This window comes from Mizuhopecten yessoensis, unplaced genomic scaffold (genome assembly GCF_002113885.1).
Source record: "Mizuhopecten yessoensis strain PY_sf001 unplaced genomic scaffold, ASM211388v2 scaffold4839, whole genome shotgun sequence".
Lineage (NCBI taxonomy): Eukaryota > Metazoa > Mollusca > Bivalvia > Pectinida > Pectinidae > Mizuhopecten > Mizuhopecten yessoensis.
The window spans coordinates 559,763-622,671 of record NW_018405747.1 but is presented as its reverse complement, the minus strand read 5'-3'; the positions used below and the strand labels follow the sequence as shown (position 1 = coordinate 622,671).

The following is a 62,909-nucleotide window of genomic DNA, read 5'->3' as shown; positions in this document are numbered from 1 at the left end:
ACTTGGTTTCATAGTGCGGTAAGAAGTTGCAGTTGCCTGACGGCCCCTCTCTGGGGGCCCCTTTGGAAACCGTTTCATCTTGCTCGCACCACTTGTGTTTACTGCCTAGTCAGGTGACGTTATCGGCGCTATTTTTAGCAGGGCTTTCCCGAACAATTCAAGTGGTCAAACTGGACATTTGGAACGGACTATGAATATGGGGATAGCGAGGTAACATAAGTGGAAGTGCATACAATACATACATTCATTAAAAAAAAAACGCCTTTTCACGCGATGTCCCTTTAAAACCATAAAAAATCAGGGGATTTGTATGAAGTTGGCCTCAAAGTAAATATTGTATGTAAATGTGCTATTAAAGTGACCGCTATCATTGTAGGCTGTTGGCAATACACACAATCTGCTGACCAGTGTATACTATAAGATTCTGACCACAACACACAATCCTTTACAGCACTAGGTTCTAGTTAGTGTACCTTTCACAAAAAGTACCGATGAGTCAATGTTTATCAGAGCAGCTTAACTTCTTTATACAGCGATATATTTTTACTGTACATTAACTTATCTTTACATATTTACCTTTATACAGCGATATATTTTTACTGTACATTAACTTGTCTGTACATATCTACCTTTATACAGTGATATATTTTTACTGTACATTAACTTGTCTGTACATATTTACCTTTATACAGGGATATAGTTTTATTGTACATTAACTTGTCTGTACATATTTACCTTTATACAGCGATATATTTTTACTGTACATTAACTTGTCTGTACATATATATATTTACCTTTATACAGTGATATATTTTTACTGTACATCAACTTGTCTGTACATTTTACCTTTATACAGCGATATATTTTTACTGTACATTAACTTATCTGTACATATTAACCTTTATACAGCGATATATTTTTACTGTACATTAACTTGTCTGTACATATCTACCTTTATACAGTGATATATTTTTACTGTACATTAACTTGTCTGTACATATTTACCTTTATACAGGGATATAGTTTTATTGTACATTAACTTGTCTGTACATATTTACCTTTATACAGCGATATATTTTTACTGTACATTAACTTGTCTACATATTTACCTTTATGCAGAATGAAACTCACTCTTTTGGTCTGGTCAGTTCAGATATGAGTTATATGGTCAGTTTAGATATGAGTTATATGGTCAGTTGTACATGGGTCTATGACCACATAAATTTGGACATGCATCTGCCTTTTGTCTCAGGAATTTTTTATTTGGAGTGTAACTGTGATCACTTTTTTCAGGTGTCCTTAACTTGGAGTCGAACTCAAGACTACAATTTTTCAAGTCAAGCACTAGACTAGTTTCTCTAGCCTAGTCAGAAGAACTGGGAGATATGGTTAAAATGTAGAGTGTAAATCAAGAGTGTGTAATAAATATGAGACCAGGCAAATATTTGTATGTATAGCTCTTCAACTTGTGTCATGTATACAATACAACCCTTCCCCCCTCAGCAGCCCTTACTAATTGCCTGCCATCTTGGAACCCTCATCATCAATACAACGTTGAGAACCCTTGATCCAAGGATGTTCCAGTCCAGTTTAGGTTAAAAAACGTTTTTTTATTTTATTTCCACTATTGGGTCCTACTCTTTTGCCCATAAAGAGGTCATACCATCAAATTATTCAACAGTTATTAGCCCAATAATAATTTCTGTAAAATCCTTCTCTGCACTCAATGAGTAGAAATGTATAGATTTATTTATATTTCCTCCATCGGGCCCTGCCATTCTGTCCCCAGAGGGGCCACACCCTTTATTTATAAATTTGAATTGAAGCATTCAGCCAAAAAATGGCCAAGATAAAATTTAGTCAAAAGCTCTTCAGCCATTCTGGACTATTAGTGTTTTAAAAGAAAATTTAATGCAAGATCCACTGCATAAGCTCACTTGGCCAGGCCAGCTAAGCCAGCTCTGAATTTAGATACCAGAAGTTACCAGCCAGACATGAGTATAAACCAGACTAATATACAATTGTAACAGACTTCAATGTTTACCTAAAGAAAAACTTTGTGTTTTTCTGGCATCAAATCTTTGAAATGTTTTATTCAAATTAAGATGATTAGAGGGACTTCCAAAATATAGAACAACAAGAAAACACCAATGGCGATGTGGCTGGATTGCTAAAGTACATTTTCATGTAAAGCATCACATGTGATAAGCACCCTTTAAGATACAAAAGCCATGCAAGTTTAGTTGATGTAGGACAAGTAGTTACTTAGTAATTGACCTAAATCAATCTTCTTAACCTGGTCACTGAAGCGGAAAATGTAGGTCAGAACCAGCGTCCAAAGCATTGCATGTGATTAGCATCCTTAGATACATAATATAAGCCATGCAAGTTTAGTTGATGTAGGACAAGTAGTTACTTAGTAACTGACCTAAATCAATCTTCTTAACCTGGTCACTGAAGCGGAAAATGTAGGTCAGAACCAGCATCCCGGGCATTGCATGTGATAAGCATTCTTAGAAACATAGGCCATGCAAGTTTAGTTGATGTGGGATAATTAATAACTTGGAAACTGAGCTTCTTAACCTTAGTGCAGACAGACGGATGGACAGTCAGACAGACGGATGGACAGATGGACGGGAATTGCCAATCTATAAGCCCTGATTGCGTTGCAATCCGACCAAAAACCAAAACACAATAGAGTAGGTTAGGGTCACAGGACAGCCTGGATGTGGTAGACACGCCCTCCTCCTACTTCTGTGGCGTACCAGACATCTTGATGCAATACAGCTGGCGATAAATCAAAACACATTCGGACCAAGGAGTCATCTCCCAAAATTTAATTAAAATTATAAGGATAGGATGTAGTATAGGCGACTCCCATCCTCCCCAAAATAATAATTGTTACAAGAACCTGAATTCCTTCAATATAAAATTTATTATATTTTAAGCAATTCAAAAACTCCAATGTGAGATATGTTTGTTACAGAAGAGCTGTATAATTCAATGTTTAATTCAAGATTGTATAATACCAATTGCAAATATTCTGAACTTAACAACAATATATTACATTTAACTGTCCCCTCTAAAACGTGGGCAGGCAACTTGTGCAAAAGTTGCAAAGGTTTCAAATTACACAAACTTACATGAGTGTTTAAATTTGCACATAACCGGTTTTGTAAAGATTTCAATTCTAAGGGAATTTCATTTCAATTTCTTCATTATCTAATCAGGTCTTCAAACTTTTTATTGAAACCTTACCACATCTGTTTGCAAATCAGGTATATGCACTGGATAAATACGAACCCACCAGACTAGTTGACGGGGCTTGAGACCAGACAAAGAGCTATGAACCAAGAATTATTTTGTGCCATTATTGCACTTGACATATAGGATCTTACATGAGCTTCCATTTCATATAAGATTTATAAAACGAGTCTTAAGAATTTTTCAGTTTAGCGAGCCTCTGGAGAGCTAAAATGAAAAAATTTTGATGAGTTTCAAAAATTTCATATGGAATGATAACGAGTGTAAGATCCTTTTTATCACATAATCAAGATTTGTGGCATTTATTCGTGTAAAACAACAATTTTCATGCAACCTTGAAATGTAAAAAGCCACCATTTTGACTCCAGTGCGTAAGTCTGTGACGTCATGTACTTATCCTAGGCGTGACATCACAATTGAAACAATTGAAACTTACAACCAATCACAGGGCTGATAGGTCATATTTCATGGGTTAATATGCCAAAAAATTATGACATGGATATATTCACTGGATAACACAGTACATTATATGATAAAAGTATATAATGGCCTATTGGTGTTAAAAAGTGTATATAATGCACACAATTGCAACACATGGAATTCTTTATTTCTCCTTTTTTGTTTTGTTCATTTCTGAAACTCTACTTCTTTATGTTGCAGAATGTTTGCCTATGTTACATAGGGGATTGGTTCTGTCCCTAGACCTGGAAATTCCTAAGTTTTTAAAATTGGTATTTATTTCCTGCTTAACGTTTAGCATTTCGGGTAAACACAATGGCTTGTCTACCGGTTGTCAGTATAATGTGACTGGTGGGATACTATCAGGGTGGCTTCAGTATAGTATTTCAGTGAGGTCAAAGCAGTCTAAATGTCAGAATCTGTGCTAGGGGGCAAATACACCAAGGTGCTGTCTACAGCAAAATATACAAACAGTACAAATATGGAGTGAATTGGCTGAGGATGCTAAATCAAACAAGGCATCATACATGTTGAGGAATGAAATTGATAGAGCAATGACTAGGTTCTTCTAAAACAAGAGGCCTATGGGCCTTAACGGTCACCTAAATCCTACAGTATTTATTTTTGTTGTTGAAATATGTACCAATTTGAGTAAAAAATAGTTAAGTATAATGTTAACTTAACTTTGTCAGGACCATGAGCTGATCATTCCTAGGCCGATTTTCAGTGAAATCGGCCTATAAGAACTTGTTTTAAAGTTTGAAATAGCTAGGTATTTACAAAATAGCGGCCATGGCAGCCAAATTGTATTTCTGATTGACCCGAAAAATAACAACACCTTGTCAGGACCATGAGTCGATCATTCCTACCAACTTTCAGTTCAATCTGCCCAGCAGAACTTGACTTTAAGTTTGAAATAGTTTTTCAAAATGGCGGCCGTGGTGGCTATATTGGATTTCTGAACGACCCGAAAAATAACAACACTTTGTCAGAACCATGAGTCGATCATTCCTACAACTTTCAGTTCAATCGGCCCAGCAGAACTTGACTTTAAGTTTGAAATAGTTTCTCAAAATAGTGGCTGTGGCGGCCATATCTGATTTCTGATTGACCTGAAAAATAACAACACTTTGTCAGGACCATGAGTCGATCATTCCTACAAACTTTCAGTTCAATCGGCCCAGCAAAACTTGACTTTAAGTTTGAAATAGTTTTTCAAAATGGCGGCCGTGGTGGCCATATTGGATTTCTGATTGACCCGAAAAATAACAACACTTTGTCAGGACCATGAGGCGATCATTCCTACCAACTTTCAGATCATCGGCCCAGCAGAACTTGACTTTAAGTTTGAAATGTAAAATGTTAACGGACGACGGACGACGACGAACGAAAACGGATAGCAATAGGTCACTTGAGCTAAAGCTCAGGCGACCTAAAAATAGTAAAAGTGATCTTGAACTTCAACGCAGTAACCTGAAACGTAAACTTGTTCAAGATATTGCCATACCAAACACTTGTATCAAGTTTCATGAAATTCTGTTGAGGAATGAAGTTGGTAGAGCGATGACAAAGTTTTTCTAAAAATAGTAACAGTGACCTTGACCTTCAACGTAGAAACCCAAAACGTAATGTTGTTCAAGGTATTGTCATACTACACACTTGTATAAAGTTTCATGAAATTCCCCAGAGGAATGAAGTCACTAGAGCGATGACAACTACAGCTGTTGCCAGGTTGGCTGACTAATACCCCAGCCTCTGCCAAGTTATGTATATTTGAGAGTTATACTTCAACGTATTTAGCAGGATAAATAATATTTTTGTTATTAAGGGTCAAAATTTCCACAAAAATAACTGAATGCAAATATTCTTAGCATATGTAAAACCAATTCGTTATCTCGTTGATATGTAGACCTGTTACTATATCGATCTCGTGGTATGGAAGATTATAAAATGGACGCAAATAAAACTGATACGAAAGTCAATTCAGACAATAAAACGGCAATAAATATCAATATCTTGTGTGTAGCTGAAGTGACAGGTCTCACTATCTAAAATAACTCCACCAAAAACGGTTGAAATCCAAAATTAAAATGCTGGTGCACAACTACATAAGATACCAATCATTCATGCAAAGTTTCAATGAAATCCACCTGTTAGTTAAGGAGGAGTTTTCCAGACAAGTTACTGCGGACGACAGACAGACAGACAGACAGGGGGATTCCAGTATACCCCCCCCCCCCTAACTTCGTTGCAGGGGTATAAAGAGTGTAACATACGTACATACGGGCGGAATCCTATATCCCCTCAAACTTTCGTTGCGAGGGGATAACTAAACTAAATCAGCACCAACAGCACAATGTCATCTAAATGTTAGCTTCTTATGGTCGTCTCCTATTATGCAAGGAGAAAAGGGAAGTGTCAATATGACCCTGACCCAATTTGGTTCATGGCTCTAGCTTATGAATGTAATTTCTTCTGGTAGTTTATATTCAGGCACTTGCGGTGGAAATGTAAATAATTTATGTAATACACTAATCATCTACTACCATAAAATCTATATCTATATGTTGTCTGGGTCCCAGAATGTGTGAAATGAGAAGAAACTGACAAAAAAAAGTTGAGACAATTTTTTTTATTTCAAAAAATCACAAGCTTGCGTGTTCTATGATGTACATGTAATCTTTTGTTGAAGATCAACGATGTTTAAAGCACGGATATAATTCTATTATCCGTCTCATATCCACAACTGTCAACATCACATTGTAGAATGAATATTCTACGAGTAAAGAAATTTAGTGTAGCTACTCCTTCAGAAGTAAAAAAAGGCACACAAACGAAAATGTTACAATTTGTAAACGACAGGAAAGAATAAATTAAGAGTCCATATGTTTGTATAATAGCACTGCTTGTCTTATGACAGTTCTGATACATGTTTATTGTCGAACAGCTAGTCATCATGATGAATTACCATTGCATTTACATCCAGCTCATTTACTAAACATGATTATTGGGCTGATGACAAACGTGAAAAAGTGGCCTAGAATAATGGTGTAATGGGACAGAGGTAGAGATAGCAGATTAGACATTTCAGTGGTTTGTTTATTGATGTTTTATGTATTTGAATTTTTCATGGCATCTACAAGTGCCATGAAATCGTTTCTGATGTTTATTTTTCGACATTTGTTCCCGTTATGTTCCTTTAGACAAATATAATAATAACAAAGGGTGCTGAGCTTGTTACATGCGCTAGCTCTGTACATACAGGCAGTATTAATATTGTACCAGGTCTGAAAGGTTTCTACAGTAAACAGTCTGTAGTAATATCAAAGGGTGCAGAGCTTTTTACATGTGCTAGCTCTGTACATACAGGCACTATTGTACCAGGTCTGAAAGGTTTCTATAGTTAACAGTCTGTAGTAATATCAAAGGGTGCAGAGCTTTTTACATGTGCTAGCTCTGTACATACAGGCACTATTGTACCAGGTCTGACAGGTTTATCTACAATAAATAGCCTGTACCACAACCCTCTCCTACACATCCTCCACAGTACAGACACCTTCCACTGATTTCTTAATGTTATGAAATATTTAAAACTTCAAGTAACAACAGTAACAGACACACTTTGTTGTGATTTCCATGGAAACAGTTCAAGTTCTTTTGACAATATCCATGGTAACAGACACAATCAGTAAAACATTCCCTGGTACTTTTAAATGTTGAACAATCTCCGTGGTAAATGATGCACTGTGGGATATCATTAAGGTTTATCATTGAGCGGTCACCATGGTAACAATCTGCAGTGTGACACTTCCACGGTAGTTGTTGGGATAATCTCCCTATAGTAACACAACAATCTGTGTGACACTTCCTTGGTCAGTGATCATGTGTTTGTACAGCTAATGACACTGTCAATCATAACTGTACCGTGATCGACGTCTGCTTCATTGCATTGTAAATGTAAGTATTGTTAATAGGAACAAACTGACCGGTGATGATCTTGATGACTTCCTGTGATGCAGCGCCCCCTAGGAATGAAGCGACTGTGTGCAGCTCAGCGGAACCATAGCGACATCTGGGGAGAAAATCAAACACTATGTTAACACCTATTCCGTCTTTGCGTATTGCAGAGTTATCTTCTCTTGTGAGCAGGTATTGATTGTTAAGTCATTTGTTTGTGAGAGTAATGTCATCAATTTTTGAGAAAACGACGTAATTTACTCACACAAACCAATGACGTAACAATCAATACCTGCTCATATGAGAAGATAACTCTGAAATACGCAAAGACGTAATACTTCATAATGACAAATTATTAACCACATTGAAAATTTATTCAAATATGACAGTTAATCCTTTCACCACTGTAGACCATAATGGACTCATCTAGATCAATGCATGGTATAGTCCACTAAAGTTGCATAGGGGTGAAAGGGTTAACCAACAATAACAAACAAACAAAATAGTAAGGCAGGAAAATGTACCTAGAATAAATTGTAAATACTTACATTTCATGGATATAATCATCCTTGATGGTAGGAGATAAGCCCCATTCTTGTAGAACCTTTGTCAGCGAGACCTTAAACAGAGTATACAGTTATACCACGACTCAAACATTAATTAGTACATACATGAATACTCGGTATAAATATATGTATCACAACTTTTGCTTGATGTTGAATTGTGCTCTTTTGATCAAGGGCAAAAATAAATACATTTCCAAAAGAAAGTTCCTTTTATACAGATTTTTTCAAAAAAATTGACAAACATCTAATATTTTATAATAATAGTAAGTTAATTTCTGAAAGAGAATGCTGTCAGAAAACACCAATTGTTATATACCATAGGACTTTGTTTACTCATCCAAAAATACAGAATTTAACCATTATCATACAGAAAGTAACAAATGTAAGTTAAACAGCTTTGCTAATCACCTTGAGTCTGGGTATGTCAGGCTCCACCTGGTCATTGTACCAGCCAGGGAAGCGATTAAACTCCTCGTAAAACTTATCTACTGCCCGCAGCAAGACATAAAACACCACTTCGTCATCACTATCCTCGTCAGCAATGTGCGACTCTGTAACACATGAAATAATTATGGTAGTAATCTTCCGGCTTAAAGCTAGGTCACTTTTTGGGTGGAGATGTGGAGGAATCATACATCCCCCTTTATCACAAGATATTGCAATACATGGCAGTGTTGTATACATGGGTTTAACATTCCATGAGAAGTACTTTTATAGATGTGCAGGGTTTGTTGGAGGCGTTCACCTATCTATTAACTCCAAATAATGCCCCACATAGTTAGGAAGTTACCTAACTATTTCCTGACTACAATGAGGTATTGTTGGAGTCTTCCATTTATAAATATTCAATTCCCTGCGCCTAAATATTCTCTAGAACAAGTTTGGTTAAAATCCCTTCAACGGTACAGAAGGTGAAGGATCTTTAATGTTTTCCTCTATTTCCCCTAATGGGCCCCACTCATCTGCCCCAAAGAAGGAGGTCCACACACCTTAGTTTATACAAAATTGATTCTTTTGTCCCTATAATCATGCTTCAGGCTGCATTTGGTGAAAATCCCTTCACTTGTGTAGGAGAATTATTTTTTTCTATTTCCTCTATTTGGCTCCGCCTCTATGCTCCCAGATGGGCCACACCCTCCGTTTATACAAACTTGAGGCTCCGTTGTCCAAAGATGCTCTAGAACAAATTTGGTCAAAATCCTTCTATTGGTTGAGAAGAAGAAGATTTTTAAAGATTTACCTATTTCCCCCCTATTTGGCCCCACCCCTCTGCCCCCAGGGGGACCATACCCTCCGTTTATACAAACTGAGAACCCTTTGGCCAATGATGCTCCAGACCAAGTTTGGTCAAAATCCTCTGAGCCGTTCAGGATTATAGTAGCATTTAAAGGAAAAAGCTGCCGGACGCCGGACGCACGCCGGATGCTGGGTCACATGGAATAAGCTCACTTGGCCCTCAAATGGATACCTTTTTATGTGGCATAACACTCAATATTGATATACATGGTAACTTGTTCTTCGTGTAGAATTTGCTTGTAGTCAATGCAATATGACATTCAACAGAGTGTAGAAAAACACGTTTATCTTTAAGATATATATATTTTTGATAGTGTTCAGTGATGAGATGTTAGTACTTTAATGAGACTGAATGAGGTGAGCATACTTGTAATAACATATATCTGTGTCTTACAGTTTTTATATGATGGCAAGAAGAATTAGACAATTAGGGAGAAATACATATAATTATGTAGGTAGGTAGCTAGGAGAAACACATTCAGGAAGTCTCCTATACTTTCTGAAAAATCCTTGAATTTGTTTAAAGTACATGCCCTAGCTAGGTGTGTATGTATTTGAATTAAAAATTTAAGCTATTTTTATTCTGGTGGTGGCAATCATGAAGTGTCAGCATTTTTTTTAACAATAATTTTACACACCAAGGAAAAGTTTGATGTTATCTCAAACTCTCACTTTCAAAGAATGTAATTTATACAGTCCATAGAAAGGTTTAAAGATTCCAGTTACCCAATCAAATGGTTTTCAGGTTTCGTACAAGGAAGCAATGTGTTTGTATAGTGTTCTATTTCAGCCTTCATGATACCTAGCCCAGACTAGTCATATTTAGACAAACGTGACCAATTTTATAATGTCCTAACTAAGAAAAATTTGTTTGATACAATTTTTACGCCATTATTATATTATAATTCATATTCAATTTTTCCTGTGACAAGGGGGCTTGGCCACATAGGGAAAATATGGGCAAATCTTCATTCCTTATTTAACATTTCTATATGAGCTTGAATGAAAGGAGTTTAATCTGATTTTGTCTAAGGGCAAAGGGGACAAAATGATGTAAACAATTTTTAGGATATTTCTGTCTGTTCTTAACTATAATACTAATTTTTCTCTTTTGATTCTGCATAAACCGACCCCTTAGTTAGGATCCCTGTCCCACTGGTGAACCGACCCATTAAGGTGGCTACACACATTGTCATCGGCGTCCATTTTCGTAACATACTTCCGGAAAAAGTACAGCTCGGACTCAATTATCTTGATCGAAATGTCCATGTACACCGTGTCGTCATTTCCGTATTGCGTATCGGGCATTCAATATCGTAGTGCAAATTATAGTAACACCTGGGCCGTTTTCGTTTAAACGGTCAAACCGATCGGACCACTGTTGTTCGTTTATTAAATAAGGTCGGACCTAGTAATCTGATGCTGCTTTCAGGCGAGCCTTGAGAAAGCCTTGCAAGGCCTGCATACACATTTGCAGGTCCGCCAGGATTTATACCCGAAATTGTTACATTTATAAACGGTCAAACTGGTTGCTCCGCATAAACGAACAGGCCCCTGGTAAACAATAGTACACGTGCGTGCCGATGATATGTCAACACCCGATATCGAGATTTTACCGGGAAATGTATAATCACACGTACTTCAGGAATAAAGCTTTCCAATTCATAGACATAAACAGACTCACGGGAAGACAGTGACATGAGACCAGACGACCTCAAGAAGGTCATATAGGAAACACATGGAATGCAGACGTACCAACCTCACATGTGCAACACGAGTTCATAAGCTCAAGGTCGTTACGATTTTCGCTGTTGAGGGAGTTTTGCTCTGTCGATTAAATCGTGTTTACAAATGTAGTCTACTTACTCTGTGATAATAATGTTTTGTAAAATATCAAGATACCTATGAAATGCATGTGTGAGTGCACGTGAGAACGTCATACCATGCAATAGCCTCTGGTCACATATTTACCTGACATGTAATTATAAATATACCGTGAGTTCGCGGACTGTGGAATGATGTCCAAAGTGTACATGACTGAGGGTAATTTGGTTCTATTAAAGAACAATAAATTGATAATTTTGATATCATATTTTAAGATTTATTTCCATCATTTTTGTTATATGTTAACAGAGACAACTGTCTTTGTGTAAATGTCATCCCTCTGCAAAAAGTTCCGATTTTTTTCAAGGAAGATAACTCTCACCCGGATCAAAGTGATTGAAAAATGTAAAATAAATTAATTATAAAACCATTGTGTATATTTTGTTCAATTTCCCAGTCTATATGTATAGATCTTTGTGTCCTGATTGCTTTTAGCTTGAAGATTATCACTTTTATCCGTACAACATGTGTTACATATTTTGCGATAAATATAATATTTGTAGGGTTAATTAGAAATGCTTCTTTTAATATTGTTATAGTTGTTATTGTTTCGAACAATGCCACACACACAAAAAAAGGAAAATATTAAAATTGACGAAATTCAATTTTTCGGTATCTTTTCCAAAAAGGTCCCCAAAACTATCGGAATGTTTAGATTTTCATAAAATCAACTCTACATAATTGCATAACCATTATATGAAAGTTTCAACGAATTTTGCTTGTTAATTGCGAAAGTGTGGAGCCTCCTTAAGGATCCCTGTCCCACTGGTGAAATGACCCCTTAAGGATCCCTGTCCCACTGTTGAACCGACCCCCTTAAGGATCCCTGTCCCACTGGTGAGCCAACGCCTTAAGGATCCCTGTCCCACTGGTGAGCCAACGCCTTAAGGATCCCTGTCCCACTGGTGAGCCAACGCCTTAAGGATCCCTGTCCCACTGGTGAGCCAACGCCTTAAGGATCCCTGTCCCACTGGTGAACTGACCCCTTAAGGATCCTTGTCCCACTGGTGAACTGACCCCTTAAGGATCCCTGTCCCACTGGTGAACCAACGCCTTAAGGATCCCTGTCCCACTGGTGAACTGACCCCTTCAGGATCCCTGTCCCACTGGTGAACCAACCCCTTAAGGATCCCTGTCCCATTGGTGAACCAATCCCTTTAGGATCCCTTTCCCACTGGTGAACCATCCCCTTAAGGATCCCTGTCCCACTGGTGAAATGACCCCTTAAGGATCCCTGTCCCACTGGTGAACTAACACCTTAAGGATCCCTGTCCCACTGGTGAACTAACACCTTAAGGATCCCTGTCCCACTGGTGAACCAACCCCTTCAGGATCCCTTTCCCACTGGTGAACCATCCCCTTAAGGATCCCTGTCCCACTGGTGAAATGACCCCTTAAGGATCCCTGTCCCACTGATGAACTGACCCCTTAAGGATCCTTGTCCCACTGGTGAACCAACGCCTTAAGGATCCCTGTCCCACTGGTGAACCAACGCCTTAAGGATCCCTGTCCCACTGGTGAACTAACCACTTAAGGATCCCTGTCCCACTGGTGAACTAACCCCTTAAGGATCGCTGTCCCACTGGTGAACCAACCCCTTAAGGATCCCTTTCCCACTGGTGAACCATCCCCTTAAGGATCCCTGTCCCACTGGTGAAATGACCCCTTAAGGATCCCTGTCCCACTGGTGAACCATCCCCTTAAGGATCCCTGTCCCACTGGTGAAATGACCCCTTAAGGATCCCTGTCCCACTGATGAACTGACCCCTTAAGGATCCTTGTCCCACTGGTGAACTGACCCCTTAAGGATCCTTGTCCTACTGGTGAACCAACGCCTTAAGGATCCCTGTCCCACTGGTGAACCAACCCCTTCAGGATCCCTTTCCCACTGGTGAACCATCCCCTTAAGGATCCCTGTCCCACTGGTGAAATGACCCCTTAAGGATCCCTGTCCCACTGGTGAACTAACCCCTTAAGGATCCCTGTCCCACTGGTAAACCAACCCCTTAAGGATCCCACTGGTGAACCAACCCCTTAAGGATCCCTGTCCCACTGTAGGCTGAGTAACACATACATGCCATATCTCACAGTGCGAGGCAAAATCTCACAGATTTTTACCTCCAATAAAGTCCCACGGCGTGGAACATGAATTTAGGGAAAGTCCTCAAACCCTCACGTTTTTTAATGATCGATCGGTGAACCATTTTCCTGTTGTTGTTTACTCAAAGTTTTACGAGATTACACTATGTCTTCAGCGATGAAAATAACAAGAGCACTCGAGTAGTGGTCATGTGATTGGTCATGTTTTCGAAGGGCTCTTCCGATAACTTCCGGAAAATTTAGCTGGTTGAAATTGTGAGTTTATTTTTGTGTCTTTTACAATAAGTAATCTATCTGAACATTTGAAATAAATTCATATTATGAATTTAGTTTGATCCTTTCTAAATGTTGCCATTAATCTCTGTGATACTACAGAATGCCTGACACTCTTGGTCTTGGCCACTGCGCGACAGTGTCGGCTTCAGCATCAAAATTTCCCGTGAAGTTAATACCTTACATTGTCAGTAGAATTAGCACAAAATATGTTTTCTGTCATGTTTGTAACGTTAGTTCATTGCTAGAAATTTTGATAAATATGATGTCTGGCTAGGTGTTACTTTACAAATATAAATTCACTACGAAAGTATAGAGAACAAGAGGTAAGGGGCATGTCAAAGAAGTAGAAAAAAGTCTTTATTCTGAATGCTGATATATGTAATTTAAAAGTTCAAATGCTGAACACAGTTTGCTTTTCTTTCACAGCTGATTATTTCTGTCCTCTTGTTAAATGCATGTTTCAAGCAGCTGTTACATTGGCAAGAAGTTCAAATGTAAATGAACATAGACAACAATTATCATTGTATCTTCATTAATATAGTTGAGCAAAATAGACTTTTTGCTTCGAAAAACCCTGCAAATATAACCTCCCTTACTTTAACCTCAATTTCCTCAAAATGACTGTAAAACTCACAAGATTGGTGTCCAAGAATTCTGGCATGTATGTATTATACAATAAAAGACTAAGAAAGTGCGAACGTCGTAGTTGACTCCGTTTCCGAGATATTATGATTTGTCTGAAAACCACACCTTTGGCTTAGCGGCGATCGCCTTGATATGGGTAGCCCACATCTGTGAAGTCACATGTTAAACGCTGTCAAAACAGCCCTAAAGGAATATAACGGGAAGCTTCGGTCGTGCGTTCGATATGTGAACATTTTAGCTACTTATATGATATATTCCGTCATCACTTACTTGTGTAGATTATATTTAAAGACTACATACATACAATTTTTCTTTTTTTTACAACTTAAATGATGAAATGAGTTCCTCCTGAGGAGGCAAACGGTGTGTTGGATGCTATCTAAATAAATATGTGTTTTTTTACATAAGTAGTTAATCTAGTGACTGTAAATAATTTACCTTTTTATTATTAAATTGATCTTTAGAACATTTTATGAACACTTATATACAACACAAAACAATTGATTAAAAATTGAGTCAAATTAACTTACGCGCACCCAGAGAATATAATATCACGGAATTGGTAACTTAAAGTCTGTATTAATATTTACGTCTCTGGCCAGACGCAACCCTTTCTTTACAATATGTAGATATATATGATTGGAACTGACAAAAAAATGCACCGGTACAATAATTAATACTCAAAATGAGCAGCAACACTTGTTTTTTCACTCAGAGTCATAACAAGACCTGTATCGCTCACCAGGTTTTATATATAAGTCATTACAACTGAATGCATTAGTACATCTTTATATGAAATTTCCTCAAAACCAGACAAGATCTATGTTCTAATTAACCCAACTGGGAACACAATATCTGACTTTCAACTAATCAGGGGCCTCCATTGAGTTGCCATGTTAACAGATTTTGAAATAAGTAATATGTCATATATTACAGGGTGGATACATAATTAGACAATACTTTAATTTTCATTCAACTATAAGCTTTTATAAACCTAAAAAAACACTTTTTAACAATTTATGAAAACTGCGACATAGAATATGATAATCTAGCTGTACCATTTCTTAGGACCGCAGGGGTCCAATCAACCTCATTCAATTAAGAAATATTTGTTCTTCCTCAATTATGTTTTTGACCAAATTTTGTACAATCCACTCAGGCAATTAGGGGGTATTATCGTCTTAAAGCAAAATATTAGATAATTTTCCTGTTTGGGGCCCGGTCTTCCTAGCCCCAGGTGTCGAACCAGTCTCATTTATTTAGGAAATGATTGCCCTCCCCCAATGAAGTTTCAGAGCAAATTTGGTTGAAATCTTCTCTGTCGTTTAGGAGGAGATGCATTTTAAAGCAAATTTAGCTAAGTTCCTCTTCAGGGCCCTGCCCCCCTGGCCTCAGGGGTTGAACCAACCTCATTTATTTAAGGAAATGATTGCCCTTCCATAGTGATGCTTCAGACTAAATTTGGTTAAAATCCTCTCTGGCGATTAGGAGGAGATAAGTTTTAAAGAAAAAGTTGACGACAGACGACGGATGCTGCGCCTTCGGAAAGGTAAGCTAAAAATTGAAACGTTTTTATTCTGTATGCAATCCAAGGAATTTAGCAAATAATAAATCTAAGGATAAACCTGTCCGTTCAAGTCTCACGAAGATTAGTAATTTATCAATGAACCACCTGATCAGATATATAGCATGGTCCGGCATTAATTGGCTCGTTTCTGACTTTCATCTGTCGAGTGATGCAGTTGTACTGATTGTGGTTTGCATATAATGTGACTCTGTGCACGTGACAGTACTTACGCATTTCATTAATTTATATTTTTCTTGAAATTGATCCTTATACCAGAGAGGTAATATATACATGTACGTCTCTGCTTATACATTTTCCCGTTATCTCACCTGAGGACATTGTTGTTAAATTGAATATTGGAAGACACATAATCAACACCAATCTACATACTAACTTCAGAACCCCCTTGCCCACGTACCTGCTGACATCCTTTTGATGACATAACTGTACACATATAAAGGTGTGTCTTGGGCCTCCTGCTGTGAGCACTTGACACAGGTGTTAAGTGTTATTTACATGTGCACAAATTTCATACCCAAGTATGCTAAGGGAGTGGATCGAGATGATTTTCATTATTTAACCAAGATGTTAAATTATGTAACTTGTATGTATAGGGAGAAACAAAAATGTTTGAATCTCATCATTCAATTATATTTTCAAGATAAATGTAATCACGGAATTAGATTATAAAAGTCTGCTATCTAATTTAGCATCGCTTACATATAGGTACTGTATTCTATACAATCAAATGTTTGAAATGTCGACCTAATATAAGGAAGACCCAGTGTCGTCGATTTGTCATTGAACAGTTAGTACCTTACAGTGATACTAAAAATATTGACATTTAAAAACAGCAGACACCAACGTTGAAGTTATTTTGTGAACATTTTCACTGATATATTTCCGTATTTTTGGACAGTAGAGGTACCACAGTATATAACTTTTTTCAATATAAATATTCCGGCACAGAAACTGATCACGACGTAGTGTTGTTCAATGAGACATGATTGTCACTGTAGAGCAGAAATAAACATATAAAGTATATACGTCTCTGTGTAGAGTGAAGAAAATGATTGCAAACTGACTTTCCAGCTAAATTAAGAAATATCTTTGATCAACAACATTGAGACCTCAAACTGGTTCATTCCAAAAAATTCTCATCAGTGCTCAGAATCAGGACATGCAATGCTACCAGTCGATGTTACCCTATTCAGAGTCGTCAGTTTGGTTTCAATTAAACTCACTGTCTGGAAATTCTGGCAAACTTTATATGGCTGGATACCATCTACATGTTAACTTCAGCATAATCTAATTCCTCAAAACTAAAAAAAATATTAATTCGCTATATGGCCATGGCTGTTCTTGATAATCGCCTATTCCTTCGATGGTGACCGCTACAGGCGTTGAACTTGATTTTTATGTGGTTTTCAACATTTTTGTGTTTGGATCATATAGAATAATAATATATTCATTTCTATTTTCTTTAAGGGTACACTTTAATTTCAAATATTGACCAATCTAATTACGAAGTTACCTAAAGCTATTTCCTGACTACACTGAGGTATTGTTGGAGGCGTTCACCTATCTATTAACTCCAAATATTGCCCCCTATAGTTAAGAAGTGAACTAACTATTTCCTGACTCAGTGCCGTGGTGCTATTGGAGTCAACCTATTTAAGTTTAGATCTTTGCATACCTCCCGTTCACTGATATGTTGCTTACGTGCGAAATGATCCGACAATCTAGTTTTGATTAGATTGGTGTTTGAGTAGGAAGATTTAACCCTTGATATTGCCCCATCTAGCTAGAAAGTTACCTACATATATAAATCCTGACCCTGTGCTGTTTGAGTAGCAGTTCACCTACATTATATTGCTGATACTGCCCCCACCTAGCTATAAAGTAATATACCTATTTCCTGACTCTGTGCTGTTTGAGTAGCAGTTCACCTACATTATGATGCTGATACTGCCCCCACCTATCGTTAAAGTTATTTACCTATTTCCTGACTCTGTGCTGTTTGAGTAGCAATTCACCTACATTATGATGCTAATACTGCCCCCACCTAGCGTTAAAGTTATTTACCTATTTCCTGACTCTGTGCTGTTTGAGTAGCAGTTCACCTACATTATATTGCTGATACTGCCCCCACCTAGCGTTAGAGTTATTTACCTATTTCCTGACTCTGTGCTGTTTGAGTAGCAGTTCACCTACATTATGATGCTGATACTGGCCCCACCTAGCGTTAGATTTATTTACCTATTTCCTGACTCTGTGCTGTGGCGCTGTTGTATTCCTCCTCTAGACTGCGACATCGCACCACACGCAGGAAGGCTGCATTCTTACCTTAGGGTGTCAACAAAATCTCATACAGAAAAAATCTTTTTTACTTTACCTGAGTAGTCACCGTAAAACAGTAACGGTTTTACCCCTGTATGTTTGTTGACTTAACCATCACAGTAATTAACAAATGCACGGTATATCCAAAAAGGCCTCACTTTAAAAAAAAATGAGACAATCACCTTTGCAGCGTCAGAAATTCATGTTGTCTACTACTGTTTTTTAAAATAATATTTAAATACAAAATTATTGATGTTGGTTAATCTTAGACTGAACCCAAAGTATTTGTCGTTTGTTTCCCCAAGACATTGTTTTCTTGTCCATACGTAAATGTAGAATAGAAATATTGAAATTATCACATGTAATACTCACAAAACAACTTGATATCTTGTTCTGAAATGCCTGGATCCTGCAATGAATGAAAGACGAGACTTTTGTAAAACACTTGTGAGATATACCCAGAAGGTTCCATACATTTGATCCAAGATGCGATTGTTTCTGATTTAGGATTTTTTCTTTTAACATGAACTGTTTGTTGAAATCATCACTTTATGGAGAATTTCTCAATTAACTAAACTTGTTCTTGGTACGTGTATACTCAATGGTATTATATCTGTTAAGATGCCAGTTATTTTTTACTAGCAGATGTTTCAAAAAACCTTTTTCTGAAACAAGACTTTGGAGTCTATGAACACTGCATAAATCATTTGTGACTTACAACTAGCATACAATATACAGCTCCGACCATTTGATTATTTGACTAAAATGGTTTAACCCTTTCACGCCTATGTAACTTTAGTAGACTCTACCATGCATTGATCTGGATGAGTCCATTATGGTCTACAGTGGTGAAAGAGTTAAATAAAAATATCCACCAGTACGTGTCTTTATATGGTATACTAGATCTCAATATCTTTTAATGTATTCTAGACAATATAAATTCCCATCATCATTTTCAAACGTTCACAATAAACAACAAATAATTCAACTTGATAAAAAAAAATAAAAAAATATCAAACTGGTTAGACATCAGATAATTAACTTCAGTCAATAAAAATTCTGTGAAGTTTTCAACAAATAAAACAGTACCATTTTGGCATAAGTTACTTTTACTGTTTTTTCCACTTATTTGATGGACCTGCTTTATGCTAATTACCTCATGAATATTCAACAGTACCCAAAGGCTGTGCTTTATTTTACGAAAGTCACTCCAGAAAATTCAAGTTACTCTAAATTAATTTGTCTTCTTTTCTTTTTAAAACCAACTAGAACACTGACAGGTCAGTAAGGGCCCCGTCTTGTGGCAATATATCCCCCATAATCATCAAGAATGACGCATTGTTTAATTCCCACAAACATTGCTTCAAAGTGTCATAATGAAATATTCACCAGCAAAAAAATACTTAATTTTACCTTGACCTTTGACTGAGTGACCTTGACCTTAAGTCAGTTGACTCTTTGTTAAATTCCGACCAACTTTGCTTCATCAAGTCATAACAAAATGGTCATCAGGGAAAAGATACAAAATTTGACCGTGACCTTGACCTTTGGTCAATTGACTCCTTGTTTAATTCTGACCAACATTGCTGCATAATGCCATAACAAAATGTTCATCAGGGAAAAGATACAAAATTTACCCTTGACCTTTGACCCAATGACCTTGACATTTGGTCAGGTTGACACCTTGTTTAATTCTGATCAACTTTGCTTCATCATGTCATAACAAAATGTTCACCAGTGAAAAGATACAAAATTGAAACATGACCTTTGAATCTAATGACCTTAACCTTTGACCTCAACTTTTTACCTCAGTGTGTCTCTTTGTTTAATTCTGATCAACTTTGCTTCATCATGTCATAACAAAATGTTCATCAGTGAAAAGATGCAAAATTTGACTTTGACATTTGAACCTTATGACCTTGACCTTTGATCTTGATTTTTTACCTGAATGTGTGTTTTTGTGAACTGAACATGTTGACCAAGTTTCATGTACATCGGTCAATAAATACCAAAGTTATCAGCCAGTAACAAAATTTGTGGACGGACAGACAGACAGACAGACACCAGACAGACAGACAGAGTGATTACTATAGGGCACCCGTATCTCTAATACGGGGCCCTAATAAAAACATTTTCCAATCATAATTTTCCCCATACATTCTTTTTGTTGAAATGTTATGCATATTTAAACTAGGAATATTACTAGACAGAGATTTTTTTCCAAATGCAAATTTTGTCAAATTTATTTATTTTTTCGTGACAACTAGATACAGATACACTGTTAAATATTCACTGAGTAAACACAAAAAACTTCAAACTCAACTAACCAGCCGGAATAGACACTTTCTACATATGATGTGACTGGCGTAGTCAAAATTAACACTGATTATTTAGGTAGCAGACTATAAAAGAACCTTGGTCGTGTATCATGCTGTGAAAGTCCAATTTATACACACAACCCCCAAAATACACAACATGTACCACCTTATAGTTACAATCACCAGGTATAGGAGAGCGTTCCAGTTACACGCAGGTACAGGGAATACATGCACACCTCTAAAGGCCAATACATGCAGAGAAATAACCACTGTGCACAACAATGCTCCATGCAGCATCTGACAACTACCAAATAAACACTGATCCTTACTGTGGGCCATATACTGAAACAACAATATCACGTAAAATACCTAACCCTAATTTAATGGAAGTTTCCCCGTGTATGACACACCCAATAGCACCCATGTTCACCATTCTACAATCCTTAACCCTTTCACCACTATGGAACATAATGGACTCATCCAGATCAATGCATGGTAGGGTTAACTATAGTTACATAGGGGTGAAAGGGTTAATACAAACACAGTACCCATGCAGTGTTTCTGTTACAAGCACAGAGACAGGGTATCTGTATAGTCTCAGAACAAAACTGTATGTCACATAATCGCCTTTTAATAATTTCGTACCAACGTCACTTTTTGTAGAATGGACCTGTTTCTGACAAAGCTGACCTGTCTGTTTTTTCTACTTTTAATCATAGTATCAACTATGACTGCACAGTCATCAATATCATGTGATCAAAATGTGATGATGTCCATATGTGACAGAAAATATGTATAGCTACGACACACGACAAGTTTTCTCCACAAATAAGGTAATTAATAAATAATAGTAAATTAATGAGTACCAATGGGGCAGAATAATAGGCATCTGTCACATGCAATGCAGAATCTATTTATTGACTGCAGTATTAAAATGTCCTCATTTCAGTACTAAGTATACTATACTTTAGTATTCTAAATAACCTCTTGGAGTTTTAAAAGTAAGTACATGTATTAGTTATAACACTAACAGTGAGTCATACATTTAGATTTACCAGTGACTTTTGCAATACAATATTTTGAAATATTGAATTGTAACGAGAAAATACACGTTTACAGTACTTTCCTGTAGTAAGTTAAATATTTCTAAACTATGCTGAAATCGAGAAACATATTTCATTTAATAAGCTGAATGTGTCATATAATTAATGAGTTCCAATATACATGTATTATACTAAGTATAGGGACTGTCTCCCATATCCAATATTCTCAAACATTATGAACCAAAACACGTGTTTCAAATATGAATGAAAGGCCATAACTCTGTATAACTATCAACAAAAGACTAATAAAATCTTTTACCTGTAACTGAGCGAGATCGGGCCTGGGTTGGGATGTTACAGAATCTTAGCCCGAGTCTGAGATAACCCGAGCTCGCTCAGTTACAGGTAAATGTTTTTTTTCTCTCGCACCTTTAAGTTTTAAAAGAGCTATTCAATTTTGCTAAAAACTACAAATATCCCACCTTGGGCCTCAAATGATAATGACCTATTCACTACTAAAGCTACATTTGAATGCTTCTGCGTAAAAATGTAGTCCGTCCTTGCATAGATTACAATGTATTTCACAGTGTAGATTATATTTTATCTACAACATTATATATCTAACAACATCAAAACTATATATATAACGACAAAACAGAACATTTATAATGCAAATTGTCAATTTAAAGCAGTTAACGCACGGATGAATACATCTTGGTGTAAAAGTTCCGTGAAATGTCACGTCAAGGTACCAGACAGATCAGACGAGATAGAAAATTCTAGCATGGGGTATGACGTGGAATAATTCTGTCGGAGATGCGAAAAATAATATACTTAGGCAACATTCTGTCTTCTTAAGTAACATAGGTATTTCAAGTTTGGTGAACGTAGGTGAAATTGCAAGGATGACACATACTACCGGCAAACTTTGGTATCAAAGAAAACAGGGCCATAACTTTGTATTCAGTGGGCAAATAACCTCAATTCATGATAGCACTAACATTACACCTTGCCAACCTCAATAAGTACAGAAAGTTCGGTGAATGTAGGTGACATAGCAAGGAAGTTATGCTAATCTGACAAACTTTCATATAAAAATGAACAAAGGGTCATAACTCCATTAAAACATTATATAATCTGAACTGCTAACCTGTTTCAGCAATACTTGCATGGAATGTTTGTATCAAGTTTCATCCAGATACATCTATTAACAAGAGGCCCAGATGGCATGTACCGCTCACTCGGATATTAAAGCAGTCATAGCAAAAATCATGTTGGGCCTAATATAACAAATTAAATTCAGATAAAGCTATAGGATAAAGTAGGTAAAGGTCATTTTCATTCAAACTTTATTGGGCTCAATCCCAAGAACCACCGCCAAATATGAAGATTATGTACCTTTCAGTTCTTCAGAAAAAGTATTTAACATATTTGACCCCTGTGACCTTGAAAGTAGGTCAAGGTCATTCTCAAACTTTGTCAGGCTCTATCCAAAAATGCTACCAGCCACATATTAAGATTCTATAACTTTCAGTTCTTCAGAAGAAGTAGTTTTAAGTATTTGACACTTTTGACCCCTGTAACCTTGAAAGAAGGCCAAGGTCATTTTTATTCTCAAACTTATTTGGGCTCTTACCAACAATGCTACCAGCCAAATATTAAGATTCTATACCTTTCAGTTCTTCAGAAGAAGTTGTTTTAAGTATTTGACACTTTTGGCCCCTGTGACCTTGATAGTAGGTCAAGGTCATTTTCGTTCTCAAACTTAGTTGGGCTCTTACCAAAGAAGCTACCAGCCAAATATTAAGATTCTATACCTTTCAGTTCTTCTTCAGAAGTTGTTTTAAGTATTTGACACTTTTGGCCCCTGTGTCCTTAAAAGAAGGTCAAGGTTATTTTCACATATTCAGATTCTATACCTTTCAGTTCTTTCAAACTTTGTTAGGCTCTTACCAACAAAGCTATCACCAAAATATCATGACTCTAGACCTTTCAATTCTAAAGAAGAAGTCGTTCAAAGGAAAGGTTGACGGTCGCCGACGGACGGACGGACGACAGATGCCGCGCCATGGCATAAGCTCACTAGCCTTTCCGGCAGGTGAGCTAATAAAAGCAAGAGAGTGATGACAAGAAAAGTGAACAGATAGACAGTCAGACACCTAGATGTGTAACCATAATATGACCCATCGTCAAGCATATATAAAAATGTATTTTCTTCAAAATAACATTCCAAAATTTTACTGTCTGAAACAAAATGATCTAACAAAAGTCTAATTCAAACTTAAACTCAATTTTAAGTGAAGTCTAGAATGGATGGACAGCAAGCATTATTATGCATATACATGTACATCAAGCTGACCAATGTCAACTCTACAGTACTGACAGACATGCCTGACCACAATCACAATTGTTCCTCAACGCAAGTTTTTCCATTGCACAAAAAAAGAAGATTCAAGAAAATTGTAAGTTCGGGAATTTTCATTAACTTTAGTATTGCTTTCCAATAGAAAATCTTACGTTAAGGAAATTCCTTAAGTTTAGAAGTGTTTGTAAAACTGGGGCCTGAGTGCGCTAAGGTTACAAGGAATATGTATGTACAGTGGATGAAGCCAGTAGGGAGTGGCTGGTTCTCAGGCTGTTTCACAGTAACACCCCAAGAATTCATGGGCAGGTGTACCAGCCTTTATTAGAAAACAAAAGTTGTTGTGTTTATATATGACCATCACATCAGGTGAACACATACTATGGCTTCTATTTGTAACTATTGAAAGCCAGATGTTTCCTGTTTAGCCTGATTTTGAGCAAACCTCTTGCTCCATCGTGGAAATCTAATGAAGGAGTTTGACCATGGAAACCCGATCATGGATATTTCACAATGAAACCAAATCAAGAAATTTTACCAGGTAAACACAGTCTAAGAATTTCACCATAGTAACCCAATCAAGGAGTTTCACCATAGAAACCAAACTGATGAGTTTCACCAAGGAAACACAACCAAGGAGTCTCAGCATAGAAACCCAGCCGAGGAATTTCACCATGGAAACACGATGAGTTTCACCGTTGAAACCAAATTGATGAGTTTCACCAAGGAAACACAAACAAGGAGAGTTTCACTATAGAAAACCAACAGAGGAGTTTCACCATGGAAACACAATCAATAAGTTTCGCAATAGAAACATAACCAAGACAAGAGGCCCAAGGGCCTTAGCGGTCACCTGAGTTATATCATAGGTACTGGTAGCTTTATTTTATTGTTTAGATGTGATGTGGAAATCAGCATGTTAACTAAGTGAAATACAATACTTGTCATGTCATCAATGGATAATAATTTGACAATATTGGTAAATGTTCCCTTTGGGGCCCCGCCCTAGCCCCTGGGGATGGGGCAGGAATCCCAATTTTACAAAGTAATACTCTCATTCACCCAAGATGATTCTGATTAAGTTTGAGTAATTTTCTGCTGAAAATGGATAAAATATATACCGAAAAGTGTTATTTCCCTATATAAACTATATTAAACTTTACCCCCTCCCTAAAGGAGAACGGTTAGCTCGGGGAGTCCTGAAATTTACAATTTAAATAAAGCCCCTGATGATTTTCTTTCCATGCAGAGAAAATGAATGTAGTACCTCGGAGTCTGTAGAAGAAGATTTTTGAAATATTGGTTAATTTTCCCTTTCAGGCCCAGCCCTGGCCCCAGGGGTCGGGGTAGGAATCTCAATTTTACAATTTGAAACCATCTACCTCCAAGGATAATTCTCACCAAGTAAAAATAATTTCCTACAGAAAGTTGTCAAAATATACCCAAAAGTGTTATTTCCCTATATAAACTATAGTAAACTTTACCCCCTCCCCAAGGGAGAACGGATAGCTCGGGGGTCCTGAAATTTACAATTTAAGTAAAGCCCCTGATGATCTTTCTTTCCACGTAGAGAAAATCACTGTAGTACCTCTGAGTCTGGAGAAGAAGATTTTTGAAATATTGATTAATTTTCCCTTTGGGGCCCCGCCCTGGCCCCAGGGGTCGGGGTAGGAATCTCAATTTTACAATTTGAAACCATCTACCTCCAAGGATAATTCTCACCAAGTAAAAATAATTTCCTACAGAAAGTTGTCAAAATATACCCAAAAGTGTTATTTCCCTATATAAACTATAGTAAACTTTACCCCCTCCCCAAGGGAGAACGGATAGCTCGGGGGTCCTGAAATTTACAATTTAAGTAAAGCCCCTGATGATCTTTCTTTCCACGTAGAGAAAATCACTGTAGTACCTCTGAGTCTGGAGAAGAAGATTTTTGAAATATTGATTAATTTTCCCTTTGGGGCCCCGCCCTGGCCCCAGGGGTCGGGGTAGGAATCTCAATTTTACAATTTGAAACCATCTACCTCCAAGGATAATTCTCACCAAGTAAAAATAATTTCCTACAGAAAGTTGTCAAAATATACCCAAAAGTGTTATTTCCCTATATAAACTATAGTAAACTTTATCCCCTCCCCAAGGGAGAACGGATAGCTCGGGGGTCCTGAATTTACAATTTAAGTAAAGCCCCAGATGATCTTTCTTTCCACGCAGAGAAAATGAGTGTAGTACCTCTGAGTCTGAAGAAGAAGATTTTTGAAATATTGGTTAATTTTTCCTTTGGGGCCCCGCCCTGGCCCCAGGGGTTGGGGTAGGAATCCCAATTTTACAATTTTGAAGCCTCATCTACCAAGGATGATTCTGACCAAGTTTAAAAAAAATCCATCCACTGGTTCTTGAGAAGAGGTTGAAAATGTAAAAGTTTACGCACGACGCACGACGGACGACGGACGAAAAGCAATTAGAATAGGTCACTTGAGCAAAGCTCAGATGACCTAAAAATCTACCAATGCATTGAAACCTTGACCAGTCTGACAACCAGCTGTACATGTGAAGTCCGAATTATTCTGACGTTTTATCGATTTTTTTTTTATATCGGTCTAGCGTCGATTAACGTCAGAACTTTGGCCCTCTACAATTTTAACATGCGGGAAATAAGCGATGTGTGTGAAAGTGACGATTTGTTTCTAAAATATCAGTTTGAAGAGCGACCCTGGCACGAGTTGCTTATTTCCCGCATGTTATAGAGGGCCGGATGACTGACGTTAATCGACGCCAGATAGATATAAAAAATGTCTATAAAACGTCAGAATTATTTGGACAACCAGCTGTGGTGTAAGATAAGAAGCAGTTATATACGACTAGCAGACATTAGCATTTATTGCAATAGGTAGCACATAGCGCAAACAATAGTGTGTTCACCATTACTATATAACACATCAGTTGTGATGATTTTTATCTTAATTGTAATACATCATTTTTTTATATTAGCATTCAGAACGGGTATGTGTATTGCTCAAGACAAGATGTGCTTAGCTATACAATTCAACTGTTAAAATACATTATAATGATATGCTTCAACTAGATATGCAACAGTGCAGATAAGCTGAAACCTTTCTAAACAGGTCTCAAGCAGACATACACTGGCAGTACACCACCATAACAAATGCTAATATTTGCTAACTGTTTTCACTATATATTCACAGCAAAAATAACAACTCTGTCAGACATATTGCTACGTTAACTCTAATGACTTTTAGTGGCAGTGACGTACATATCTGAAGGTATAAGATAAAATAAAACACTTTAAAATGCTTTAGGTGTGCTGTAATATTTTGCTTCAATTCTACAAGTCTACAATAACATCACAATGAGTTAATCTCTTAGAATCTGTAGATATATTAAATGTATAGTGCATTTCCTCAATATATATTCCTGTTTAGAAACTAAAACAACTATAACTGGTTAATAAACACATAAACAATGTTATAAAAAAGTACTGAAATATGGGAAGACAGAGGAGATATATATCTGAACAAAGCAAGAAAGCAAGAAGTGGGGTGAGAGGGTAATTTACTAGAACGTAATTAGCGTACAGTTGGTGACTCCGGTGGTGGAGCGATGTTGGTAGGCCCACCCTAGAAAGAACAAAACAGAAAACATCAGCACATCTATACCCACAGCGACCAGACACAGAGTAATTAACAATAGCAATTAGTGTCATAGCTAGGGAAATAGCTTATATATACATTACCGTACAATACTTTTCCCAACGAAACCCTACTCTAATCAAAAGTTTTCTATTTAGTAAACCACAAAACAAAATCTTGTATGTAGACTGGATACCTGTGTAGCTGAGAGTGCCCCACCCCCTTTCCCTGGCAGTAATGTTGGGTGTAGACCGCGTAGACTGGATACATGTGTACTAGAGAGTGCCCCCCCCCCTTTCCCTGGCAGTAATGTTGGGTGTAGACTGTATACATGTGTACTCGAGAGTGCCCCACCCCCTTTCCCTTGCCGTAATGTTGGGTGTAGACTGCGTAGACTGGATACCTGTGTACTAGAGAGTGCCCCACCCCCTTTCCCTGGCCGTAATGTTGGGTGTAGACTGCGTAGACTGGATACATGTGTACTAGAGAGTACCCCACCCCCCTTTTTCTGGCAGTAATATTGTATGTAGACTGCGTAGACTGGATACCTGGGTACTAGAGAGTGCCCCACCCTTTTTCCCTGGCAGTAATGTTGTATGTAGACTGGATACCTGTGTACTTGAGAGTGCCCCACCCCTTTCCCTGACAGTAATGTTGGGTGTAGACTGTGTAGACTGGATACATGTGTACTTGAGAGTGACCCACCCCCTTTCCCTGGAAGTAATGTTGGGTGTAGACTGGATACATGTGTACTCGACAGTGCCCCACCCCCTTTCCCTGGCAGTAATGTTGGGTGTAGACTGCGTAGACTGGATACATGTGTCCTAGAGAGTGCCCCACCCCCTTTCCCTGGCAGTAATGTTGGTTGTAGACTGTGTAGACTGGATACATGTGTACTTGAGAGTGCACAATCCCCTTTCCCTGGAAGTAATGTTGGGTGTAGACTGGATACATGTGTACTCGAGAGCGCCCCCCCCCCTTTCCCTGGCAGTAATGTTGGGTGTAGACTGGATCCATGTGTACTTGAGAGTGCCCCGCCACCTTTCCCTGGCAGTAATGTTGTATGTAGACTGGATACCTGTGTACTTGAGAGTGCCCCACCCCCTTTCCCTGGCAGTTATGTTGTTTGTAGACTGCGTAGACTGGATCCATGTGTACTTGAGAGTGCCCCGCCACCTTTCCCTGGCAGTAATGTTGTATGTAGACTGGATACCTGTGTACTTGAGAGTGCCCCACCCCTTTCCCTGACAGTAATGTTGGGTGTAGACTGGATACATGTGTACCTGAGAGTGCCCCTCCCCCTTTCCCTGGCAGTAATGTTGGGTGTAGACTGCGTAGACTGGATACATGTGTCCTAGAGAGTGCCCCACCCCCTTTCCCTGGCAGTAATGTTGGATGTAGACTGGATACATGTGTACTTGAGAGTGCCACACCCCCTTTCCCTGACAGTAATGTTGTCTGTAGACTGGATACCTGTGTACTTGAGAGTGCCCCACCCCTTTCCCTGACAGTAATGTTGGGTGTAGACTGTGTAGACTGGATACATGTGTACTTGAGAGTGCCCCGCCCCCTTTCCCTGGCAGTAATGTTGGGTGTAGACTGTATCCATGTGTACTTGAGAGTGCCCCACCCCCTTTCCCTGGCAGTAATATTGTATGTAGACTGCGTAGACTGGATACCTGTGTACTAGCGAGTGCCACACCCTTTTTCCCTGGCAGTAATGTTGTATGTAGACTGGATACATGTGTACTTGAGAGTGCCCAATCCCCTTACCCTGGCAGTAATGTTGGGTGTAGACTGGATACTTGTGTACTTGAGAGTGCCCCACCCCCTTTCCCTGACAGTAATGTTGTCTGTAGACTGGATACCTGTGTACTTGAGAGTGCCCCACCCCCTTGCCCTGGCAGTAATGTTGGGTGTAGACTGGATACATGTGTACTTGAGAGCGCTCCACCCCCTTTCCCTGGCAGTAATGTTGGGTGTAGACTGTGTAGACTGGATACATGTGTACTTGAGAGTGCCCCACCCCCTTTCCCTGGCAGTTATGTTGTTTGTAGACTGCGTAGACTGGATCCATGTGTACTTGAGAGTGCCCCACCACCTTTCCCTGGCAGTAATGTTGTATGTAGACTGGATACATGTGTACTTGAGAGTGCCCCACCCCCTTCCCTGGCAGTAATGCTGGGTGTAGACTGGATACATGTGTACTTGAGAGTGCCCCACCCCCCTTCCCTGGCAGTAATGTTGGGTGTAGACTGGATACAGGGGTACTTGAGAGTGCCCCACCCCCTTTCCCTGGCAGAAATGTTGGGTGTAGACTGGATACATGTGTACTTGAGAGGGCCCCACCCCCTTTCCCTGGCAGTAATGTTGGGTGCAGACTGGATACATGTGGACTTGAGAGTGCCCCACCCCCTTTCCATGGCAGTAATATTGTATGTAGACTGCGTAGACGGGATACATGTGTACTTGAGAGTGCCCCACCCCTTTCCCTGGCAGTAATGTTGTATGTAGACTGTATACATGTGTACTTGAGAGTGCCCCACCCCCTTTCCATGGCAGTAATATTGTATGTAGTCTGCGTAGACGGGATACATGTGTACTTGAGAGTGCCCCACCACCTTTCCCTGGCAGTAATGTTGGGTGCAGACTGGATACATGTGGACTTGAGAGTGCCCCACCCCCTTTCCATGGCAGTAATATTGTATGTAGACTGCGTAGACGGGATACATGTGTACTTGAGAGTGCCCCACCCCCTTTCCCTGGCAGTAATGTTGGGTGCAGACTGGATACATGTGTACTTGAGAGTGCCCCACCCCCTTTCCATGGCAGTAATATTGTATGTAGACTGCGTAGACGGGATACATGTGTACTTGAGAGTGCCCCACCCCTTTCCCTGGCAGTAATGTTGTATGTAGACTGGATACATGTGTACTTGAGAGTGCCCCACCCCCTTTCCCTGGCAGTTAACATATATATATATACCCTTTCATTAATTTAGACACATCTTGGTTTAAAGTTTTAAACAATAATTTATTTCATTCGTCATATATAACAAGTACACAGGTAAAAACAACTAGACCAGCATTCAATAGCCTAATTATTAATAGTTTATAGTTTAAAACTATGTCATCTATCGAAACACTATACAAATGTCCTTCTGCTGGGAGAACTATTAAGGTCTCGGGAGGAAAATTGCCCTCGCTGAACCACATCCCCCTACAACACTATGAGAATATCATGTTGTCTCAAAAGGAAAAAGAGTCCTACTATTCAATGAAGTGCACTAATGCTTAATGCTGGATTTGCCTTTGTCCAGTTGGCATTCATATCACCTGTAAATGCTAAGTGAAAGTAGTTCAATACTTACATTTATCATTTTTGGAATCTTTTTATCTCATAGAAAATTCAAGTACACTTGTTATTCAGCATTTAGTTCTAATAATGCATTAATCATTAGTAATGGGCTGATGATGAATTATATTCCAAAATTGTCAGCATATCTGTATGAGCGTATTCATACTTCCGCATGTAAATAGAATTACTGCTCAAACAATTAAGTTTACAGTACCCAGTACATTAGCTAAATATATTCGATGCATTTCCATAACCATTAGTCTATTTATTTAACGACCTGTGTCTGGCCACTGTGACCTAACAAAGCTGAAAACATTTAACCCTTTCACCCCTATGTAACTTCAATAGACTCTACCATGCATTGATATTGATAAGTCCATTATGGTCTACACTGGTGAAAGGGTTAAGTTGTGATTCTTATTTCAACTGACGCAGTATCCATGTTATAGACCTTTCAAAAATACTGGTAGAACATGATGTTCTTGTTTCTAACAGAAATATACCATATCAAAATAACTACTAAATATTACTACTTTACCCTAAACCAGCTCTATAGATAACAGCATTGTGTTGATGGGTCATTAAACAATCTAACTTCATCCAGCTATTCTAAGCAGTACAATTGTATATCTTAGTGAACATATCCCATACATGATGAAAATTAGCCAGACCTTTCTATGAACGTTGCACATAAAATTCTGCTATTGACTTAGTAAGCACTTCTTTTCTAATATCAAAGATTCTCTCTGATCAGAGTGTCCATTTCTAAACTTTTCATTCCATATTCTCACCACTTACAAATATTATTATTCATTTCATATTATGACAATAACTGAACAAGTAAGCTACATTTATCAAACCTCCTAACATAAATATCTAGTACAGCACACAGAGTTAACACTGGATGTTAATATAATTAAACAGTAATTGGATAGGTTCAATTTTATAGGACAAAGAGTGAACTTGCACAGCAAAGCCAGGAGTAAGGGAACATGATTTGAGCATGAAACCTATACTAACCCAATGATAAAAGTTGGACAGCAGAATGAAGTTTACGGAGCAGAAAGCAGATGGATCCGTCATCATCATCGTTACTATGTAAACTCGACCTGGATGTTATAAAAACCTGTCTATGCTGAATGATACAATGGTTGCCATGGTGGTTAGTTTAGACAGCTTTACATGATCAAGATGTTCAAACAAATGTATTCCCAATGAGAGGTTGGGAGATACAACTAGCGCACAGCTTTTGTATTTTGACCCAATAAGGGTGCAGGTATTCGAAAAGGGCTGCCCTTACTAAGTAACAGTAAATGAAAATAGAAATGATGAGCAACAACACCACTGAATCCGGTTCAAAATGTAATGTTTGATTTTCATCCTACCTGCTGACATGTTTCGGCCAAAGGGAGGCCGTCTTCAGAGCACAGTTACATGATGTTTGCAACTATGGTACAATGACAATGGAACAGTAAGTGATTACAAGTCGGTTTTCCCACTCAGTGGAAACTGTCAAAGACGTAAAGATGGTAGGACTATGTCAGATTGCAATCATATTCAGACAAAATACAACCCCATTTCCTCTCTCCCCGAGACGTTGACCATCTGGGAGCAGCTCATGGAATTAGTACCAGACGAGTACAGGAAACCAAAGTACGTAATATCTCTACAGTTACACAGTATGTTCTGCTTCTTTTACAGTTACTGTATATCTCATTTTTTTTGCTAAGTTAAAAATTAGCCCTTCACCAGTAAATTCTATTTCTGCCAAGCAAAGCAAAGTGATATATAGGTATCACACTGTCGATGTTCTCTGCACAAATTGTTTCCACATACTTAAAGGAAAACTTAGATTTTGTATCTATGCTGGGGCAACATGTGTTGCCATGTTGCCAAATCTGAACTTTTCACCTGAAATATTCAATTCATTTTTTGTTTACAAATCGGACAGCAATATCTGACAAGTGCATGTGTATGAGGACAGTCGTTTACAATCAACCTAACAGGACTGCCAACGGCCCAATTAGGGCTGTATGTACTGAACTTGAAGAAGTCCCTAAATCTTTTTTTATAAACCAATAAGTTACATTATTGTCTGTTCAATCCAGAATTAGGTGGCTCAGCGAGTTCCAGTCAGTGAATAGTTTCACACGACCTCAACAGCTCAACACCTTGCAGTTAACCTACAAAAAGACGGTGACTATTCCCTGTTGCCACAACACATTCAAACAGCCAATATTGAATATTTCAGGACAAGGTTTACACAGGAAAGCCAAGTATATTCCATCTATGAAAACTCAAGTTACGCTGATTTTTTTCAATACAAATTTTCTAAATAAATCATTGTGTTTACCAATTCATGATGACTGTTTTGCTCACATGGCTGAAATAACCTAAATCATCTGGGTTTTTTTTTTTGCATTTATCGCGTATTATGACCAACTTATTTGTTTCTGTAACATAGATGCTGTAACACAGGAGGCACGGTCGTCTAGTGGTAGGACGCCAGGCTCGTGACCGAAGGGTTGCGGGTTCGATTCACGCCACAGCACTGTGTTGTATCTTTGATCAAGATACTTTACTTCACTTGTTCCAGTCTACTCAGCTTTAAATGAGTACATGGTTGGGCAGTGCTAGTATTGTTGAATGCTAGCTGTGAGCGCCGAAATGGCAGCACTGGCTGTATGCTCCCCAGTGAGTTGAGAAAGATATTGGCTGGTTACAAAGGCCCTATAACCATGGATAATAATTTGTAAACCGCTTTGAGACGACCTATGAACTAGGTTGTGATAAAGCGGTATATAAGAACCTCAAATTATCATTATAATCATAGATAATGCATTTAGGTCAAATACAGGTATTTGATATTGCTAGTGCCATACCATATACAATAATCTTACAATCATTTAGATTACACCTACCATATATTCGTATCTAAAATAGCCTTTGCATATTTGACACTTTTAAGCTGCTGTGATCGGTCACAAATGGCTGCGATTGGTCACATTGACATCATGTGATATGTGGCAGTCATACATCTCCTTGGCAACTTGTCAGTGGTGAGTGAATTATCAATGAGCAATATTGCCGTGTCCACCCAAAGAATTCCAGCATCTATCTCAAACAATTCAGCATCCACCTCATAACAAATACTCAGTGCAGTCAGCATGAGAAATGATTTGAACTCAGCATGAGAAATGATTTGAACTAAGAACAAAATAGTCTATTATGAAGCTTGCTATCAGTGGAAACATAGGTTACAGTATTCAATAGAATATCAACTGAATTATAAGTACTGGTAGTGTTAATGGATAGAAGACAATTTCTGTCTCTGGGTATCCACAGGAGAGTGAGTGTTAGTGTGTAGTCTAATGTAACCAGGGTTGTACATGTGCGTACATACCTGGGGAGCTCGAGGGCGATGGAATGTGATAGTTGGTTCCCTATGATGTAGGATTCAGAATGCTAAACACACTTTAACAACTATTCACTTCATAACTGGGTAATAATTATCTAAACAAGAATTACCGATTTGAGCAATGATGACCAAACAGCAGTGATAAGAAAGTATGACAACAACTGCAGAGTAAGAAGCAGACACAATATGTGGTGGGAAAGCATAAGGTGTAGTGCTTGTATGTTACAGCGTTCTCCATCAGCACATTAACACTACAGTTTAACTGGAGTTTGATTACGGCAAGAATTTAAATTCAAATGAATACCGGGTGTAGGATACAAGCACTTCACTGTATCAGGAAGAGGTGAGCAGGCAGTGAGACAGGAGAGTCGAGTACATATGAATCCTCTGCCAGACCGACAATATATTGGCCAGACAGTAGGCCCACGTATGTCGATGGATCGTTAGAGTACCAATCCGACCTAACTACGTACCCGTCCTAGAGATTGCACCAGGTCGTGCACTTTGTTGGTAACTATGGCGACGTCCTCTGCCGCCTGGTTTCTATAAACCTGTTGGAGCTGGATGTAACGTTCCGAGTCCGCCGTCATGTCGGGAATGGTGCCTCGCACTGGGAGTGCCCCTACAACATCAGCGTAAGGGTTCACAACACCAGCCATAACTTGTCACATTGGTGACAAACATGTTACGTAATTGTGCATAATACCAATGTTTAAATGCTGTTACCTCACCATGAACCAACAAGTTAGTATAGCTATAACCAGAACCCAACATTTCCTGAATTTGTTTCACAAAATCAATTCTAAACCTATTGTCTTCATAATGTGTGATGCACAATCGATTGGTTTCTGAACGACAATGTCAGCAATCTAGCGTAAGAAGGTAAAAGATAAATGTTTTGTCCGACATACAAATTGTGTGCAGTATATTTCAATTTTTTATTAAGCTTAAAATTGTAGAATTTTTGTTTAAATTAAGTGGACAAAATGTACAGTATTATGCATTTTAACTGTTGAACTTTAAAGAAAACATATATAGGGGAAATATTTTGAAGAAAAAAACGGCTATTTTCTTGTTGAAATAGGGGAATTTTGAAGCTCACAAGGGGAATTTCAAAGATTGTCTTCTGTAGGGGAAACTACCCATAAACGGTAGTGAATCAAGTCTAGATTGATCCCAGTTGGCAATCTCATTTAATAAAGCACAAAAGAATCAATATGGATGGGCTAAAGATGACCGGCTCTCATGTGTTCCCAAGAGTGATAAACAGTTGTACATTTCTGTAGTCAGTGAAACATAACAAATTAAACAAATCATTTGGTCTTAAACAAATTTGGATAACAGACAATATTTTAACCCATCATACATGTATGCATATACTATATATGAACAATAAAACATCAGGTACAAACAACAGCAAGCATACAGAACAGATACATACATGTATTGGGCGATACCATTGTAACACAATAATTCCTACGGTCTATATGTGGCTTGATGAGGACCAAATCATCAACAGGTTGCATCTAAATATGTATCTTTCCAAAACTACATATTAATCATCATTTAGAGCAACTGAAATATTAGAAAGTGTGTTACCAATGTACGCAAGCTGTCCAAATCTGTATTAGGCTTGCTCTGTGCAATTCAAATCAATGGCCGTAACCTATATGTCACTCCAGGATTGGTTGTGCATAATCAAATTAAAATGCCTGGCCACTTTTTATTCACAGATTATTGTACATACAGATACTGTGTGGTGATAGTGTGACTATGGTTTATAAATTAAGTATTCCTCCAATCTAGTTCTAGTTCTTCAAAATCATTATAAAAAAAACCTTGATAGGTAAACATCATTAGGCAACCCAAACACAGTACCTTTGCCTTCCCCTTCCACGAACTGTTGGATTGCTCGCACAAGGATCCAAAAAGGTTTGCTCTACAAAATACCGCCAAAAACACAATCAAATTACCACTGAATAAATCCTCTACACAACTGAAGTCTGACATCACAATACATGCAGCTAACAATATAATGTATCCGACAGATATCTTATTGAGTACAATGTGAGTTCTGACTTTGACACAGATAAAAATCCAGGAATAAGTGCGCACAACACGGCCAATCCTTTCCAAACGTCAGAATTTATTGCAGCAACATTTACATGTTTCGACTCAGAGGCGAGCCGTCATCAGAATAACAATTTTTATATTCTGATGACAACTCGCCTCTGAGTCGAAACATGTAAATGTTGCTGCAATAAATTCCGACGTTTGGAAAGGATTGGCCGTGTTGTTCGCACTTATTCCTGGATTTTACTCACTACAAGTTGTGGTATCCACGGTACTATCTACCAAGAAATTGAAGAAACTTCAGCCATCTAACACGTTGTGTCTCCACCCCCCTCTTTGTGATTTGACATAAATCAACATATATGTTATTGAGTACAATATTCCTGATAGTCAAAACTGTTGATTTCAAAACTTTTTATTTAAAAAATACAGCAAGATGACAGTCCAAATAAAATAAAAAAGGGACTTACATCAGAGTTTAACTGCTTGCAGCAGGGATCCTCAAACAGACTCTTGACATTGCTTGGGATGTTAGTGGCAACAAGAGATGTATTAACGCTCTTTACTGCCTCATCAAAATTTTCTTCTACCTCGGGAACTCCTTCTTCATTCTTACGTATACCTGGTGAGGATAACAAGCTTCACATGCTTATATCATCAGGAGATAGTGTAACCTCTTATCTGAACCCAGGACCATGAAGCTTCACAAGCGTATATCAATAGGAGATAGTGTAACCTCTTATCTGAACCCAGGACCATGAAGCTTAACATGCTTATATCATCAGGAGATAGTGCAACCTCTTATCTGAACCCAGGACCATGAAGCTTCACAAGCTTATATCATCAGGAGATAGTGTAACCTCTTATCTGAACCCAGGACCATGAAGCTTCATATGTGTATATCACCAGGAGATAGTGTAACCTCTTATCTGAACCCAGGACCATGAAGCTTCATATGTGTATATCACCAGGAGATAGTGTAACCTCTTATCTGAACCCAGGACCATGAAGCTTCATATGTGTATATCACCAGGAGATAGTGTAACCTCTTATCTGAACCCAGGACCATGAAGCTTCATATGTGTATATCACCAGGAGATAGTGTAACCTCTTATCTGAACCCAGGACCATGAAGCTTCATATGTGTATATCACCAGGAGATAGTGTAACCTCTTATCTGAACCCAGGACCATGAAGCTTCATATGTGTATATCACCAGGAGATAGTGTAACCTCTTATCTGAACCCAGGACCATGAAGCTTCATATGTGTATATCACCAGGAGATAGTGTAACCTCTTATCTGAACCCAGGACCATGAAGCTTCATATGTGTATATCACCAGGAGATAGTGTAACCTCTTATCTGAACCCAGGACCATGAAGCTTCATATGTGTATATCACCAGGAGATAGTGTAACCTCTTATCTGAACCCAGGACCATGAAGCTTCATATGTGTATATCACCAGGAGATAGTGTAACCTCTTATCTGAACCCAGGACCATGAAGCTTCATATGTGTATATCACCAGGAGATAGTGTAACCTCTTATCTGAACCCAGGACCATGAAGCTTCATATGTGTATATCACCAGGAGATAGTGTAACCTCTTATCTGAACCCAGGACCATGAAGCTTCATATGTGTATATCACCAGGAGATAGTGTAACCTCTTATCTGAACCCAGGACCATGAAGCTTCATATGTGTATATCACCAGGAGATAGTGTAACCTCTTATCTGAACCCAGGACCATGAAGCTTCATATGTGTATATCACCAGGAGATAGTGTAACCTCTTATCTGAACCCAGGACCATGAAGCTTCATATGTGTATATCACCAGGAGATAGTGTAACCTCTTATCTGAACCCAGGACCATGAAGCTTCATATGTGTATATCACCAGGAGATAGTGTAACCTCTTATCTGAACCCAGGACCATGAAGCTTCATATGTGTATATCACCAGGAGATAGTGTAACCTCTTATCTGAACCCAGGACCATGAAGCTTCATATGTGTATATCACCAGGAGATAGTGTAACCTCTTATCTGAACCCAGGACCATGAAGCTTCATATGTGTATATCACCAGGAGATAGTGTAACCTCTTATCTGAACCCAGGACCATGAAGCTTCATATGTGTATATCACCAGGAGATAGTGTAACCTCTTATCTGAACCCAGGACCATGAAGCTTCATATGTGTATATCACCAGGAGATAGTGTAACCTCTTATCTGAACCCAGGACCATGAAGCTTCATATGTGTATATCACCAGGAGATAGTGTAACCTCTTATCTGAACCCAGGACCATGAAGCTTCATATGTGTATATCACCAGGAGATAGTGTAACCTCTTATCTGAACCCAGGACCATGAAGCTTCATATGTGTATATCACCAGGAGATAGTGTAACCTCTTATCTGAACCCAGGACCATGAAGCTTCATATGTGTATATCACCAGGAGATAGTGTAACCTCTTATCTGAACCCAGGACCATGAAGCTTCATATGTGTATATCACCAGGAGATAGTGTAACCTCTTATCTGAACCCAGGACCATGAAGCTTCATATGTGTATATCACCAGGAGATAGTGTAACCTCTTATCTGAACCCAGGACCATGAAGCTTCATATGTGTATATCACCAGGAGATAGTGTAACCTCTTATCTGAACCCAGGACCATGAAGCTTCATATGTGTATATCACCAGGAGATAGTGTAACCTCTTATCTGAACCCAGGACCATGAAGCTTCATATGTGTATATCACCAGGAGATAGTGTAACCTCTTATCTGAACCCAGGACCATGAAGCTTCATATGTGTATATCACCAGGAGATAGTGTAACCTCTTATCTGAACCCAGGACCATGAAGCTTCATATGTGTATATCACCAGGAGATAGTGTAACCTCTTATCTGAACCCAGGACCATGAAGCTTCATATGTGTATATCACCAGGAGATAGTGTAACCTCTTATCTGAACCCAGGACCATGAAGCTTCATATGTGTATATCACCAGGAGATAGTGTAACCTCTTATCTGAACCCAGGACCATGAAGCTTCATATGTGTATATCACCAGGAGATAGTGTAACCTCTTATCTGAACCCAGGACCATGAAGCTTCATATGTGTATATCACCAGGAGATAGTGTAACCTCTCATCTGAACCCAGGACCATGAAGCTTCATATGTGTATATCACCAGGAGATAGTGTAACCTCTTATCTGAACCCAGGACCATGAAGCTTCACATGCATATATCATCAGGAGATAGCGTAACCTCTTATCTGAACCCAGAACCATGAAGCTATTTCAGACTAAGGTAACAAAATTCAGTGTTACCCTTTTTTTTCCAAGTAAAGTGTTTCAGCTTTGGGAGGAAAGTTTTATGGATTACATGTATATGAAATCAGGATGAACAATTTTTCTGTTTTGGAGGATCGACTCGTCAGTGTTTATCTAAATCAAATTACCTTGCTTGATAAGCTCTTTGAACTGTGTCTTTTCCTTGTAGTTTTTTGGAGCTTCACCATTGTGCTACAAGAAAAATAGTCTCTGTATACAAACCTTCACAACTGACACAACCCAGGGATATTTTTGAAATAGGGGAAAAGATGCGCTGTAGACGCATGACCCACCGCTGGTAAGGGTGGCCAAAGACCACCCAGCGATGGCCGCAGTCTGGAGGGGGGACAAGAGGGGCCATGGATGATATTTTATTATGCTTCGAATCGACCATCAGATATACACTTGAATGAAGTGTTTGTGTGAATGTTAAGATACTGCGTAACATTAACAGGGCAAGCCGTTAACGATGTCGTAAAGTTTTACAATGACAGCATGAACAAACACTAATCCTCAAAGTTAAAAGTTAAAAGTTTCCTCAAATAATGTTCAGTTTATATCCCCTATATTTCATTTGCTTATCTTGCATACATGCTGATTTCATGAAGTGTTCTGCATCCAACTTATCGATCAAGTTTCATGAGAAAATCTGAAACTAACGAATTATGGTAAGGGTGGTCATGTGGCACGCCTTTCACCAAGGTGACCAAGGTTTGATTCCTTGATCGGACGTAAAAAGGTATGAGGTCAACTGCCCAACCACCTGGGTTTTCTCCAGGTACTCTGGTTTCCTACCACTGTAAAAGCCCCAGGTGCTAACATCCCGGAAAACAAGAGTAATTAGTATAATTTGTAAAAACTTGTTTCATAATTATTGTAAAATAAATAAGGTTTATATTTATGGTAAGGACACATATCAAAATAATTTGACCTTTGAACCTCTGTTATAACCTCAAACCCTTTGACATGGACCTGAATTTGTTATGCAGCTACTCATTTAATCATGATATGCACTTTTATGAAATATAATAGCAAAAGTGACCACAAGTTTTGGTCTGTAAACACTTTACAATAGGTCGACCTTTGATCCTTTGCCAAGGAAAATACAATGTACACTATAGAAACTATACCAGTCTTATCTGTTGTTTTATTCAGAGATAAGGAAAATACAATGTACACTATAGAAACTGTAACAGCCGTATCTCTTGTTTTCAAAGGAGATAAGGAAATATAACAAAAACAACACTATAACAGCCTGACCTGGTGCTTTTTAAGAGATGAGGAAGAGACAATTATCTTACCTGTTGTTTCCACACCTGGAGGTACTTGTAGAGGATGACCAGCCATGGTGTATGGGAGTGGTCCTGTACAAACGAAACACATCATTATCATAACAGTTTACAAAGGCATGAAAGTTATATGAACATTCAAGATTTATTTCTTGACAAAGTAGAAATCAACAATTTAATTGTTCAATTGTTCATGCAGACTTGAATCAATATGATTGATACTAAGAAAAGGAACTATCAGGATAAAATCGAAGTCTGAGGAATAAGGTGTATTCGAGGAATAACAGTTGGAGTATTGTGATTGTTTAGTTCCGTTTAATTTTGTTTAAGGTCCTATAAACAGCTAAGGTTCATGTGTGCAGTGTATGCGTGCTTGGGTGTCAGGGGTGTAAAAACATTTTTTTCAGGACACTTACCCGGGGCTAGTAGACACAAATAATCCACTAGCCCAAAATTAAATTCTGCTAGCCCGACAAATACAAAATGGATCAAGCTGACAACATGATCACACAATCAATATCTCTTTCACAGATGAATATGTTTTCCTTTAAAGAAATATATATATTATTATTATTAAATACCTGAATGATTTAAGGGGCGCCATACCCACGGTTTATACAAAATTGAGTGCCCTAGGCCTAAGGATGCTTCAGACCAAATTAGAATAAAATCCCTTAATCCCTACTCTAGAAGAAGGATTTTAAATGTTTACCTCTATTTCCCCATTCAGCCCCACCCCTCTGCCCCCAGGGGGGCCACGCCCATCATTTATACAAAATTTAGTCCCCTTGGACCAAGGATGCTCCAGACTAAATGAGGATAAAATCCCTTAATCCCTATGGTAGAAGAAAGATTTTAAAGGTTTTACCTATTTCCCCTATTGGGCCCCACCCCTCTGCCCCCAGGGGGCCCACACCCACTGTTTATACAAAATTGAGTGCCCTTGGCCCAAGGATGCTCCAAACCAGGACTAGTTCAGGACTAGTAGTGTTTTAAAGGAAAAGTTGACGGACGGAAGACACTGCACCATGGCTCACCTGCCCGAAGGGCAAGTGAGCTAAAATCTATAAGAACATGGTCAGGACCAAGCAAACTGTTTGATGACTGGCATTATTACAGTACTACAAGTACAAGGGAGTGGGGTTCCACTGTATAACTTGATCACATTCAGTCCAATGAAGACACTTCAACAAAAGTGAGCTAGATGGTCACCGACTTCATTCACAAGATTTACTCTTTAATATAGAAGTAAAATGAAACTTTATCTTGAAACAATGGCTGCAGCAGCAGATTAGGGTTAATCTACATTTGATCAGAATTAAGTCATAAGTCATCTATTCAATGATGACATGATAAGATCAAGGAAGATAAGTGTGGTAAAGTAAAAAACAAAATTAAGCACCTCACCTTTTTATTCATCGAGTCAAGGTCCAGTGAATCACAGTATGAAACAAGTCCATCAAACTGGCGGTCTAACCTCAGGTCTTCATGGGTGTTATCAGGGTGGGACTCGATCACTGTAACACAAAGGTCACGTGTAACACAAAGGTTACACGTACAAAGGTCATGTGTAACACAAAGGTCATGTGTAACACAGAGGTCGCGTGTAACACAAAGGACACATGTAACACAAAGGTCACATCATGTGTAACACAAAGGTCACGTGAAACACAAAGGTCCCATATAACACAAAGGTCATGTGTAATACAGAGGTCATGTGTAACACAAAGGCCACGTGTAACACAAAGGTAACGTGTAACACAAAGGTCACATGTATCACAAAGGTCACGTGTAACACAAAGGGCATGTGTAACACAGAGGTCACGTGTGACACAAAGGTTACGTGTAACACAAAGGTCACGTACACAAAGGTCACGTGTAACATAAAGGTCATGTATAACACAAAGGTCATGTGTAACACAGAGAGCACATGTAACACAAAGGTCATATGTAACACAGAGGTCACGTGTGACACAAAGGTTACGTGTAACACAAAGGTCACGTACACAAAGGTCACGTGTAACATAAAGGTCATGTATAACACAAAGGTCATGTGTAATACAGAGGTCATGTGTAACACAAAGGCCACGTGTAACACAAAGGTAACGTGTAACACAAAGGTCACACGTAACACAAAGGTCATATGTAACACAGAGGTCACGTGTAACACAAAGGTCATGTGTAACACAAAGGTCACGTGTAACACAAAGGTCCCATATAACACAAAGGTCATGTGTAACACAAAGGCCCCATATAACGCAACGTCATGTGTAACAAAGGTCACATGTAACACCAAGTCATGTGTAACACAAAGGTCACATGTAACACAAAGGTCATATGTAACACAAAGGTCACATGTAACACAAAGTCATGTGTAACACAAAGCTCACATGTAACACAAAGGTCATATGTAACACAAAGGTCACATGTAACACAAAGTCATGTGTAACACAAAGCTCCCATGTAACACAAAGTCATGTGTAACAAAGGTCACATGTAACACAAAGTCATGTGTAACACAAAGCTCCCATGTAACACAAAGTCATGTGTAACAAAGGTCACATGTAACACAAAGGTCCCATTTAATGCAAAGGTCCCATGTAACACAAAGGTCATGTGAAATACAAAGGTCACATGTAACAAAGGTCATGTGTAACACAAAGGTCATGTGTAACCCAAAGGTCATGTGTAACACAAAGGTCACGTGTAACACAAAGGTCCCATATAACACAAAGGGCATGTGTAACACAAAGGCCCCATATAACGCAACGTCATGTGTAACAAAGGTCACATGTAACACAAAGGTCCCATGTAATGCAAAGGTCCCATGTAACACAAAGGTCATGTGAAATACAAAGGTCACATGTAACAAAGGTCATGTGTAACACAAAGGTCATGTGTAACACAAAGGTCATGTGTAACACAAAGGTCACGTGTAACACAAAGGTCACGTGTAACACAAAGGTCACATGTAACACAAATGTCACATGTAACACAAAGGTCATGTGTAACACAAAGGTAACATGTAACACACAGGTCACATGTAACACAAAGGTCACGTGTAACACAAAGGTCATGTGTAACACACAGGTCACGTGTAACACAAAGGTCATGAATAACACAAAGGTCACATGTAACACAAATGTCACATGTAACACAAAGGTCATGTGTAACACAAAGGTCACATGTATCACAAAGGTCCATGTAACACAAAGGTCATGTATAACACAAAGGTCACGTGTAACACAAAGGTCCCATATAACACAAAGGTCATGTGTAACACAAAGGTCCCATATAACGCAACGTCATGTGTAACAAAGGTCACATGCAACACAAAGGTCACGTGTAACACAAAGGGTATACGGACAAAGGTCATGTGTAACACAAAGGGCACTTGTAACACAAAGGTCCAATGTAGCACAAAGGTCACGTGTAACACAAGGGTCATGTATAACACAAAGGTCATGTGTAACACAAAGGGCACTTGTAACACAAAGGTCCAATGTAACACAAAGGACACGTGTAACACAAAGGTCACGTGTAACACAAAGGTCACGTGTAACAAAGGTCATGTGTAACACAAAGGTCACTTGTAACACAAAGGTCCAATGTAACACAAAGGTCACGTGTAACACAAAGGTCACGTATAACACAAAGGTCACGTGTAACACAACGGTCCCATAATAATAATAATAATAATATTCAACATTTGATATAGCGCCCTATCTAGCTAACATAAGCCACTCTAAAGCGCTTTACAGTACATAGATATACAATGTTTTACAGTCAATACAATTAGCATATATATTAATCAATACAATATTGAGGAATTCGCAGGAGCTGCCTTATCAGACGCTAACTACTAGTCCTATGCCACCTGGCTAATATCTCCCTATGTGTGTATGCCTGCGTGTGTGCTGGAGATGTATTGTGTTCTGTTTGTAGAGGAACTGTGCTTCCAACGGTATCATTTATAGTGCCACCTCACTTGAATGCTACAGCACATATACTGCAACACCCACCCCAGACCAGTTTAAACTCCACCTGGGTTGTTGGAGTTGTGTGGGCAGGAGAAAAACACTTCGGGGATCGAACCCCGGCCGCCTGCTCGGAAGGCAGGAGTGTTAACCACTCGACCAATCCGCCCATGTAACACAAAGTTCATGTTTAATACAAAGGACAAGAGATACACAAAGGTCATATGTAAAACAAAGGTCAAGGGAAAGGTCATGTGAAATACAAAGGTCATGTGTAACACAAAGGTCACATGTAACACAAAGGTCACGTGTAACACAAAGGTCACATGTAACACAAAGGTCACAGGTAACACAAAGGTCACGTGTAACACAAAGGTCATGTGTAACACAAAGGTCAAGGGTGTATCTTACAGGATCAACCTGTTGAAATCTGCAATTATAGTTTTGTATTAGACAATAAAGGAAAGAAATGAATGTAAAATGAGATGTCACAGAAATTGATATTGGTAAGTGGTTTTAACATTAGTAACATATACTTCACCTGTGTGTTCCCGCACTGCCAGTCTCATGTAGCCAATAAACCCATAACAGCGACACACCAACAGGGGTACGTTGTTGGTCCACAGCTGTTTACTCAGTTGCAGTAAAGTCCTTCAATAAATCAACAGTTCCATACACAATCTTAACGTATTTTCTTGCATAAATTATACATATGTTTTTAAATGTCACAGGACTTTAATCGTTGTAAAAATTCTCAGAATTATTGAATAATGAACAAATCGAGTTTGACATTTAGAAATCTGACTGAAACTAGCAATTACAAGATAAAAAGATTATAATTCATTGACAAGATATGATGGCTCAGTTTTTAACGACAATAGCAGACCATGTAACTGTTTCCTTAAAGATGGGTTCTCATCGACTTTCATTTTATCTTAAAGCTTTTTATTTTCAGGCTTATCTTATCATTAGTAATTTCCAATCTGATTAAAACATGGAAATGACAGAACAGATTACAGAGAGCAAGATATCAGACAATTAATTGTATTTTAACACACTTAAAAATTCTATCTCAATTGAAGTGACTTTAAGCTGAACCAGGGGCCATAGGATTTCTTGATGTGGGTACAGGAGGAGCCTACTCACAATAAAGCAGGATTTACCTGTGCCTTGACATGCAGGGTAAAATGAAGGGAAATAACTAGATTTAACATTTGTGTAATTGACTAATCACAGAGTGTGACAGATGAAATAGTTTGACAAAAAAGTTTTCTGAAGGCTAAAAACCTAATGGTTAAACTGTTTTTTGTTAATTAAGCCTTCCCCTTTTAGATGAACACCCCCTCCCAGGAATGACTTAACGAAATAACATATGTTTCTGGTTATTTGTTGCAAAAATAATTACTTATGATAATGACTGATCTTAAAACCTGATATTTGGGGGTGGAGTATATATTTAAATGGAATAGCCCTTGGACACTTTTCTCTCTCTTAAATTGGATTTCATGGAAAGTTTAGAAGTACATTTATGATGTGAGTGAAATATTGCTTTCTATATTTCCGGTTAGTGAAATATTGCTCCGTTTCAGTAGTGTTCCAAATGTTACCTTTCACACAGGTTTGTAGCAATCACCAGGGTAAATGTGTTGAAGAAGCTTGGATTGGACTGAAGAAGCTTTTCTGGATGCTATAAATAGATAAAATTTAAATGTAACATACACATCCACGTTTGTCACTTTTAAGTAAAGCAGTATTTGTTCATCCATGTGTGAATCCGATATGAATATATTCGAGTGGTCGGGTGGTGCAGTGGATAGCGCACTTGCCTTTCACCAAGGCGGCCGGGGTTCGATTCCCCGATCGGACATGAAAAGGTTGGGGTCACCTGCCCGATCACGTGGGTTTTCTCCGGGTACTCCGGTTTCCTCCCACAATAAGACCCCCCCCACGCGCTAACAACCGGGCCAACAAGAGTGATTAATATAAGTTAACTTGTTTCATAATTGTTGTAAAATAAATAAAGTTTATATTTATTTATGAATATATTTCACTAATCAGTTCTATATCTAAACCATTCAAAACTTCAATATAAAAGTAATGTTGGAAATCGGTTGAAATATTATGATCAATCATTGGTTACCATTAACCAACCGATGATCGATTAATAATCATTTTAAAGAAATACATAGTGAAATCCTCCATGCTGTTGTTGCGAGTCACTTAGGCAAATAAAAAATTGATACCATGTAATTATAATATAAGAAATACCTCTCTTCAAACACTGAATCTGTAATATATAGTCCTAACTAGCAGTTATGAGCTAATTTAGTAAGTCATGCAGTGATGATGCCATCAATTTTACAAAGTAGCTGGGAAAAATGTCTGCTGAAAACTCCATAATATCTATACATTAGAATTCCGACTAAAATCGATCATGGATTTTGTACTCGATTGATCAGTTTGTTAGCCTAACTGACCGATGCTCGACATACTCGATTAATCGGAACACCACTATATAAAAGTATCTAGATTTGCAACAAACTTGTTATTAAGTCTGCAATATTATCTATTATACAGTTCAGTAGACAACCTATAGCATTAATGTCTTACGTCTTCCACAAAGTCGCCTGTAGCATCAGGATTCAGCTCGCCCAACAGCTCTGTAGCTACCTTGGCCCGTGACTGTGGAGAGTGGCAGAAATGACATGTATCGGTACAATGTACTTTACATACAAATTGAGTCCTTCATTATATTTTGTGTATAATAAACCAAAATAAACTCCACAGTGTGTGGATTTTACTTACATCAGATCACAATACGGTATATCTATATAAATACAAATGCATACCAAGACATAGAAAGTATCTTATAATTATTTAAATAGTGAGAAAAAAACAGTGAGCAGAGTTTGGCGATTTCCTTATTCATTCAAACATTTCTAAAGCAATACATTTTTATTTTGCTCCAATCAATATAAGAAACTTTTGATTACCTCGCCCAGCGAATCTTTCGTAAGGAAGAAGCTACAAATACAAAACAAATGATTTACTGTGAAAGATCGTTAAGTTTCAGGTAGGTAAACATGTCAGTCTGTAGACAATAGTTAACATTGCATTTTGATGATTTACTTAATTTCTTGATACATACACACCGTAATGATCATATGCTTGAATTACGTTCAGAAATGCAAGGTCTATGTAGAAATTTAACCTCTTATTTTAGTTTGGCCTTTTCACACCTTGTGGATCATGGGTCACAATTTTACAAACTACCTTTTCCTTTGACTTGAAAGCTATTCATGAATATCTAAGTTCTAGCAGTTATGTCTGAATGAACAGATGTTAAAATCAGTTTAACTGTTTAGTTTTTTATTATTTTTTTTACTAATTAGAGGGGCCTAAATTAAAACTGAGCGAAATGTAAATATCATATGATATATATGTCCAAGTATTTCATAAACAACTCAATGAGGTTAATTATACTATAGCTTCAAAGCAAAAATGTTTCATCAGAATTTTGACTTTTAAATGAAGATTCTGAGATGTGGTTTTGATATTTTACCCTTTAAAATTTTACATATTGAGAGAGTTTTGAGGTTTTGTTTTCTCAATATATCCACAGGTGTAAAGATTTCACTTATTGTTTTGCTGTGTCTATACCATGTAAAGACTTATTATGGGGACAGAATAGAGTGGTGTTTTTGCAAATTGTGACTGATTTTAGTTGTGGATTTGTTATGTATATATATCATATAAAGACTCCTGCAGTATTGCGTCAGATTATGAGAATTGACTTGAGGCACTGCAGACTATACATTGAAACAACTCGTTGCGACAAATTTGAATTGTCGTTTTCACTGTCTATTTTCTGAAGTGACTGATTTGTTGAAAAGATTTGACTGGAGATCTGCTATCGCTACCTTGTAAAAAGATAACTTGTTGAGACAGATTTGAGATGGACTTTGCTCAACTCTACCTTGCAGTTACTTACTTGTTGCCCACATCTTCCCCCTGGACTTTGTGACCATCAACTATTGTAAAGGAACCTATACCTGGATAAAATAAAACAAATACAATTTAGTCAAATATCTGTGTACAGCTTCACTCAATCAATAACTAATAATACATAGTTACAAATTCTGAATAGGATGAGATTCTTCTGCTACTGCAGTGGAAGGTCTTTATGTAAAATTACTTTGCTCAATTTGATAAGCATGCATTTATGCATGCCATACTCAAGGGGGTGGGGGAAGTGTAATGATGTACATTGTATACAGTTTCAGTCACCTTACTAGCTTTGACTCGGGGGAATTTCCCTTTGGCTTATATATTAGAGCTTGAGATAGAGCATCTTACTGGTGAGGGACGCTAGTTTAACCTCTAGCAAAAACACATATTCTTTTTACTTCTTCTTTTCTATTACAAAAGAACATAACTCTCTCAGGATAAATTTAAAAACATTGGCATGTTACACTGCTTACTGCATCTATCTGTGATATACCTGTATGTTGAAGCTTCATAATTCATTCATGACCTAGCTAGATGTGTATAGCCAATAGCCATATATCATTACAACTGTTTGGCAAAATTATGCAGTGATTTCTGTCAGATAACTTTCACATGGGAGTTGTATATATTATATCACAAACTGCTGTTATATATATATATGCAAGCTACAACAAAAAGGAAGCTCTTCCAAAAGCTTTAACATTTACGTATTGTAAGACAGGTCTATCAGTGTACACTAATTACCAAATCTATAGGCTAATGACTGTAAAAACACAGTTTCATTTGATCAAACAAACCAGGTAAGATGAGGTTCTTCAGGATCTCTGTACCAGTGGCTGTAGCATTGACAAGACAAACCCTGGCCGACTCGAGGGCAGCCTGTCCATGATCACCCCACAATCTGCAAACAAAGCACATGTACATCATGCAGGACTCAATCAGGTTACATAGGCATTTTTTTTAGATTTCTCATGAGTCATAATAATATAATTAATCATAATCATTGATCCTATCTACCTCTTCTGTGTTGGAAAAAAAACTCTACAATCTTCAGCGACTTTCGGAAAACAAATGTTTGAGTATCCCCCAGAGACGTAGATATATATAACGTTAACTGTTAGTATACTGGCTTCTCGGAGTATCTAATGTAAATACCAAATATCAGTCCTCATATTTCTATTAAAACACCTAAATGAATTATTTGGAGTTGGCATATGAAAATCTAAAAAGAGCTGAAGAGATTTGGTCCAAACTGTAGTAAACGGATGGACATTTATTGTCATTACAATATTTCCTGCAAACTTGCAATGTTTGACATTTGTCAGAGATGGACAAATACTTATGCTATTCATGACACCAGAAGGATCATTTTGTGCATTTAATAACGTTTTCAGTAAACTGTGTTATCTGTTCAACCAAAAACGTGCGTTAAGTGACAAGCGATAATGTTTACCTGAGCTGTCGATCGTATTTGTTGTTTTTATCACTTCCATCCTTACCGGTGGACGCCATTTTGGAAAAATAAGGGAGACAAGTCTGTTTCCGCGGGAAATATAAATTAAAAAAATGCTTATTTACCTTCTCCAGTATATTTATAAATATTGATGACACATGGGGTGATACGCATTAATATATTAATTAACTCATTTTACTTCTATCTTTCTCTGTATGTAAAAAAAAATACTTCTAAAATCTCCTATCGCCGACACATGATCATGAGGACTTCTAAAATCTTCTATCGCGGACACATGAGGAACATAACAGATGAGAGTGATCTCCCTTGCTCTGTAACAGCATATTTATATTGGTACACGATGGAAGGACAAGTCGAGTGTCCCGTTTGTCAGAGGAGTTTCAGAAAATCTCAGATAGACGTCCACGTCAACGAGTGTTTAAACAACACGACCACACAGGAAACGACGTATGACAGTCCAAAAATAGCAAAGAAACGTAAATCGAACGACACCTTTGCATGGGGGTGTCTGAAGCCTGTCGGTGGGAAATCAAACACCAGTCCAGTACACAAGAAACAGAAACTGACAACAGCTACAGACTCCTTTAGGAGTCATCAGGAGACAGGTCGAGTCGAAGATAAATCGAACGATCATGAAAGTAATGACACAGACACTGATCACGAATGTTTACAATTGGGCAGTAAAATAAACAAACACTACAGAAATAACAAACCGAACGTTCTTAGCACTGACAGTTCTAGTAGTACAGTCTCAATAGTATGTCCATCAGGAACAGAAACTGCCAGCTTTCCTTCTGTTTCTAATAAGTCAGGGCCTCAAGAATGTGGTAGAAATGACAGCTGTGCAGTCAGTATTGGTTTGACCGCCAGCAGTAAGCCCCTGGCAGAACAGATGCGACCGAAGAGCCTAGAGGAGTATGTTGGACAAGATAAGGCAGTGGGGAGGAACAGTCTACTGCGGTCACTTCTACAAAGTGATCAGATCCCCTCCCTTATACTCTGGGGACCCCCAGGCTGTGGGAAGGTGATGAAAGGAATAGTAATATTGTCCGAAATAAAATTTTAAAATTGTTTGAATGGACATGTAGGAATATCTGTGTATCGAAGTATTTTTTTTTATTAAATAACTATTTAAAATGGTTTAAATAAACTTTTATGTTCAAATTGACCCCAATTTTTGTAGCTTGATGTTTTCTGGAACAGTTAAATTGTGGTCTATGGTTTGACTTTACAGTAGAAATTCAGTTAAATACACATTGAGTAATTGACATAAAAATTAAAACTTAAAGCTTTTCTATTAGGAGGGTAAATCAAAAGGCCTAAATTTTGATCTGCAGATTTGTAAATGTTTATTTATAAATTGATAAATTTCATATATGCATGTTTACCCCCCAAAAATGCTGTATATGCCTGTTCACTTGGATGTAAAAAATAGTTTTATTATTAAGATAATATGAAATATATTTATTTTAGCAGTTATTCATATTTACTGTATTTTAGTGGGTCTTAATTTCTTATATTTTGTAGACAACACTTGCCAAGATAATTGCCCAACAGTGTAAGGAAGGAGGCACCCTAAAGTTTGTCCAACTGTCTGCGACGACGTCGGGCGTCAATGACGTCAAACAGGTTGTCAAGGTTGCTAAGAATGACCAAAGGATGCTGAAGAAAAAGACTATTCTCTTTTTGGATGAAATTCATCGGTTCAACAAAACACAGCAGGTTTGAGGTTTTTCATAGAAAGTGATTCAGAAGCTGTCTATTCCGTCTTTGCGGTTAAGGATTGTAGAATGGTGAACATGGGTGCTATTCTGTCTTTGCGTATTTCAGAGTTATCTTCTCTTGAGAGCAGGTATTGAGTGTTACGTCATTTGTATGTGAGAGTAACGTCATCAATTTTTGAAAAAACGACGTAATTGTCTCACATGAACAAATGACGTAACTATCACTACCTGCTCTCAAGAGAAGATAACTAGATCTGCAGTACGCAAAGACGGAATAATATATAGTCAGTTATACAGGGCACTTGTCAGCTATTTTGGGGAAATCATCAGCTTTAGGCAACCATTTGGAAATATCATCAGTGTTCCCGGGAACAAGTATTCCGTCTTTGCGTATTGCGCAGTTATCTTCTCTTGGGACCAGGTATTGATTGCTACGTCATTGGTCTGTGTGAGGAAATTACGTCGTTTTCTCAAAAATTGCTGACGTTACTCTCACATACAAATGACGTAACAATCAATACCTGCTCCCAAGAGAAGATAACTCTGCAATATGCAAAGAAGGAATAGAGTTTTGGAAAATATCATAAGTTTAGAAAAAATAAAACTTGATATGTGATAAGCAAAATTTTTCATCTGACTGTTTCTTACAGTAAAATGTATAGCAATAAATAAACACATTAATTTTCAGTGATTTTGTTTATTCAATTTCAAATTTTCGCTATTGATGTATTTTGATAACTTGTTTTAAACAGTCATACTTTGAACATTGCACATATATAACAATTGGAAACTTGTATAACCATGCTTTTTAATCCAGTTGGGAAAATGCAGGGTCATTTTTCAATTGGGAATGGGTCCCTGTACTGGACCTTATTAACACATGGCAAAAACCCTGTTACAAAATAATGGGGTTTTGTTAATCCGAACACATCAGTTTGCGTGTACAGTTGAAATCACGTTTGTCCAAACAATTTGTTCTTTATGTTTTATTCTGTTGTCTGTCCAGATAGTTTGGTTTGTAATGTTCAGAATAACACTTATACAGCATGTGGCAGGGTTAAAATCTTAAGAGTGCTATGTTACAACATGTGGCAGGGTTAAAATCTTAAGAGTGCTATGTTACAGCATACTACTTTTATGATTGAATGATGGTAATGTACATGTACTAAAACAAAATCCAATCTTCTATCAATCTAATTAAAATCAGATCCTTATTCCCGTTCCTCTACGATACTCTTACATAATGTAAGAGTATCGTACCCATTCCTCTACGATCGTAGAGGAACGGCAATAAGGATATGATTCTAATTAGATTGAATCTTCTCTTTGATTATAAGTTATTTATTTCATGGGGTTTAATTAAGAAGCAATACTAATTGCAACAAAACTATATGTGTTTCCCTAAATATTTTCTTCTCTCATATTTTGTATATCTTGTCATGGGTGTTAATTATCATAGAGTACCTCTTTCTGTTCTCATTGTATATCAGGACTCCCTTTTGCCCCATGTAGAGGATGGCACTATCATCCTGATAGGGGCTACCACCGAGAACCCCTCATTCCAGGTAAACAACGCCCTCCTGAGTCGCTGTCGTGTCATCACACTGGACAAACTGGAACCATCGGACCTGCAGCAAATCCTTGTCAAGGCTGTGATGGCTGTGGGTGGAGTTATCGTAGCAGAAGGGTGTGGTCCAGATGAAGGGGATGAGACTAAATCTGACAGGTATGAATGGTAGCTTGCCAGAGACAGGATGTGATCTGTCTGATTCAGAGGAGTCTGAGTCTGACACATAAGGATATAAGCTGGGCAGTGTTAGAGAGGGATTAAGTTATCTGATGTAGAGAAGTCTAAATTGGACGGATACAAAATGTGTATATAGCTGATGGACAGTGTAAGAGGATCGAGGGATGTGTACCTCTCACAGATATGCTAGGGCATTAAAAGGAAACTTTTCTCTGTGTATGCCTGGGGAAATTAAAAAATAAGATAACTGTGATATTCAATGGTGTTTACAGGAGGAAGTGTGTGTATGTGGAGCAGCAGGCACTGACCACCTTGTCTAATTTGTGTGACGGGGATGCCAGGGCGGCCCTCAACAGTCTCCACATGGCCCTACAGTCCCGCCTCTGTCAACACAATAGCCAGTCACAGGACTCCACCTCCAGCCAGTCAGGACGTCGACCTGTTGTGACTTCTGCCGATGTGAAGGAGGGACTACAAAGGTCACACGTCCTATATGATCGGGCTGGAGAGGAACATTATAACATCGTCTCCGCCTTACATAAGTCTATCCGGGCCTCTGATGCCACTGCTGCCCTCTACTGGCTGGCCAGGATGTTGGAAGGAGGAGAAAATCCATTGTATGTGGCACGTAGATTAATCAGAGTGGCTAGCGAAGATGTTGGTAAGTTAATATTCCTTTGCTAATTTTGAGAGACTGGTGTAACAGTTACTGTTGTAATTACCACACTGAGACTACAGTTGAATCCTCACTCATATTCATAAGTCAACCAATCTAAAGACTCTTTGGTTAAGATTTAGGTGTACTGTGGCATCCTAGAAGTTTCTACTTTTAAAATATTGCAAATGTTGCTTCAAATTTTAGATGAAGAAATTAAGGTATCAATTACCTGTACAATAAAAAAAAACCACTCCAAGCACCTCAAAATTTTGACATGGAAATTGGTTTATGGAGAAAAGGACTGAAAATAACATTTATTAACTTACCTGGCACAAAGTGCCAGTAAGCTAATTGTATGATGCAGCATTGGTGCTGCAGCCTTTATCTGTTCATCAACTTTTTTGTTTAAAGAACTTCTTATTGAATACTGAAAGACCCGTGGTTCAGCTATTTGGCGAGTAGGTACCTGCAGGGATGAGTGCTATACATTTTCCTGAAATAAATCCTTGATCTACTTTTAAGGTTGCAGTTGCCAAATATGTAAAAACCCTTAAAGAGCTTCTTCTAAGGGACTAAAAGGCCCAGGGTTATGATGTTTAGCAGGTAGCATGTTGGCATGCAGTGTTATAAGATGACCTTGACCTTCTTTCAAAGTCGCATGGGTCATATGTGTGAAAATGGTTGACATTTTATCTTGGATATTCATAGTTAGAGTTTTTTGTATCACTATATCTCTTTTGTAAATCTGATTTAATAATGATCCTTTGATGGTGGGCACCATTATCCTTCTAGGGTATCTTTTTACAAGAGTAATGTAAATTTTGAATTTTGTTTGGTGAGTCACTCATTAATTCCACAGTTTTACAAAACTTGGTTTGTGTCATATGAAGATTCACATATAAAAGTAGGACTGTGCTTCAATGAGTTATAACATTGTTTTTAGTATAGCTAGTCCTGCAGTTCTCAACCAATGTGTCATGTTTATGATATGAAGATTTGCATATTGTAAAAGCGGGGTCCTTTATGAATTTTTACATTAGTTATATAACTGTTCTTAAAAACTTCGTGATATTTTCTTTTAAGTGCAACTACTCCAACAGTTTTCAACCAAATGTTATGGAATTCTGAATGTGTCAGGGTATCATACAAAAGTTTGCATGTCATGACATCGGGACCCTGCATCAGTTTTAAAAGACTTGAGGCCTTTTGCAGTTTTGATTTTTCCTTTGGCATGAAACTTGTTTGTGAGCGCAACAAGTCCCACCGGAAAGCACAAACTGTAGAGACAAGTATAAATAGGTAATATTCAACAACACTTGTATGGAATTAACTAATATAATTATTTTTTATAACATTCAGTTACCATTGTTCATATCCTCAAACTACATACAGGTCCATGTTTTTTCTTTGCACAGACATGCACTTTCCTTCTCAAATTACATTAATTCAACCAATTTGTTGCTGGCATATATTGACTCCCTCACAGTTTTTCTTGTAATTTGTGTATTCCGTTGTAGGTCTGGCTGACCCGACAGCCTTGACCCAGGCTGTGTCAGCCTACCAGGCGTGCCATTTAATAGGGATGCCAGAGTGTGATGTAAGTGACATACCCACCTTAACTCTGTATATAACTCTGTATGTGTACTTGTCCTCCAGTAATATAGACTACACCATAAAGGTCATTGGAACTATATAAGTAAATATCAAAACAATTATCACTGTAATAAGGTGATGATGGCTCATGTAACCCAAACAAGCTGACAGCTTCCTGTCAGTAACTGCCTAACTGGGGTCTGTATCAAGATTCCTATGCTAACAGTAGTATGTATGTACATATAGCAAGTTAGGTATACAGATGTTAATAGCTGAATGGCTTGTTTAAATGCACGGTGGTAACCTATAGCTATTATGTTATTAATTTCTCCAGATTTTGCTCTGTTTTAACAATATTTTGAAAATTTCAAAAAGCTCTTAAATGATTATAAATATTTCCATTTTGCTATAAAAATATTTTTTTGTGCATTAAAGATATTTACCCTTTTTATACGCCCGTCAAATTTTGACGGGAGTATTATGGTATGGGATTGTCCGGCTGGCATAAACTTTTGTTTGTCCGGCAATCTCCTCCTACATTTTTCGACCTATCTCTTTGAAACTTGCAATTGGTATACATTATAATCATGATATGAAGTTGTGTCTCCCTTAAAAGAATTTTGATTCAACAGTTTTTCCAAACGTTATTGCCCTTTGTTCATTTCAGTATTTGATTTTTTGTCCGGAGATCTCCTCTTACATTTTTTGACGGATTACTTTGAGACTTAGTAGGCTAAATAATCATCATATGTTGTTGTGTTTCCTTGAAAAGAATTTGGATTTGACAGATTTTGCAAAAGTTATTGCCCTTTGTTTATTTCAGTATTTGAATTCGGCAATCTCCTCCTACATTTTTTCAACGGATCTCTTTGAAACTTGGTATACATTATAATCATGATATGAAGTTGTGTCTCCCTTAAAAGAATTTTGATTCAACGATTTTTGCAAAAGTTGTTCATTTCAGTAACAATAACACTATATGGCATTCGACGGGCGTATTTTGTTCCGCCCCGCGGTTCTCTTATTTTGTGTTGTGATAAACATAAATTTCGAAAGTATAAAGAACAATCCTTGCTTTGTAAAATCATATCTATACAATACATGGATGATAATCCAGATATTTAAAGCAATTGATAATCTGTCAACAATTTGCCAAAAAGGGTCCTGAATCTGTCAGTAATTTGTCAAAGAAAAGCTGTGAAAACATATTTTACCATGTATATGCACAGGTAATGTTGGCACAGTGTACAGTGTACCTATGCAGGGCCCCGAAATCTGTGGAAATATATAAAGCTTACAACAAGGCCAAGACACAGGTCAAAGGTCAAGAGGGGACACAACCATCAGTGCCACTTCATCTAAGGAATGCTTCTACTAAACTGATGAAATCTCTAGGTGAGGATTACAATTCTTGTGTGTATCATGTAGAAGTAAGAAAGCTTATGTTGTCTCACTGCAGTGCCATCAATATATAACGGCGTATCTTCTGCAAAATTGGACCATCGAACAACACTTTTTGAAATACACAAAGGAATTAGTTTCTGTACCTTTTCTCATTTTAAAACATAGTTATTTCATCAATTTAGGAAAAAATCAATTCAAAGGTTTATTCTTCAGTTGTTGATATCCTTTTCTTGCAGTTTAAAAAGATTTTTAAACACCTTGACTGATAAGAGTACAATCCTGACTACCATGATGAACCTGGGGACCAGGATTATCTCCCTTTAACACAACTCGTTATTTTACGGGTTATGGTAAGGGTTTTAAGTACAATCTTGACTGATAAACCTGTAGACCAGGATTATCTCCCTTAAATACAACTCGTTATTTTACAGGTTATGGTAAGGATTACAAGTACAATCCTGATTATAATGAACCTTTGGACCAGGATTATCTCCCTTTAATACAGCTTATTATTTTACAGGTTATGGTAAAGGTTACAAGTACAATCCTGACTATGATGAACCAGTTGACCAGGATTATCTCCCACCACAACTCAAACACATCAATTTTTTTACATAAATTTTAATAAAAATCTCTACACCATTTGTTTTCTAGTGTGCTTATTATGTCTCCCCTTTGAATAAAGGGAGACATATTATTTTAATACTGGTTCTTCTAATAATTTCTTGTCCAGGCCGTACAATAACAAGTTATGATAGGACGATTGTGACATGATCACTTCCTGGAGATGGCAGGAATCTCTGAGCTGTGATAGCGATGGATGAAAAAAAAGCCTTTATGGCGCTCAAACATGTAAACACAGGATAGGCAGTGGTAGAACCAGTACTTAGTGCACTCCGTCATAAGTTGGTAACGTGTGACAGATCATTGCACTCCGTCATAAGTTGGTAACGTGTGACAGATCATTGTAGTCCGTCATAAGTTGGTAACGTGTAACAGATCATAGTAGCCCGTCATAAGTTGGTAACGTGTGGCAGATCATCGTAGTCCGTCATAAGCTGGTAATGTGTGACAGATCATCGTAGTCTGTCATAAGTTGGTAATGTGTGACAGATCATCGTAGTCCGTCATAAGTTGGTAACGTGTGACAGATCATCGTAGTCCGTCATAAGCTAGTAACGTGTGACAGATCATCTTAGTCCGTCATAAGTTGGTAACGTGTGACAGATCATCGTAGTCCGTCATAAGTTGGTAACGTGTGACAGATCATTGTAGTCCGTCATAAGTTGGTAACGTGTGACAGATCATCGTAGTCTGTCATATGTTGGTAACCTGTGACAGATCATCGTAGTCCGTCATAAGTTGGTAATGTGTGGAAGATCATTGTAGTCCGTCATAAGTTGGTTACGTGTGACAGATCATCGTAGTCCGTCATAAGTTGGTAACGTGTGACGGATCATCGTAGTCTGTCATATGTTGGTAACGTGTGACAGATCATCGTAGTCTGTCATAAGTTGGTAACGTGTGACAGATCATCGTAGATAAAGTTCTGTTCCAAAGTGATGTGAAAAAGATTTTTTTCTTTTTGCATTCTGTATTTATTTACACATTCTATAGGTGCAATGACCTTTGTGTGTTACGGTCATCTTTATAGAAGGCAACATTATCTATCAGACTCAAGTTTAGATTTTTAGCTCGCCTGCCCAAAAGGCGCGTGAGCTTATGCCATGGTATGGTGTTACTCCAACAATGTTAGAGGTTTTACACGGCGAAAAACTTTTGACAGGCTCCGTCGCAGTCGGCAAAATCATATCCGATTGAAAAAAGACCGACCAGCGGCCTCTCATGTTATGGGAGTAGGTATGGTGTCTGTCATCTGTCTGTCTGTCCATCAACTTTTCCTTTAAAATGCTACTAGTTCTTAAACAGCTTAGTGGATTTTAACTTAATTTGGCCATGAATATCCTCAGCAAAAGGGAATGCAATTTTGCATAAACAGTGGATTTGACCAGAGAGGTAGGGCCCAATAGGTGAAATTGAGGTAAATCTTTAAAATCCATCCCTACCAATGGAGGGATTTAAACCAAATTCTGTGTAAAACATTCTTGGGCAAGGTGAATTCAATTTTGTGTAAATGAAGGGTTTGGCTCCCATGGGGGCACAGAGCAGGGCCCATTAGGTAGAGCAGAAAAAGAAAAAAAAAATCCTTTTTCTGTATGAATGGAGGGTTTCATACCAAATTTGTTGTACTCATCTCTGGGCAAAGTGGACTCAATTTTGTATAAATGGAAGGTATTGCCTCCCTTGTGACTAAGGGGCGGTGTCAAAAAGGGGTAATTTGGCAAAGTGATAGATATCAACCATATTTGGTTTGGAGCATTCTTCATTGTTTGAGGATTCAAAATTGTACCAGTTGAAGGCCTGACCCCTGGGTTGAGGGACTTGGCCAAAAAGAATTATCAAAAAGCCCACCCTATAGCCATGTAAGCAATTTCTGAGCATCAAGAGACAAACACAATCATGATAAAAGAATTGACCCTTGGATCTGATCCCACCCCTAGGGACTTGATGTTTGAACCATAACTTTGAAACAGCTGAGATCCCCACCCTATAATCATATATATGATTGCAGGGCATCATAACTAACTCTGTGGTCTGGCCCCACCCCTAGGGACTTAATTTCTGGGCCATAACTTTGAACTGGTTGAGAACCTGAACCCATAGCCATTACTGGGCATAAAGATCTGGGTAAGCGATACAGGTCGTGTAGGCTTCTTGTTAAATATACAGCTCCGGGGGAACAAGAGGAACGGTGTATTGATATGAAAACAGGTTTGGTCGGTTGGAAATATATAAATGTACATGTATGTACAGCAATGAGTCAATCGCTTAAAACTTACAGAAAAATCTTCTCAGAACAAACACCATTTAGCAAAACCTTTTCATAAAACTGGTTGTTAGAATAAGGGACTCGGTCTAGAACAAATATCAGCAGGATTTTATGTACACAAAATGAACTTATAGGCTAGATGAACTTTAGACCTATTCGAAAAAGAGCAAGTTAGGGGTAATGGCTGAATTTGGTCACATATCTTAATAGTGCTATTGTTGGCTAAAGGTAATTTTTCACTTCTTGTATGGTAGGTCCATGGTCTACAATCTTATATTTTGTATATAACCATTTCAATTTGCACTTAAACTGCTACAAGTTCTTTCTTGCTATACCATCCATCCATTACTACGTTTTTAGCTCACCTGGCCCAAGCAAACTACTGGAATGAAGTACTACCAAGTTTGTTCAAATAAATGACCTTCACCTATTTTCAAGGTCACATTGGTCAAATATGTTAAAAACTTTAAACAACTTATTCTAGATAACTATGAGGCCTAAGATAATGATATTTGGCTAGTAATATGCTAGGATGAAGGGGTACCAAGTTTGTTCAAATGAATGACCTTTACTTATATTCAAGGTCACAGGGGTCAAATATGTTTAAAACCTTTAAACAACTTCTTCTGAATAACCAAAAGGCATCAGATGATGCTAGTTGGCCAGTAGTATGCTGTGATGGAGGGCTTCAAAGTTTGTTCAAATGAATGACCTTGACAAATATTCAAGGTCACAGGGGTCAAATATGTTTAAAACCTTTAAACAACTTCTGAATAACCAAGAAGCCTGGGATACTGATATTTGGCCAGAAAACATGCTGGGATGAAGGGCTACCAAGTTTGTTCAATTGAATGACCTTTAGTTATATTCAAGGTCACAGGGGTCAAATATGTTTAAAACCTTTAAACAACTTCTGAAAGGGTAATAAAATTAGCATACATTCAAATGATTCTTTTAACTATTATTTTGTTATAGCTGAGTAAAGAGCTTTTATGCCTATGAATTAGAACAAGAGGCCCAGAGGGCCTGTATCGCTCACCTGGATATCTTTGCAATCATGGCAAAATATTCTCCAAACGAGATCCAAGGGAATATGCCAGACCCCAAGGCCAATCCAGGATCAATTCTAATATCATGACTGCGTTTGTCTCATTTTGCCCAGCATTTGTATATATAGTTTTGAGGTGGGGATCTCAAGCGTTTCTAAGTTATGACCCAGGGGTTAAGTCTGCAAAGGTGGGGCAGACCTTGGGATCAATTCTAATATCATGACTGCATTCGTCTCTTTATGCCCAACAATTGTATATATAGTTTTGGGGTGGGGATCTTAAACATTTCGAAGTTATGACCCAGGGGTTAAGTCTCAAAGGCTGGGCAGACCCCAAGGCCATCTTGGAAGCACATGTGCATTCATTTCTTTATAATTAGCAATTGTATATATGGTTATAGGGTGGGGATCTCAACTGTTTCGTAGCTGTGACTAAGAAACTAGGTCCCTAGGGGTTCAGTCAGACCCCAGGGTCTATTCTATTATCATGACTGCATTCGTCTCTTTATGTCCAGCATTTGTATATATAGTTTTGGGGAGGGGATCTCAACCGTTTAAAAGTTAAGACCCAGGGACTATGTCTCCAATGGTGGGGCCAGACCCTAGGGCCATCCTGGAAGCAACTGTGCATTCTTCTCTTCATACTCGGCAATTGTATATATGGTTATATGATTGGGATCTCAACCATTTCAACCCATTACCTAGGGATGCTTCCAGTCAAATATGGTTGATATCCATTTCTTAGGTCCAGAGAAGAAGTCGCTTAAAGCAATATAGCCAAATTGCCCCCTTTTGGCCCCGCCCCTAAGCCCCCACGGGGGTCAGCCCCACCATTTGTACAATTTTGAATCCCCACCACCTAGGAATGCTTCCAGTCAAATATGGTTGATATCCATCTTTTAGTTCCAGAGAATAAGTCGCTTAAAGCAATATAGCCAAATTGCCCCCTTTTGGCCCCGCCCCTCAGCCCCCTTGGGGGTCACCCCCACCATTTGTACAATTTTGAATCCCTACCACCTAGGGATCCTTCCAGTAAAATTTAGATAAATTCCAATCAGTGGTTAAGAAGAAGAATTTGTTTAAAGAAATTGTTGACGGACGGACGACGGACGGACGCCACAGTATGGCATAAGCTCACCTTGGTCCTTCGGACCCGGTGAGCTAATAAGAATGTACATGCTT

General features: G+C 38.1%; 2 protein-coding genes across 3 annotated transcripts; one reads left to right on the top strand and one right to left on the bottom strand.

The window, feature by feature from the left end:
• Positions 1–6,342: 6,342 nt before the first annotated feature.
• On the bottom strand, positions 6,343–50,722 carry LOC110449909 (NEDD8-activating enzyme E1 regulatory subunit-like). Of its 2 annotated transcripts, XM_021497067.1 has the most exons (19): positions 50,643–50,722; positions 49,987–50,090; positions 49,173–49,233; positions 48,175–48,205; positions 47,792–47,863; positions 46,789–46,868; positions 45,723–45,832; positions 42,612–42,721; positions 41,217–41,279; positions 40,044–40,107; positions 37,043–37,194; positions 36,378–36,438; positions 34,973–35,121; positions 27,671–27,712; positions 18,727–18,763; positions 18,274–18,360; positions 8,655–8,797; positions 8,229–8,299; positions 6,343–7,795 (listed from the first exon to the last, which is right to left on the bottom strand). In XM_021497067.1, exons 1-19 carry the CDS (start codon positions 50,699–50,701, stop codon positions 7,636–7,638), a joined length of 1,656 nt encoding a protein of 551 aa, XP_021352742.1. In that variant the 5' UTR covers positions 50,702–50,722; the 3' UTR covers positions 6,343–7,635. The 2 variants fall into 2 exon arrangements, with proteins under 2 accessions (XP_021352742.1, XP_021352743.1); XM_021497068.1 differs by lacking the exon at positions 27,671–27,712.
• Positions 50,723–50,947: 225 nt separating this feature from the next.
• Positions 50,948–58,425, top strand: LOC110449908 (ATPase WRNIP1-like). The gene is made up of 7 exons (XM_021497066.1): positions 50,948–51,687; positions 52,191–52,385; positions 53,878–54,113; positions 54,407–54,795; positions 56,310–56,389; positions 57,615–57,780; positions 58,310–58,425. Exons 1-7 carry the CDS (start codon positions 51,004–51,006, stop codon positions 58,405–58,407), a joined length of 1,848 nt encoding a protein of 615 aa, XP_021352741.1. The 5' UTR covers positions 50,948–51,003; the 3' UTR covers positions 58,408–58,425.
• The last annotated feature ends 4,484 nt before the right edge of the window (positions 58,426–62,909 follow it).

What these genes read in the sequence shown, in the direction of transcription:
- LOC110449908 (XM_021497066.1), top strand. Translation starts at nt 51,004, where the DNA reads ATGGAAGGACAAGTCGAGTGTCCCGTTTGTCAGAGGAGTTTCAGAAAA. An exon ending in GACCCCCAGGCTGTGGGAAG is followed by an intron (nt 51,688 to 52,190) that starts GTGATGAAAGGA and finishes TATATTTTGTAG; the next exon opens with ACAACACTTGCCAAGATAAT. An exon ending in TAGGGATGCCAGAGTGTGAT is followed by an intron (nt 56,390 to 57,614) that starts GTAAGTGACATA and finishes GTATATGCACAG; the next exon opens with GTAATGTTGGCACAGTGTAC.
- LOC110449909 (XM_021497067.1), bottom strand. Translation starts at nt 50,701, where the DNA reads ATGGCGTCCACCGGTAAGGATGGAAGTGATAAAAACAACAAATACGAT. An exon ending in CAGGCGACTTTGTGGAAGAC is followed by an intron (nt 46,869 to 47,791) that starts GTAAGACATTAA and finishes ATCTATTTATAG; the next exon opens with CATCCAGAAAAGCTTCTTCA. An exon ending in GATGATTATATCCATGAAAT is followed by an intron (nt 7,796 to 8,228) that starts GTAAGTATTTAC and finishes TTTTCTCCCCAG; the next exon opens with ATGTCGCTATGGTTCCGCTG.